The sequence below is a fragment of the Ursus americanus genome, chromosome 17 (genome assembly GCF_024610735.1).
Source record: "Ursus americanus isolate L20-20 chromosome 17, mUrsAme1.1.p, whole genome shotgun sequence".
Taxonomy (NCBI): Eukaryota; Metazoa; Chordata; class Mammalia; order Carnivora; family Ursidae; genus Ursus; species Ursus americanus.
The window spans coordinates 6,889,877-6,952,271 of record NC_142143.1 but is presented as its reverse complement, the minus strand read 5'-3'; the positions used below and the strand labels follow the sequence as shown (position 1 = coordinate 6,952,271).

Here is a 62,395-nt window from a genome sequence, read left to right as displayed (position 1 = left end):
CTCTTTCATCCCAACCAGTCTATTTCCAACTCCGTTGATCATCTCCTCTGTACTTGGCTGGCTGTCGCCTCCTCTTCCCCCCTCTGCCCTTGCCATGCCACAGTCCCCGCCCTCCCTCCCCCCCCACCCCCTGGGTGGAAGGCTCTCTGTCCTCTGCACCCACTGCAGCTGCCGCAGGGACTCACATATTTGATGGTGGCTAATAGTCATTGGTGACTCACCACTGGCTTCCCTCAAAGTCCAGCTCCTTAGCCCAGCTTTCAAGACTTTGATCTTCTCCAGCCTCTAGCTCTGTATTTCCATCTGGAATTTTCTCCGCTGCTGCTGCTGCTGCATCAGGAGCTGTGAGTTGCCCACCAGCACCATGCAGCTCTCCCCTCTGAGTCTGCTCACCTCTGCCACCCCTGTCTACTGAGTGGCCTTCCCCTCTTCCCTCCCACCACCGTTTGCCTTTCCGTCTTGGCCCTTAGCTTCCCCATGAACTCTTCCAAAATCCCTCTCTGCCCAGGATGCCCACCTCTGAGCACTTGAGTACCCTATGCATACCCCAGGCCCCTATATTAGGACAGTCCAGCTGTCTCCCCCACTAGGCCTAGAATGGTCATCCTCATGCCTGTGCTCCCAGGGCCTGGCAATGCACTGTCCATTAATGTTGACTGAATGCATGAACATTTTTTCTGATGGGTAAATTGAGGCTCAGGAAAGTTCCCGACCAGCTCAAGGTCATAGGGCTCATCATCCAGAAGCCAGGCCTGAAAGCGGGGCCCCTGACTCAGGGCTCCGCAGGCGCCCGCGCCTGGGCAGAAGCGCGCTGAGCCCGCGCAACATCCCCACCACCGCGTGACTCGCGCACGCACCGCCGCTCGCCGCTGCCACCGGTCCCCGGCGCCCCCCGCCTCAACCCTAGCTTGGAGGGTAAGAGGCCGCGAGCAGGATGGGGGGGGGCGGGCAGGGATCGAGACTGGGATGCGGGCACCTCCCCCGGCCCGGCATCCCGAGCTGCAGGCGCAGCGCCCCCGCGCGCCTCCTGGGCCGCCTGCACCCGGGACCCGGTACCCGCTCCCGCGTGCGGGCGGGCGGAGAGCGGGTGCGGGCGCGGGCGCCGTGGGAGGGGGAGGGGCCCTCGGCGGGGCCGGCAGGCGCGCGGGTCACGTGGTGCGGGTGGCAGCGGCGGCGGCGGCGGCGGCGGCGGCGGCAGCGGCATCTGTGCGCGCGGGCAGGGGCAGCGGCGCCGAGCAAGCCGAAGCGAGGTCCTGGGCGGCCGCGGCGGCGCGGGGCGCAGGGGCGGCGCGGCCGGGCCGCGGGCCGGGCGGGTGGGCGGAGAGCGCGGAGGGGCGAGGCCCGGCTGCAGGGGCCGCTCTGCCCAGGAGGAGCCCGCGCCCGGCTCAGCCTTGCAGCCCCGCGCCCTGAGCATCTCCCCGGAGGAACAGAGACAAAGGAGGATTCATGTCCAAAGGTAGGGCGGCTGGCCCGGCCACCGGCGCCCGCTGGGAGGAGGCTGCGGCCCCGAAAAGCCCAGCTGGAGGTGCTATCAGAGGGAGGGTTGCTGCGCCGAGGAGCCCACGCGCGGTGACATATGCACGGACACACGCACACACCCCAAGATATACATGCCCGGAGAAATGCACACACGGGATCGCGGGGAGTTACAGAGGCCCACGGACATACGAGCAGGGACCCAGATGTGCACAGAAAGCCCACGCTAGAGCGCACCAAGACACGCACACACATGCACACCACGCACAGGTATCAGGGCCACCTACAGCCAGATAAGAGACCTGTGCGCTGACACATAGGCCCCTTCCCCCACACACAGGCGCACGCTGAGACAGGCACCAGCTGGTGGTCTCCAAGGGAACTCATTGGCCTCCAGAGGACTGGGATGGGGGAAGGGGGTGTCCCAGGGCCCTTTGCAACTGTGAATGGGAAAGGACCGAGACGTCTTCTGTGATTCGTTTTCTGAGAGCGGGGGCTGGAGCTGCGGTGGTCTGGAATTGCCTCTGCCGGTGGGGGTGGGGCCTTGAAGACTGCGAGGGCTGGGAGCAGGGAAGATCTACAGCTTCTCTGCTGTAGAGACCCCTCCCTCCCCCACTCCCCACTGAGCCAAGGAGGCAGGTGCTATTCTGGAAAGATCCCCTCCCCCTGCTGCCACCTTCCCAACGGAGGGGTGGGGTCCCTGGGCCAGACAAAGACAAAGCCATTCATTTGCCTGTGTAGAAGCAAGCACCGGGGTCCTTGCTGGGCTTGGGGAGGGGGGGTGCTGTTTCTGCAGAGGACTTAGCCAGAGCTGAGTCAGGTGGACAGTACCTCTCCCTAGAGCATTGATGGGGCAGGTGGCCCCTGGCTGGGGCTGCTGCTGACAGATCCCCCTCCTCTCCAGAAACCTTGGGAGAGCTGGGAGCTTAGGAGGACCCCCAAGGACCACCCTAGGCAGGATGGCACTTGAGCTATATCCTGCTGTGACCTTCATCCTTAGCTCTTCCCACCCTTGGGGAACCCCCATCCAATCCCTGTTGCGGGGAGGGAGAGGCTCTCTCTTAACAGAGTCTACTCCCTTGACTGTGGCCTACACAGGAGCCATTTGCTGGCTGGGGGTCGGCTGCTCTGCAAAGGGAGTAGCCTGTGAGGGAGAAGAAAGGTGATGGTTTACAGTGACATCTGCTTCCCTGCGAGGCGTCCGTCCGTCCATCCATCCATCCATCCATCCATCCATTGATATCTGCCTCCCTGCGAGGCATCCATCCATCCCTCCATCCCTCCATTCATTGCTAGTGCCTGTGTTATACTAGGTTCAATGGGGCACAGAGATCAATGAGACATGGCCTCTTCCCTGAAGAAGGGTGGGCGTATGTTCAGTGCCAGGTAATTTATGTCCATGCTTTTGTGTAACCTTCACAGCAACCCAGCAACGTAGGTACTGTGCCCATTTTCCTGAGGACAAAACTGAGGCTCACAGGGGTCATCCAGCTAGGAGTTAAGCCTGGGCCACCTGCCCATCGGGGGTTGGCCTGGAAGAACCAGGGATGCTCTCTGGGCAGAGGATGGAGCTACGGAATTCCACTCTAAGGCTGCATCGTCCTGTGCCCTGGGAATGGTTGTGTACTTGTCAGGCACCCTCACCGCATAGTGGACCCTTGGGGGCAAGGACCTTGTTTGGGGTTCAAAAGTATCTTTGGCCTCAAGTCTGGGGTTGGCTAGAGTAGGCTCCCATTTGGCAGCACATGAATGTCCTAGAAGGGATGGAGTGAGGGAATGAACATGATGGGTACAAGGTACTCAGGGGGCCAAGGAAACACAGAAGAGGGGCACCCATCTCAGGTAGAAAGCAGAGGCTTTTCTAGAGGTAGGCCTTGAGCTGAATGGTGAAGAAGGAGTGAGTAGGTGTCAGCCAGGGGCCGGAGTGGGCAGGGGTTGTCCAGCAGAGGTTGTGACATGGTGACCTGCCACGTTTGCAGTGCTTGTGGCTGACGGGTGGTTGCTGTTAGCATGTGCCTGGCGTGTAATTGGCGTAGGGTCGGGAGAGGTGACTTGCCAGCAGGTGCTCCACACAGTGTGCATGGGTGCTAGGAGGTGCTTGCTGGTCCTAGAAGTTGCCTGGGAATCTGGTGGGCAGCCCCCTTCTTGCAACCAGGGTCTGTCTTTTGGGAATGCTCTTTTAGAGTGCTGCCGTTAGCGGGCTAGAGCTGAGCCGGCCATAGTGACACCACACCCTTTACAAGGATACTAACAAAATGTCCCGAAAATGAATACAAGACGCACTTTCCAGGTCTGTAAAATAGGATAAGACACCCCCTCCCCATGGATCTATCTCACAACGTGGCTTGGGAGAACAAGTGGCCTTGGCTGTAGAGGCATGAGGGAAGTGGCCTGGGCCAGCCGTGGCAGCAGCTGGGCAGGGAAAATGGGGCACGGCCCCCGGTGCAGGTGTGCTGAGTGGGGCCCGGGAGCCACGTGCAGAGAGTGGAGGAGCAGGCCAGGCTGAGAGTCAGCTGCTGCAGGGCTGAGCCAATCTTGCGGCCGCCTGGAGCTGCCTGGCTGGCAACAGCTTCCCGGGGAAGCAGGACGGAGCCACGCCAGGCTCTGGGGAGGTCCTGAGGCTCTGTCAGATTTGGCTGTGCCTGGGAGTGACAAGGAAAGAACAGTTTCCCATTGGGAGAGAGAGAGTCTTGCCAGCACTGGTGGCAGGACCAGGTGGTGGGGGTACAAGAACAGACTCCTGGCTGAGTCTGGGGGTGGGGGAGGGAGGCACTCCTGTCCCCTCCCCCTCTGGCCCATCTGCTGCTTCATCAGTTCTCCCTGTGAGCCTGAGACTCTGCAGGAACCACAGGATTCCAGAATGGCAAAGCGGGAAGGGGTCCTCGAGAGAGCGTGGAGTCCAGTAACTGCTGTGTAATTAGCATCGCTTGCACACGCCCCATGTCATTTGGCCTCCAGACAAGTTGGTGAACTTGAAAGGGGCACGGGGCAAGAGGGTCTGAGAGTGGGAGGAGTATGCCGGGTACTTCTAGGCATCCTACCACAGCCTTAATCATGATCCTAGCCAGTTTACAGGTGAGGAAGCAGGCTCACAGTGGGGAGGTGATTTGCCCAAGTCCGCACATCCGGCAAGTAGCAGGGCCAGGCCCATTGCACTTCACCACACACGCACCCATTTTATGGATGGGAAAATGGAGTTGCTCTATACTGAAACCTACCCTGGGGGACATGGGCCCCATGAGGAAATGAACAGATTTCCCTTATGTGTGACCTGCCAGACCTAGAGGGATGTTGGCCTTTCCCGACCAGGGAAGGGCTCTGTCCTCAGCCTCCCCTCTCTTTTGCCACCCACCATCCCAAGAACACACTATGTCATCATAGGCAAGTGGCTGCCCCAACCTGGCTGTGTCTCATCCCCTTCCCACTGGTCTGGTCAGAAGGAGAGACATTCCTCCCACAGATTTAAAACTAGGCTAGGATGGTGTCTGGGGCTCCTTACGGCATAGACACCCCTACCTTGCAGTGATACTCATGAAACAGAGGGGATGCTGAGGCTGGGGGCGAGGGGGGTAGCCCTGTTTGCTTCTAAAAGACAAAGCAACTGAGGTCAGTGACAGAGAGTCAACAGATGTTAGATTCAGTGTCCTAAAAGGTCTTAGCCCTTTATTTGAGGAGGTAGGACTCAAGTCAGAATAACCCCAGATATCATCTTTTAGACCAGTGGTTCTCCACTAGGGGTATGCTGCCCTTGGGGCACTGTCTGGAGATATTTTTGGTTGTCACAACTGGCATGTAGTAGAGGTCAGGGGGCCACTGAACATCCAAGAGTGCACAGGACCTCCCCCTCTAATAAGTATCCAGACCCAAATGTCAACATGGCCACGTCGGAGAAGTTCCTGGCTTAGACACACAGACATGCTTTGGAGCAGCGAGTGCACCAGAGTGCCCCAGCAGCTGGAGAGGCTGGGCACTGACCCCCATCTGGCATCTGACTCTCTCTGTGTCTTGGGGAAGTTCTTACCCCCCCCCAGGCCTCTGTCTCTCCATCTGTGAAATGAGGGATCCATACTGCATGACCCCTGAGGTCCTTCCAGTCCCAACTCTGTGTGACTCGGTATCAAGAGAATAATACTGCGGCTTCCACGTGACTTCTGTTTTCCTCCAGCCCACCTCTCCCACGTTGGCTTTGCAGGGCTCCCAGAGGCCAGGACGGACGCAGCCATGTCAGAGCTGGTGCCTGAGCCCAGGCCTAAGCCGGCAGTGCCCATGAAACCCGTCAGCATCAACTCGAACCTGCTGGGCTACATTGGCATTGACACCATCATCGAGCAGATGCGCAAGAAGACCATGAAGACTGGTTTCGACTTCAACATCATGGTGGTCGGTATGGAAGGCTCCGGGGTCACTAGAGGCCATGCTGGTGGGCAGTACCGAGGATCCTATTTCTTTCTCTAGGATGGGCTTCAGCCCTGGCTTTCCCTAGGAGGAGCTCTTTCCAGGAGGAGAGATTTCACTGTGTTGATCACAAAGCCTGATTCTCTTCTCCCCTGAAGACTAGCTGATCAGGGGTAGGAACTCTGGGTGGATGGTCAGCCTGGCCCCAACACCAGGGGGGTGGACGCAGGCAGCCTCTTAGCAATGCTCAGCCAGTTTTTAGGTGTGTGGCGTGGAGAAATCACCAGTGTCTTTCCCCACTGGTATCAGATGGCGGGCGGTCTTCTTTCTTTCTTTCTTTTTTTTTTTTTTTAAAGATTTTATTTATTTATGTGACAGAGAGACAGCCAGCGAGAGAGGGAACACAGCAGGGGAGTGGGAGAGGAAGAAGCAGTCTCCCAGCGGAGGAGCCCGATGTGGGACTCGATCCGGGAACGCCAGGATCACGCCCTGAGCCAAAGGCAGACGCTTAACGACTGTGCCCCCCAGGCGCCCCGGGCGGTCTTCTTTCTGATCTTCTGTAGCGCTTGAAAGCTTAAAGAGAATTTTCAGGACATTGATTGGTCACTAAGCAGTGTTGCTAGGTCACAGCATGGAAGAGCAGGAAGGGACCTTTGGCTGTTAGTAGTGAGATATTCACTCAGTTGCTGAAACAGGGATGTGGGCATCTTCTTTCTTTCTCCCTTATCCCCCAATTCAATCAATCAGCAAGACCTGTCAGTTTTCCCTTGTAAATCTCTCTGAAGTCTGCCCACTTCTTTCCATCTCCACTGTGACCACTCTCAGCTGAGCTAGGGCTCCCACCTAGAACGTCACAGCCTCCTGCCTCAGTGCTGCTCAAAGATAAGGAGGTGGCTGGAGTTGAAATCATCTAGAAAGTCTTGCTCTAAAAAAACCCATCAGCTGAACTACACAGTGTGTTTAGTGTTACGGTCAATTTACTTTCTGGTACAAATTTCTTATCTCAAGAACGAGTAGCAAATGGTTCAGGGACCATGAACCCGGGCCACACTCTGAGTGGCATTGACCCTCCTCGTCCTCCTTCTGTTTCAAACCATTGTTCACCAGTGACTGGATAATTTTTCTAACCTGCAGAACTCCTCAGGTCATTCATCCTACTTAAAAGCCTTCAATAGATTTAAGGGCTTAAACTCCTAGCCTGGCCTGGTGCTCTCTCTCCACTCACCTTCTACCACTAACCACGTAGCATTCTACTCCCTGGTGGTAAGTTCTCCTGGACTCGCTGTGCTCTTTCCTGCCTCGGAGCCTTTGACTCTAACATTCCCGCTGTCTAGACCACATTCCAGCTTCTCAGTGGTCTTTCAAAGTTTCTCGGCAGATTTCAGCTTAGTTGTTGCTTCTTCCTAGAAGTCCTCCTTGATTCCAGACAGACTGGATTACATTCCCTTCAGTTTGCTGCCTTAATACCCTGTGATTCCCTTTTTCACGGCGATTATGGCAACACATCGTAACTGCCTGCTTGTGTTTCAGTCTTCCTCACACTAAATGGCTTCTGGAGGGTAAAGATGATGTCTTGTTCGCCTCTCTACCTCTAGTTCAGCACAGCACTTGGCACTCAAGAGTACTTAGTGAGCAAATGACCTCAGGAAATATCCAGACCAGAAACAGCAAGTAGAAGCCATACAGGCTTCTTCTCTCCCCAGCAGCGCCACGGGGAGAGACATTGCTGGTCAGTCATGACTCATGTTCGGGACTGAGCGCGCAGGTGGCCTTGTTAACATATTGGTCTAGGCGGCTACTACTGATTGATCAGTTGGAATGAGACATGCACCTTATCTGCTATTCCTCCCTTGCCTTCAGTTGTCAGTAAAGAAACCAGAGGAGCAAACACGGCTAGTCCCAGGTGTTCAGGGAAACTGCTCTGTTGGGTCTGGAGCCTTAGGCTTTTGCCCTCCGGGCCTGTCCTTTTCCTAATATACCACAGGGATGTTCTAGACCAGTACTTCTGACTCTACTGGGCATGTGATTCATCTGGGAGTCCTGTCAAAGTGCAGATTCTAAATCATAGGGCTGCGGCGGGGCCTGGGACCCTGCATTTCCTGCAAGGGTCCAGGTGATGCTGATACCATTGAGCAGTTGTAGGGCCTGCTTGCACAATCCTCGTGCGTGTACAAGTTTGAGAAGCACGTCTTGGGCCAGTGGTTTTCAAGTGCCTTTTAGTTGCAGAACTCCTCCTTGCAACGGAATCTTCTGTAGATTCTGTAGGCCTGTGTCAAACAGGTCAAAATGGGGCACCCGGCTGGCTCAGTTGGTAGAGCATGTGACTCTTGATCTCCGGGTCCTGAGTTCAAGCCCCATGTTCGGAGCGGAGCCTACTTTAAAAACAAAAAACCAATACAACACAAAAAAAGAAAAAGACGGGTCAAAAGGGAGCGCTCGTGAGGGCAGTGGAGGTGAGGGACCGGCCCTGCCTGCTTGGCTGCCCCCTCCTCCCTCAGTGCCCTCTCAGGCATTTATCTGCATGAAGTACTAACTGTGACACTGGAATAAAGAGTGGACACGGACCAGGGATTCCTTGGGTTCAAGTCCCTGGTCTTGCATTTATTAGTTATGTGACCTTGCATATATTTTATGTCATGTGGGGTCAATCTCTAGGACCGCTTGAGCTGGGGGTGAAGAGAGCTCTGCTATGGGATTCCCAGGGCTGTGGGATTCAAAGGCAGATTTGGGTAACAGATGTGAAAATCTCGGGTCCACTGAGGCACTATCAGAGGGCAAAGTAGTTCTGTCATTCTGTTTAGTATTAGTAAAGACTAAAAGCTGAAGTCCAGCAGACACAAAACAAAAAATTGCTACACTGGCCAAAGGCAGAGGTTGTCCCCTCTCCCAACGGTCCTGAGGCTCCAGGAAGGAGAGAATGTGGAATCCAACTGCTGTTTCCTCAAGTCCTTCTCCGGTACCAGGGAACCATTCGCATCTGCCTGCTCTCCCGCTCAGTCCTCTGCCCCCCATGAGTGGGGGGCATGGCCTGGATCAAGGTTCTAGAATTCTGTAAGCTCGTGGGAAAGATGGCAGGCTCAGGAGGTGGACACGGGTCTTCCCCACCGTGTCATCCTCCTCCTGTCTTGTGGCAGGTCAGAGCGGACTGGGCAAGTCAACGCTGGTCAACACGCTCTTCAAATCCCAGGTGAGCCGCAAGGCCTCCAGCTGGAACCGGGAGGAGAAGATTCCGAAGACGGTGGAGATCAAAGCTATTGGACACGGTGAGGACCAGGCAGGGACTCCTGTGGCCACTGTGCAGAAGGCTGTCTGCCAGAGAGGGAGAGACAGGCCCACTGGGAAATGAGACAAATGAAAAGCAATCTCAAGACAGAAGAGAAGGAGGCCTAAAATTTATGGAGCCAATTCCTTGGTCTAGACAAGACAGAAGGGATTAGAAATGGGGCCTGAGCTGGATGGTAGAACATGGGTGGGATTCAGGCAGCAAGAAGCAGGGAAGACATGCTAGGAGCAGGGAACAGCATGAACAGAGGTGCTGAGGTGGGAAGATCCTGAATTCGACTTTTCCAGTAATTGGTCCCGAGGAAGGAAGGAGCCTGCGTCTCCCTGGCTGGTAGGCAGCAGGGTAGGCAGCATCAGCCTGACGAGTGACCTCCCTGGTGCCTTTTCTGTTCACCCCCCAGTGATAGAGGAAGGCGGGGTCAAAATGAAGCTGACCGTCATCGACACCCCCGGCTTCGGAGACCAGATCAACAATGAAAACTGGTATATGTCTGCCTGTGAGATTTCTGCCCTGACGACGCTGAACACGGTGCAGATTCATTCATATGAGAACGAGCTGCGCCCTCCATGCCGAGGGGCTAAGTGGGGAGGCGCGCTAAAGGATGGGAGACGGGGGCTTTGTACGGAGGCGAGGCAAGAGGCCCAGGAGGGCCAGTGCAGAGGGACTTTTGGCTGTGGCGTTGCCTGGAGGTGACAGCAGGGCAGACAGAACATGGGGAGCCGGGGCACAAATCCAGGCTGAGCGGAAGGCCGTGGCTGAGCTTGGCCTGTGGGCAGTGTCATAACCCTGCATGAAGAGAGGACGGAGGGGAATTTCCATGAGGAGAGAGCCTTTGGGAATTCGCAGAGCAAAGCGGCCGTCAGCATCCCCCCAAGGATGTAGATGGAAAATTCCAGGCAGAGATTTGCTCCCAGATAGGAACGGAGACCACGTTTCCTCTGTGAGGGCGCTGGGGTCTGCCGCACATAGGCAGGGCCGCCAAACAACACGACTTGGAACCATCTTAGAAAAGTGACTGGTTGTCCCCTCCTCTCGTTATAGGCATGCTCCTTAAAGGGGAAATTCGCGATGGCATGGACAAGTGTCATAATGATGAGTCGTTGCCGTGTTGAATACTTTCTATATACCATTGCAATGTGCCGTACTGTACAGCTGTTCTTCGTTATCCTGAATTCCTCCAGGCACCCTTAGTACTCAGACAGGGGCACAGCCTGCCCCAGAGCCCCCTAGCTAATAAGGAGTGGAGGAAGGGAAAGCATGTGCTGCTATCTGGGGTGGGGCGGGTTGTGCAGGTTTCTCTGGCCCAGCCCAGGACTAGGTGCCCGTGAGAGTTCTGGCCTTGCTAACAAGGAAAGCCATCCATGGGAGCCTGAGGGAGAAGGGTCAACAGGCGTTTCTTTCTGGGACATCCACCTGCTTTCTCCCCCCACCCCCCACACCGCCCAATCCCCCAGCTGGGAGCCCATTGAGAAGTACATCAATGAACAGTACGAGAAGTTCCTGAAGGAGGAGGTCAACATCGCCAGGAAGAAACGCATCCCCGACACTCGTGTCCACTGCTGCCTCTACTTCATCTCCCCCACAGGACACTCGTACGTACCAGTCCCTCCCCCCACGGCTGCGCCTGGTTCTGGTTCGTGTCAGCTGTGCCCGTTCTGTCTTGGAGAGCCAGTCTCCCCGGATGGGACTCAATGTCGTCAGGGCTCTGTGATTGCCCAGACTTTCTCCAAAAGAGTCTGATTTTCTTACCGGGAGAGTAAAGCTGACCAACCCCAGCCCCCAGGCTGCCCCCTGGTGTTCTAGCACCACTGTGCCAGCAGAGGGGAGTCGGTGTGTGAGCACAGAGGGCTCCTCGTCTCTTCAGGAGATAGCTGCTTTGCACGAAGCTGGGGTGGGCAGCAAGAGGACTGAAACGGGGAGGGGCAGGGCTACTGGATTAGGGCATGTGTTTTGGGGGGTATAGGACCCAGCTGTAGGCATTTGATGGGTGGGCAGCCCAGCATGTCTAGAGATGAAGGTGGCGATGAGCAGGTGTGCAGGGAAGTCTGGTTGTGAGTGGCAGATGGGGCTGTGTGACAGGGAGTGCCAGCGTGGGACGGAGAGACCCAGGAGGGTAAGCAGGCGACCTTCCATAACGTATTACTACGCCTAACTGCTGGGCCAGAAGTTCATTTCTTGAGTGGATGGCATGAGCAAGGCGGGCCCCCAGTTTTGGAAGAACCAGGTATCAGCAGGTGTTTGATGGTGGGGTCCAGGGACGCAATAAAAAGATTAGCTTTACTCCTCCCTAGAATGTGGACCCAAGGTCAGAGCAAGCCAGCAGATAGCCTGACTTAGTAAGTTGCCCAGACTGGGGACCCAGAGTCTAGGGGGAGCTGGGCCCTCAGATGGGGAGGGCCAAGGCCCCCAGCTGGGCCTCTGCGGGACTATGTGTGGGCTGGGAGAAGGCGCATCAAATGTGCTGTCCTGGGGCCCCTGGCTGGCCCAGTTGGCGAGCACGTGCCTCTTGACCAGGGGGCCGTGAGTTCAAGCCCCGCACTGAGCATGGAGATTACTTACAAAAAAGTGCTGTCCCATAGGGAGAATAAGATACACGAGTAACCATGACACAAGGACATAAAGGGACATAAAGGCAGAGACGACAGTCTGTGGCTATTCCCAGGAGAAAAAGATCCCCACATCAGGAGCGCTGTCCTGAAGGAGGGGCAGGATTTGAAGAGAGGGGGAGACGGGGGGCCGAGTCGGGGCAGAGAGTCGCAGCCTGTTCTGCAGGCGGTGAGATGCTGGGAGCGTGTCAGGGAGGAGACGGAGGAGCCCCTGGGCCTCAGCCAGGCTCCCTGCTCCTTCCTCCTGTCCCAAGGGTGGCCCTGGCGAGGCGGCCGTGGTGGGGTGGGGGAGGGCAAGGTGGCTCTGACACCCCGCCATTTCTGGGCGCAGCTTGCGACCCCTCGATCTGGAGTTCATGAGGCACCTCAGCAAAGTTGTGAACATCATTCCCGTGATTGCGAAGGCTGACACCATGACCCTGGAGGAGAAGTCTGAATTCAAGCAAAGGGTGAGAAGGCCCCTCCTCCTTCTCCTGTCCCCACCCTGCCTTCCCCTTCTCTGGTCCAAGCCATGTCCTATCCTTGATTGTTGTAACCCCCCTTTCCCACCCAGCTCCCACTTAACCATTAAAGAGGCTGGGCTGGCGGTTTCAGCCGACCAATGGTGAAGAGAAGTTAGCAGCCTGAGGCTGCCTCCTTCCCACCCTCCAAACTGACTGGTGAAGACCACTGAACACGTAAATCACCATGCGCATGAGAAGCCCCTCCTCAACATTAGATCGCTTGAGGGGCTAGACTAAGTAATCACCTGCCCGCCAGTCTTTATTAGTGTCTTCTATGAGCTCCTCCTCCCACCCCCCGCTGGGTGCACAGGGATGGCAGTGGGGGCCTGCGAGGGAGATATAAAGCCGTTCGCTGCCTTTGAGAAACTTACAGGTAGACTAGTGGGGAGTTCCTGGACGGCTTCCTGGAGGAGGTGAGACAAGTCAAGCTTCGAGAAAGGGCAGACGGACAGACTTGGGGCCGAGCCTTGCCTCTCTTCCCTGCAAACAGGAATATGACACATAGCAGCATGAGCACTGCCCATGGGAGTCTGTACTCAGTCGTGCTGCTTGTTGAAACCTTAAGCTTCTGGACCCTGAGAGAAGCAAGCTGTACCCCCAGACTATTCCTCATCTCGGGCTGGGCTGTAGCAGCTGTATGACTGGGGCTGCCATTTATTGGGTCTTCCTGCTGCTCAGGGCCTTGGAGTTCAGACACGACTGGATTGTGAAAGGCTGTGTTCATCCCTCCGACTTCGGCACACACACATGCTCACACACGTGCGTGCACACACACACACACACACACACACTCCCCACTCCCAGTATCCTGAGACTTGGCTACCTTGCTTCTCTTCCTCGCCCCTAGGTTCGAAAGGAGCTCGAAGTAAATGGCATCGAGTTCTACCCCCAGAAGGAATTTGATGAGGATTTGGAGGACAAGACGGAGAATGACAAAATCCGGGTGGGTGCTCGGGGCTCTGTTCAGCGCACAAATGTCCCCTTGGCACCAGTGGGATGTGGATCGTGTACCCTTTCTGTCTTGCCACCTGCTTTTCCCTCTTCATACTCTCAGCCTCACCTTGCCTGACCCAGACCAGAAGTGACATGGGAGAGGATGAGGAGTAGGGCCCTGGCTAGGACTGTGAACCCTGTGTACCCTGTGAGCCCAGAAAGCCAAGGTTCTTGTCTATCCCCAGGCTACCCCAAAAGCCTCTTTTTCCCCCCACAAGGCTTGGAAAAACCAGTGTGTGGTTGATGGAAGGGCATGGGCAGGAAGAACATCAGGCTGGGGTCCAAGGTGTCTATGCTCTAGTCAGAGCCCTGCCTCAGTTTCCCCTCTATAAAGTGCAGAGGTCAGTCTAGGTGAGTGGCTTATAGGCTTTTTTTCCCTCTAGAGGAACTCTTTTAAAAAATTTAATGTCAGACAGAACTCTTGTATATAAAACATGAAAACAGAGCCGCTCTGGCTCAGGGGTGGGCACAGAGCACCGTCTTCTCACCAGTCCCTGGGGCGTCTCCTGGGGATCTCAAGGCTTCATGTGATTTCTACGATCCCTCTCAATTCCAAACTTTGATAATTCTGGGATTTTACATTACAATCCTGAGTTCTGGTCTGGGCTTTTCTACTCACCACTATGACCTGGGACAAGCCACTTACCTGCTTTGGTCTCGACTCTCCTCTGTCGGGGGTGCATAACCTATCTGACGTAGTTGAGACAGGTCGTTGGTGAGTTAATTGAAAAAGTCCAGCCAAGTGAAGAAATCATTAAAAAAACGATGTATACAAATCTTAAATATTTTTAAAGCAATATTTCACTGAACTATTAAGTTAAAATGAATGACATCCTTCACATTCATTAAGCATTGTTTCATATACAGACAAGGGCTCTTCTTTGAGGATAAGTCCGGTCTTAGGGCAAGAGCAACTCACCTTTCTCAAGTCTTTCTGAAACACTCAGCTTGATTTTCAGAGAAACAGTTCTCCATGGTCATACAGCCTTGGCTTAAATAATAGTTTTTCCGATAACAAGTACACGTGTGGCAAATAGGTTTGGCAACAAACAGCTGGCTCTTGGCGAATATATACAACCCATGGCGGGGGGAGCAGAGGAGCCTATGAACTTCAGAAGGTGGAGGTCGGCGGACCTGGGCCTCTGCCAGTAGGTTTGATGGGAGGGAGCATAAAGCACCTCTCACTTGGCTGTCACCAGGGTGGGTATCCCTGAAGCGCGGTCGTCCCATCCTAGCTAGCTCACAGAGTCGTTCCAAACCAAACCGAATGCGATAAAGCCCTATTAAAAAGTACAACACTTTTTGTTGAAGGAAAGCTGACCTACTGAGGTTCGCCAGCCAGGCAGGGGTGCGACCAGGACCGGACCCAGGACTTCAGACTCCCTTTTAACAGAGTCTTTTAAGAGACAAGAGCATTGCCCTTGCCATCAGTGGGATCACTGAATGAGCAACAGAAGCGTGTAGTTCAAGGCCAGGGGCCCGGGACCGTGGGGCGTCCTGTCCGCGGAGGCCCGGAGGGGAGGAGGCTGACATGCAGGTGTGTGTGGTTTGTCCAGCAGGAGAGCATGCCTTTTGCTGTGGTGGGAAGCGACAAGGAGTACCAAGTGAATGGGAAGCGGGTCCTCGGCAGAAAAACTCCCTGGGGGATCATTGAAGGTAACTCAGTGCATCTTCTTGAAGAACCAGCTGCTGGTGGTCAGTTACGCTGACGTATTCAGCATCTAGAGGTCAGGCACTATCCTGGCACGTCAAACACAAAACGAAAGCGGCCAGACCCTGCCCTAAGGAGCTTCCAGTCTAATTGAGAAGCTGAGTCTTAGAGGCAGGGAGCGCTGAAAGGCCGATCTAGCACCTTGCCGGGAGGCCCGGACTCGTGCATGGAAGGAATGGAGAACGTGGAGAGACTAAAAAGCACGGGGAAAACCGGAGAAAGGTTTTCGCATGAAAGGGGACGTGATCTGACAAACTGTGGAGGGTGTTTCGGATGTGGCCGTTTTCGTTTGTTGTGAATGGATGTGACCTCGAGAAGGTCAATAACGATTCTGAAAGGTTTTAAAGAACTGCTTCAGTGATCTCGTTCAAATGCGATAACCCTCTGCGGGGAGCAGGGGAGGCGAGACTCAGAACGTTAGCCCCCGAGGGCCTCGAGCCTCAGACAGGTGAAGGGTCTTGTTTAAGATCACATGACTTGTTAGTGGCTGAAACTGGGATTTCAGAGCCAGAGTTCAATCCCACAACTGAGTTTATTTCAATTCAAAAACCAAGTTCATCCCATCGGATCACATTGTCTCTCATTTGCCTATGACCCGGTGTGGGGATTTTTTTTTTTTTTTAAGATTTTATTTATTTATTCGACAGAGATAGAGACAGCCAGCGAGAGAGGGAACACAAGCAGGGGGAGCGGGAGAGGAAGAAGCAGGCTCATAGCTGAAGAGCCTGATGTGGGGCTCGATCCCATAACGCCGGGATCACGCCCTGAGCCGAAGGCAGGCGCTTAACCGCTGTGCCACCCAGGCGCCCCAATGGGGATTTTTTTTTTAATGGCATTTTCTCATCTGCCTTGAATTGGAATCATTTATGAGGATGTCTGTCCCGTCCATTAGATTGTGGGACTAGAACGTTCATATCCTAATCCCCTTCTGCTCCCACGATGCTTGGCAGGTGGTTTGCAGATAGTAGGTACTCAATCTGTATTGAATTAGATTCATCGAGTAGTGGGTGCCCTTTTTTAAGAGGGCTCGTTGTCACACTGTGTGTGTTACTGTCTTCCAATTAGATTATAAGCTCCTCAAAGATAGGAATTGTGTCGTAGGCCTTGGGCCAGTTTTTAGACTCCCTGTGTATTTATAAATTTCCTATAAAATGGGAAATCTAATAGTCCCTATTAGCTATTATTTCACAGAGTCTAGAATAGTATTGTGCCATTGTTCCCATGCACAGAAGTGCCCAGAGCAGCAAACCTCTGGAAGGCTTACAAGAAGTGACCTGCCCCGTGGCTCTCTCCTCAATGCCTCCGTGCCCTGAAGAGAAGTACAGCTGCTGGGTGTTGCTACATTCGTGAAATGACCACCTGTTTTGTTTTGTTTTGTTCCCAGTGGAAAACCTCAACCACTGTGAGTTTGCCTTGCTTCGAGACTTTGTCATCAGGTGAGATGCACCCCTTCCCTCAGAGGGCAGGTTTATTTATTTGGGGTCAGGAGGCCATCCGTTCAGACCTACTTCCTCCATCTCCAGGTCTCTCTGACAGAGCTCTCTGCCCCCCGTTCCAGGTCCCATCATGAAGCAGAAGGGGCCGAAGAAGCGTTATTGGCTCTCTGGCGTGGGTCCCAGTCACTGGGCCCAGGTCACGGGAGTGATGCGTTGACCTCAGATGTGGGTCCCTCTCTTCCTCCTCCCACCCCTAATCACACCCGTCTCTCCGCTCACCTTTTGTCCTTCAGGACCCACCTCCAGGACCTCAAGGAAGTGACGCACAACATCCACTACGAGACCTACAGGGCCAAGCGGCTCAATGACAATGGAGGCCTCCCTCCGGTGAGCGTGGACACAGAGGAAAGCCACGACAGTAACCCCTGACGGCCCTTTCTCTGTATCATCACACACACCCACTTTTCCACACACACATCCCAATACCACACCAACCACCTTCTTGCTTTCTACTCTGTCCCACAGGCCTGTCTGGTGTTTGTGGAGTTTGTCTACAGTGCGTGTGTGCGTGCGTGTGTGTGTGTGTGTGCACGGGAAAGAGAGTGTATGTGCCTGCGTGTGTGTGTATGTATGTGTGTGTGTGTGTACCTGCGCAGGGGTGAGGTATTTTCACTGCCCTCCCTGGAAGGTCCCTTGTAAGTTTGGTTCCTCCATGGCTGTCCATTATCTGTCTCCTTTCCTTGTGTCCCAGAACAAAGCCGGGTGCCTCACTCAAGAGGTCTAGGGGAGGTTTCCCTTAAAAATGATGGGGAACAGGTGAGCCACAGGTAACTCTTTCTTATCTCTGAACCGCCCACAAACGGGGACTGCAGAGACTCTCTGAGGACAGCTTTGGAGCTGGACCTGGGGTGGTGGTGGTGAGGGGTGGCCATCTAGGGTAAGGCTAGGACTTCCTTGGAGAGGGAAGGTCAAGGGAGAGCAGAGTAGGCCGGAGCTGGGCTCCTGCAGAAAGGGTTCGTGCCCAGAAGTGGAGAAGAGAGTTCACCCTTCAGTGTGTGTCGTCTCCATTGTCCAAAACCCACCACCTGTCACCGTCTGTCCTGGTTGCAGATTCCTGCTTCCACACGCGCCTTGCCTCGCTCCCCTCTGCTCCTGCCTTCTCCCCCTTCCGTCGTTCCTGCATCTTGCCCCTCTCTGACTTCTTTCACTTGCTTCGAGTCTAATCCACCTTAGTGACATTTCTGTATTTAGGATTTATGCCCAGTCCGCTTCCAAAAAGGACTTCAGGCCACCTTAGAATAAAATCACAGCCCAAACACGTGACAGGATACACTGGGATTACGAGAGAAATCAGGCCCGCAGAGACGAGTGGGAAAGAAAATTTCCACAGTGCATGGTGGACCCGTGTGGGTCCAGGCAGAGGAGGAAACACAATGAGTTACCCAGTTCCCAGTATCTGGCTCGAGAAGCACATGTGCTGGTCCAGTGAGACAACCTTTCTTTGGGCATTAAGTTCTAGAAGAATTAAATCTAAAGCAGTATCAAGAGCAATACACAACTTTTGCCTTTCTTAGTGGTTTGGCTTCAGAGGCAAATTTGAGACAACACCTCACTTTTCTCCACCAGGATTCTTTCTCCTGAACAAGCTGGCTTCTCTACTGCTTGCTTCTCATACATGCTTGTCCCCCTCTGAACTTCTGTTCTCTCTCACTGTGCATGTCTGTCTGTCTGTCTTTCTCTGCTTTTCCCCGATTCCCCCCTCCTCACTCCTGTAGACATTCTGAACAATACCCACAATCATACAGTCTAGACTTTTCTTGCCATTCCCTTCAGCCCTGTATTTATTAATGCATAGATTTCCCCCCGTTGGTTTTACAAACAAGTTGTTCTTTCTCCTTTAGTCTGTAAGATGGCTGAACCTTGGGGCTGGGGAAACAGGTTAGCCTTAGGTAAGGGAAAACACCAACTAACTACAGTTTACAATGACCTCATACAGTCTCCAGTTCCATCTTCTGGTCCAGCCCTCGGTGTTTTACTGGTCCACGACAAATCCCAGCATTTCTAGTCTCTTATCACTCAGGTGCTAGGAAAACACATAGACTTCAGTCCAGGATTCGGTGGGCCAGGGGAAAGAGGTGGATGACTCCAAAACCAGAGCCCCAAAACCTATGGTCTCAGTCTTCCTTGGAGGCTCTTCACCAATCCCATACACATCCTCCCTCACCCACAAAGCTATTGCAGGGTAAGCACCTGTCAGGATAGAATAGCAGCAGGGTTAAAGCCCAGAGGTTGCTACCTTTCAACAGGAGAGGGATCCCTGGGGTATACAGTAGGCAGTTGTGTATGTAGACCTGGGACTGGCCACCTAGGACTGGCAAGGGGAGGTCTAGCCGGGGTGGCGGGTGTTGGAGAGGTTGAGTAGAGAATGATGCTTGGCACCCCTACCACTTGATGTCAGCCTCCCTGGAGAAGCTGTTTTGTGTGTCTGCTGCCAGCTGCTGGTCTCCACACCCTCAACCGTTCTCAACCCCCCTGCAGGGAGAAGGCCTCCTGGGCACTGTCCTTCCACCCGTGCCAGCCACCCCCTGCCCCACTGCTGAATGAAGGCCATTTCAAGCGCTGCTTCTCCCTCCATCCCTCCCAGCTGTTATTGCTGCAGGGCTGTGCCCTTTTTAGGGCTGTGCTTGCCCAGCCCACCACCACCACAGCCCCCCTCAGCTCTCAGGAGGTCGGAGGGGCCATCTGTCTCTTTAGGACAGTTGCTTCCTCCCTGTATCCAAACCGCCCCCCTCCTCCCAGTGGAATGGAGTTCTCGGCAGCACGGCCCTCCTCCATCGTCTGTGTCAGCCGGTCCCAGCCCATCCGTAGGGGGAAAGAACTCATCAAGAGCTCCTTCTGCCCTTGCAAACCCATACCAGCTACTTGTAGCCATCTCCAAGGGGAAATGGCATTGCTCCCTGTCCTTTCACGTGCATGAGCTACTCTTGGCTTCCTTCAAGGGTCAAGAAAGCAACTTTTCTGCTTGTCAGATTTGTTGATGTCAGCCGTGTGAGCCCCGGTGTGGGACAAGGGTACCTCTTTCATTGCTTAAAGCTTCTTTCTAATGATGGGTCACTACAAATGTGGGGGAGCCAGGCCTAGGGTCACTTAAAAAAAAAAAATCACCGCTTGTGGCTGGCCCAGAGTTCAGTTTCACACCCTCCCCACCCCGTAAGGCAGCCACTTAGAAAGAGTGGTTTTCCTGAAGAGACATTTCTGGAATTGACTTCCTTACCCTCGAACTTAAAAAAAGAACCAAACACAGACACAAAACTCCAGAAACCCACGGGATGTGAACTCTAGGAAGAAAAAAAAAGCACCCTTCTGTCCACTTAGCAATAAGAGGGATCTCTTCCTACCTATCCTGACTACTTCTGCCCCCACCTCCACCCTGCTAATGTGAGTAATGACTTAGCCTGGCCACAGTTGGTCCCTGTAGGCTAGTGGAAAATACCCAGCGGAGGGCAAAGCCCCCCATCAGATGCATGAATGTTTGCGAATGTTGGCTGCCACTGCCCCACATACTGTGTCTTTATGGGATTTCCCCCCCGCCTGCCCACCCCTGCCATCTCCACCTGGACAGTACTTTCTCAAAGGCTGGTGACTTGTGGGCCATTCATCTACAACTAAGTCCTGATGGAGCAAGAGGCCCAAGCCTAGGGGATGCAAGAACGACCCGTTTCTTAAATGTTACCAGTCCCAGCCAACCTTTGGGTGACATCGTGGTTAAATTTCCCAGTTGAAAACAAGCCAACAGACACTCAGACTGGTTGTGTAAATGTTGCTAGACTTTATGTGTTGTACAACTAAACATTGCTGTTTGAACAGGAGCTGTCTGGCCTGTGTCTCATTTGTGCGCCTCACTCCTTGGCCAAATCAGCCATTACATCATGGGTGGAGGGCGAGACAGGGACCGTTTTGGTAAGAAGCAGCCACAGGAATTACAGATGGAAAACATTTTGTGAGATCAGTTTGTCTTCAGTTGGCTTGAGGTTGGACTTCAGTCATGATTTCATGGAGTTTTGTATTCAGGAGGAGTGATGGAGCTATCATGCTAGAACTTGAGGGATGCTGTGTTCTGTATAGCCCATCTCCTTCAATGAAAACAAGGTTTATTTTCATTTAACTAATTTCCTAGCTTTTCCCTCCTTTCTCCAGAAGGCATAAAACCCAATTCTATGAAAGGAGTGGGCCCATCGTGCCCAGAAACCTGTCTACTGTACAGTGAATAATACTTTAAGAATTAAGAATTTACATTTAAAGCACTAGCTTGTCTCTTGTCTTTTCAAACTTAAACCAAACTTCCTTCCTTTCAGGCTCCTAATCTCTTCTGTAGCTAGCAAATAACACGACTTTGTCTCTCTCTCTCTTTCTGAATTTGAATGGGATGATTATATGCAATTGTGTTTGGGGCCTCAATATTCCGTAGGGTGAATGCAAGCAATAGAAGAGTGGTGGGGAGTCACGCAGGTAAAATGATGAGGACCAGGACCAAAGATGGGGAGATGGAAGATTTGAGTGGTTCTGCGAACTTAAAATATCACAGCTAAGAGAAAACAGTTCTTCTAGCCCAATCCTTTCATACAGCTATGGAAACTGAAGTCCAGAGAGCGTAGTTGCCTTGCCCAAAGTTACACATTGACTCTTTGTCAATGCTCTTTCTGCAGCTTCACACCATTCCTATTGTATTTCATTTGTTCCAATAGTCTTGTGTTTAAAAAAAAACAATCAGTTTGGGGCACCTGGCTGACTCAGTCGGTAGAGCATGCAACTCTTGATCCCCAGGTCATGAGTTCAAGCCCTATGCTGGGTGTAGAGATTACTTAAAAAAAAAAACAAAAAAAAAAAAACAAAAACAAGGGGCGCCTGGCTGGCTCAGTCCTTAAGCGTCTGCCTTCAGCTTAGAGCCTAATCCCACGGTCCTGGGGATCCAGCCTGGCATTGGGCTCCCTGCTCCGCGGGGAGCCTGCTTCTTCCTCTCTGGCTCCCCCTGCTTGTGTTCCCTCTCTCACTGGCTGTCTCTCTGTCAAATAAATAAATACAATCTTTAAAACAAAAACAAAAACACCCAGCTTACAACTGATGACATATCTTTGACAACTTTTTTTTCTTAGTGGTACGTTTAAAAATGATGCATCTTATAACTGGCAGCATCTTAAACTTGATGAAATACGGTAATCCAGAAGATGTTACCATCCCTTTGCTTGAAGCCCTTTGGTGCTGTTTTGTGAATTTTAAAGGAAATAGAATATGGACAACATTTTAGTCTTCAAAGTGATTCCAGTATAACCTATCCCACCGGATCCTCACAATCACCGTTTGGAGGAGGCAGGGCAGGTACGATGGTTCACACACACACACACACACACACACACACGCTCGCTCTCTCGCGCTCTCTCGCGCTCTCTCTCTCTCTCGATCTTGAGCAGGCACAGCTCCCCCTGACCCAGCTCATGCACCCTTTCCCGAATGCTGCCTCACAAGAAACCGGCTCAGATTTCAGGCTTTTGCTGGTGGGGGAAAAGTTCTGTTCGCCCTAGGATAAGTGAGAAATCCTTCTGGACCCTTTCTCCGAAGGGCATTAGCCTCCTGACCCAGGGGGCACGCAGGAAAATCCTGCTTCTGTCTACTCCCGCCGGCAGTTGATCAACCATTCCTGGGCTACGACGCAGGAACCAAGCGGACAGGTGTGGATCAGGAGGGCACTCACCTACCACTCAACCCTCCGCGCTCCGGAGGCGGGGTCAATTCCCCCAGTCAGCTCCCTTCCGGGTCAGCGGGAGTCTCAACCTGAACGCAGTCTGGTTCTCAGACCACCGCCCCTCACGTGACCAGCCCCTTCGCCCACTCACCCCCCACCCTCCTCCTTGCGCCATAATCTCCGCCCTCCCCCTCAAAGCCCCGCCCCTGGCCTGGCGCAGGCCCCGCCCCTTCCCATCTGAGGGGCGGCAGGAGGGGGCCTGAAGAAAATGGCGGTGAATCAAAGTCACACCGAGAACCGCCGCGGGGTCGTCATCCCTTTTGGCGAAAGGTGCCTGAAGGGAATCCGGGGGGCGGGGAGGGGTGCTCTTAGAGCCGGGAGGAGACCGACGGGTGGGGCTGGCGGTTTGCAAACTCTCAGCCAGTCGGGGCCTTTCCCGCTTTTTCGCGTGCAGCAGGCGGAGCCCCGCCCCCGCCCCTGGAGCGCGCGTGCCCTCGCGGGCGTTTAGGGGCTCGGAGGTGGCAGAGGCTGGAGCGCGTGGCCTCGCTCAGGTAAATGGACTGGTGCGCGGTGCGAGGCGCTCGTCGCCTAGAAAGGCGGGAGCGCAATGGCAGTAGTGGGGTGTCGCGCCGTCCCTCCGGGTCGCGTGCTGCTGCCGTTGGGAGCGCGAGCCACAGCGGGGTGACGGCGGCCGGGGAGGGGGGAGCGGTGGGCGCGCCCCTGTCGTTCTCCCGGGAACACGGAGGGGGAAGAGGCGGGAGTGCGGACAACTCTGTGGATCCCGCCCTGTTGGGGCCTCGCCTCGCTCTCAGGACCTCCAGAAGACCCGTTTCTGTTCGCCCCGACGTGGGTGGGGGGATGACTACTCTTACTTTACCGTAAAGACGGCCAGACGCCTAGGGAGGAGGACGCTGGCTGCGTGGCGTTTCGGGGTTCGCGCGGTGGCTGTGCGCGGGGCCGCCGGGGCCCGCTGCTCGCTCCCCTTCCCACCTCATGCCTCGCCTCCCCTCCGCTGCTCTCCTCGGTTCCTCCCGCCCAGCTTTCCAGTTCTTAGACTTGGGCTTCCGCCTCCGCTCCGACTGGCCCTCGGTCTCCTTTGCGGCCGGGTAGCAGTGAGATTCCGACACTCAGTGCTGTGCTCCGGGGAGACTGCGCATTTGTCGGGAAGATCCGCTAAGACAGCACCGATTGCCGATGTCCAGATCTGTTTTCTCTGCTTCCTCCCCCAGAAAATGTTCTTGACAGGTTCCTACCGGAGGTGGAGGCCGTCCGTCTTCCCTTGTAGTAGGAGATGATGGCCCGCCACTCTGACCGCGAGGTCTCCCTGCTCACGGGCCTAGAGCGGTTTGACCTGGGGTGCAGGTGTCGCTGTGCCCTGAAGCCACTTCTGATCTGGTGTTTGGGCATCTTCTCGCTCAGCCTCTCTGCTTTTCTGTGTGTAGGTTGGAGGCAGGGCATAAAGCATGTTTTAAAAAATTATAACAGAAACACTGATTTTATGGTCCTTTGAGTTATCTTGATGGGGTCCACTCTGTGCTCTTGAATGCTTAATCATCGCCAAACACTAACTAGTAAGAGCTTTATACTTAATCACTGCTCTATCTACAATGAGGATCGATAGTATTTCCCTTATTTCTCAGGGAATTTCTGAAACTGAAACAAAGAGAAGTAAAATGCTTAAAATCATACTGCCAGTGCATGTGGGAGAGCTTTGATTGGGGTTTGAACTTCTCAACTCCAGCTGTCCCTCAGAAAGGAAAAGGACTGCTTCTCTGCTTTCTCCTCAGAAAAGACCCACCCTGTCACTGCTCTGGCTTCTTGTATAGAAACTATGATATTTCTTTATTTTTATTTTATTAAATTTTTTTATTTGAGCATAGTTGACACACAATGTTACATTAGTTTCAGGCGTACAACATAGTGATTGGACTGCTCTGTAAGTTATGCTATGCTCACTGTAAGTGTAGTCACCACCTGTCACTATACAATGCTATGACAGTATCCTCGACTGTGTTCCCTATGCTGTGCCTTTTATTCCTGTGACTTATTCATTCCAAAACTAGAAGCCTGTATCTCCCATTCCCCTTCACCCATCTTACCCAACACTCCAACACCATCAGTTTGTCCTCTGTGTTTATTCTGCTTTTTGTGTGTTTATTCGTTTTGTTTTTTAGATTCCGTATATGAGTGAAATTATATGGTATTCGTCTTTCTCAGTTTGATTTATTCCACTTAGTGTAATACCCTCTGGGTCCACTCATGTTGTTGCAAATGGCAAGATGCCATCCTTTTTTATGGCTGCATAATATTCCTGCGTGTGTGTGTGTGTGTGTGTGTGTGTGTGCACGCGCGCGCGTGTGTCACATCTTCCTCATCTAATTTTCTATGGAGGAACACTTATGTTACTTCCATATCTTGGCTACTGTAAATAATGCTGCAATAAACGTAGGGGTGCCTGTATCTTTTCAAATCAGTGTTTTCATTTTCTTTAGGTAAATACCCAGTAGTGGAATCACTGGATCTTATGGTATTTCTATTTTTAATTTTTTTGAGAAAACTCCATACTGTTTTCCACCGTGTCTGCATCAATTTACGTTCCTGCAGACAGTGCACAAGGGTTCTTTTTTCTCCACATCCTCTCCAACACTTACTTCTTGTCTTTTTGATTTTAGTCATTCTGACAGGTGTGAAGTGATCTTTCATTGTGGTTTTGATTTGCATTTGCCTGAAGATGAGGGATGTTGAGCATCTTTTCATGCGTCTGTTGGCCATCTGTGTGTCTTCTTTGTAAAAATGTCTGTTCAGTTCCTCTGCCCATCTTTTAATGGGATTGTTTGGGGTTCTTTTGGTGTTGATAGAACCTACGTTAAAGAAATAGGTTGAGAAGGAGAAGATTGGTTGTATTTTGACTTCTTTTGCCTATTCAGAATACACATTTGAGAAATTCATCACACTGTAGCTGTGTTCTGGGGAGGTGGTTTTTGTTTTTGTTTTTTTACCCCCAGCTAAGTTATAATTGTGCAGATAGGACTCTATTGGTAAATAGGGAAGACACTGAGTTTTCTTTTTTTAACCAATATTCTAAGATTGTGCAGATAGTACCATATGTGTTTATTGTAGAAAAATTAGAAAAAAAATTAAATTACCACAGATTCCAACATCCAGTGCTTTTTACATTTTGGTTTGTATCCTTCTGCACTTCCCTGCATGGAAATACACACAACACCCCCCACACCTGAGACTGCTTTGTAATTTGTTTTCCTCACTTACCAACGTATTGGGAATGCTCTCCAGTATCAATATCTACATCATTATTTTCAATGACTGGTATTCCAGTATGCATGAATCTTTGTTCGAGCCCCTATCCGGGATGTTCAGGGTGTAATTTGTCATTGCTGTAAACATTGCCTCAGTGAACACTTTTGACAACTTATCTTTGCCCACCTGTCAAAATGTTTCTTGCAGATATGTTCCTGGAAGTGGAACTGTGGGATCAGAGGATATAGACTTTTAAAAAAGACTAAAATGTATTTTTAAAAAATATGAAAGTTCTGTAAAAATATTTTAAATTATACAAAAGTATGGAGAAATATATATTTTTGCAAAGTCACCCTATATCAATTTATATTCCTCTCAATACTCAGAGTGCCCATTTCACCACACCCTTGACAACACCTGGTATTAAACGTTGCTATTCTGCCAGTCTGAATAATTGAATCTTTAAAAAAATTTATTGCAAGTGAATTTATTTTTTCCTAAGGTTGTTGGCTATTTGTCTTTGATAAACTTTCTTTGTGAATTTTCTCCATTTTTACTAAGTTGTTCATGATTTTGTGTTTGTATGTGGTAAAAAATATAAAATGAAATTTACCATATTAACTATTTTTAGAAAATAGAAATTATATATATATATATAATATGTACAACATGATATGATATACATATATGTAGTGAAATGATTTCTACAGTCAAGCTAATACCATCTCCTTATACAGTTACCATTTTTTTGGTGTGATGCATGTGCCTGAAATCTACTCTCTTAGCATATTTCCAGTGTTCAGTATACTCATTTTTTATTTTTATTTTTATTTATTTTTTATTTTTTTTTGAAGATTTTATTTATTTATTCGACAGAGATAGAGACAGCCAGCGAGAGAGGGAACACAAGCAGGGGGAGTGGGAGAGGAAGAAGCAGGCTCACAGCGGAGGAGCCTGATGTGGGGCTCGATCCCACAACGCCAGGATCACGCCCTGAGCCAAAGGCAGATGCCCAACCGCTGTGCCACCCAGGCGCCCCAAGTATACTCATTTTTTTTAAAAAGACTTTACTTATTTATTTGACAGAGAGAGGGCAAGGGAGCACAAGCAGGGAGAGCGCAGAGGGAGAGGGAGAAGCAGGCTCCCTGCCGAGCAGGGAGCCCAATGCAGGGCTCGATCCCAGGACCCTGGGATCATGACCTGACCCGAAGGCAGAAGCCCAACCCACTGAGCCACCCAGGCATCCTTTCAATATACTCATTAAGTGTAGTCATCATGCCTACAGTACATTGAATCTTTAAACTTATTCATCCTCCGTAACTATGAATTTGTACCCTTTGACCAGCATGTCCCCATTTCTCCCATTCCCTGAGTCCCTCCCTTGTAAACACCATTCTACTTTTTGCTTCTATGTGTTTGACTTTTTTTCCCTTAAGATTCTACATATAAGTGAGATCATACAGTATTTATCTTTCTCTGGGTTATTTCAGTTAGCACCATGTTCTCAAGTTTCATTCATGTTGTAACATGTGACAGGATTTCCTTCTTTCTCATGATTGAGTGATACATTATTTATATAAATACCACATCTTCTTTATCCATTGATCCATTGACCCGACATGTAGGTTGTATATCTTGGATATTGTGAATAAGCTGCAGTGAACGTAGGAGGGCAGGTATCTCTTTGATATCCTATTTTCATTTCCTTTGGGTACATACCGAGAAGTGAGATTGCTGGATCATATGGTAGTTCCATTTTTATTACATTGATTGATATTCATATGTTGAACCATCTTATGTTCCAGGAATAAATCCCACTTGGTCATGTGTGTAATCCTTTTAATGTACTGTTATATTCAGTTTGCTAGTCTTTTGTTGAGGATTTTTGCATCAGTATTTTTCAGAGATGTTAATCTGTAGTTTTTTTTTTTTTTAAGATTATTTATTTATTTATTTATTTATTTATTTATTTATTTATTTGACAGAGAGAGAGACAGCCAGCGAGAGAGGGAACACAAGCAGGGGGAATGGGAGAGGAAGAAGCAGGCTCTTAGTGGAGGAGCCTGATGTGGGGCTCGAACCCAGAACGCCAGGATCACGCCCTGAGCCGAAGGCAGTTGCTTAACCACTGCGCTACCCAGGCGCCCCAATCTGTAGTTTTCTTGTCTTATAGTATCTTTTTCTAGCTTTGACATCAGGGTAATGCTGGCCTCAGAGAATGACCTTGGAAGTGTTCCCTTCTCTTCAGTTTTTGGGCAGATTTTCAGGAGGATTAGTGTTAATTATTCTTTCAGTGTTTGGTGAATTGTCCAGTGTAGCTCTCTGGTCCTGGGGTTTTCTTTGCTGGGAAGTTCTTGGTTACTGATTCAATCTTTTTACTTATTATTGGCTTGTTCAGGTTTTCTATTTATTCATGAATTAGCTCCTAGGAATTAATCCATTTCTTCTAGGTTATCCAATATGTTGGCATACAATTTTTCATAGTATTCTCTTACAATCCTTTTTATTTCTGTGGCATGTGTTGTAATGTCCTTTCTTTCATTTCTGGTTTTGGTAATTTGAGTCATCTCTCTTTTTTTAATTAGTTCATCTCGCCAAGGGTTTGTCAGTTTCATTGATCTTTAAAATAACGCCTGAGTTTCACTGATTTTTTATTCTGTTGCTTTTGTATCCTCTCTTTTGTTTATGTCAGCTTCAATTTTTATTTCCTCCCTTCTCCTAGGTTTGGGTTTAGTTGTTCTTTAGTTTCTGAAGGTGTAAGGTTAGGTTGTTAACTTGAGATCTTCGTTCTCTTTTACGTATGCATGTACAGATAGAAACTTCCCTCTTAATAGTGCTTTGTTGCATCCCATAGTTTTGGCATGTTGTGTTTTCATTTTTATTTATTTCAAGGTATTTTCCAATTTCCCTTGAGACTTTTTATTTGACCCATTGGTTATATAAAAATGTCAGTTGTTTCATTTCCACATATTTGTGGATTTTCCAGTTTTCCTCATGCTATTGATGTCTAGTTTCATTCCATTGTAATCAGAAAAAATACTTTAGATGATTTTTATTTTCTTGAATTTAAGACTTGTTTTGTGGCATAACATGTAACCTATCATGGAGAATGTTCCACGTGCACTTAAGAACATTGTTGAATCACCATATTGTACGCTTGAAACTAACACAACACTACATGTTAATTATGCTTCAATAAAAAGTAATAAAAGAAATAAAGTTAGTCTCTTGTAGATAGCATGTAGTTGGATCTTAAATTGTTCATCCTTTGGAAGGTTCGTATATCAGAACCATTTCTCTTTAGCTGGGAACCTACTTACAAATTATAGATAAAATTATGTAAAATCTTTGCATATTTAGTATCTGGCAGTTACTTAGAGCTCAATGCATTATAAGGACATTAACTCAAATTCAGATGATTAACTATTGAAGCTTGAACTTTTGCTGAAGTTCTCGTTAGTGCTGGGGACAGAATAGTATTTGATAACCTTTGCCAAACGGTGCTGTGAAATTTCATTTGCAGTTTTTACCTCTTTTTTAGAAGCTTGTTGTCTCCACATGATAACATTTACCAACATGGTGAAAAATCATTCTTTGTTTCACTGCACTATACTTTGACTGAGGTTTTGCAGTCAATATGCCGTCCTTGTAGGACAGTGGTTCTCAGTCTGGGGTGATTTTGCCCCCAGGAGACATTTTTGGTTTTCACAATTTGGGGTAGGAGTGGGCTACTATTGATATTTGGTGGAGAGAGGCAAGGGGTGCTGCCAAACAATCTACAAAGCACAGCCCCCAACAACAGGTAATTAATAATTACCAACCCAGTCAATAGTGCCAAGATTGAGAAATCCCATGTATTAGATGCTGACCCAGGACCTGACAGAATGAAACTGCAAAGAGTACTCCTACCTCCTCAATATTTCAGCACGTCTAGAGCCAAATTTATGTCCCTACTTCCCAATAAGCTTCTTTTTCTGATTTCCCTATTTCTTTGGAGACGAAGACCACCTTTGATTTCTCATGACTTTTTTGTCTTCCATATCCAATGAATTACCAAGCTCAGGGGTTTCTTTCTTCACAGTCTTTTAAATTTGATTAATTGATTTATTGAGGTTTTACACTTAATATATAAACCCACTTTTTTACTGAGGTATAATTCATATAACATAAAATTTGCCATTTTAACCATTTTAAAATGTAAAATTCAGAGGCTTTTAGTATATTCACAATATCCTGCAATCACCACCATTGTCTAATTCCAGAGCATTTTCATCATCCCAAAAGAAACTGTACCTATTAAGCAGTCACTCCTCATTCCTCACTCAGCCCAGCTCCTAACAACCTCTGATCAAAAGTACAACCAGACAGAAGATAATAAAGCAATAGAGGAACTGAACAACACTATCGGATCCAATTGGCCCTAACAGACATATATAAAACCCTCCACCCAACAACACATAATATACATCCTGGGCTTTTTTTGTTGGAATTTTTTTGATTACTGATTCAATCTCTTTACTTGTTATAGGTCTATTCAGATTTTCTTTCTTCTTTAGTCCTTTTGGTTTGTCTCTAGGAATTGATCTATTTCAAATAGATTATCTAATTTGTTGGCATTTAATTGTTCATATATTTGCTCATAATCCTTTTTTTCCCTGTAAGTTCTGTGATAACATCCCCACTTTTATTTCAAATTTTAGTAATTTGAGTTTTCTTTCTTTTTTTCTTAGTCTAGGTAAAAGTTGCTCAATTTTGCTGATCTTAAGGGATTAAGTTTTGGTTTTATTGATTCTTTTGTTTCTATTCTTTATTTATGTCCGCTATAATCTTTATTATTTCCTTCCTTCTGCTAGCTTTGGGTTTAATTTGGTCTTGTTTTTCTAGTTTTCTACTGTGGAAAAGTAGATTATTGATTTGCTCTACTTAAAAAATTGCAAGCATTAAAAGCTATAAATTTCCTTCTTAAGCACTACTTTTGCTACATCTCGAAAGTTTTGATATGTGTGTTTTCATTTTTATTCATCTCAAAATTTCTAATTTCTAGGGATTCAATTCTGTTTTCTAATTTCACTTGCAATTTTTTTTGATCCATTAGTTGTTTAAGAGCATTTTATTTAATTTTTACATATTTGTTAATTTGTCAGATTCCCTCTGTTATTATAATTTCATTCCATTGTGGTCAGAAAAGATACTCAGTATGATGGCAATCTTCATAAATTTAGTGAGACTTGTTTTGTTGCCTAACATATGGTCTGTCTTACAGAATGTTTCATGTGTATTTGAGAAGAATGCGTCTACTACCTTTGTGGGTGAAGTGTCCTTATATGCTAGGTCCAGTTGACTTTTATTAGATGCATTCATGTTTATATTTGTAATGTCTTTTTGATGATTGGCGTTTTATCATGATATAATAATGTCTCATAATAATTTTTGTTTTAAAGTCTATTTTTTTCTGATATTAGTATAGCCACTGCAGCTCTCTTTTGGCTACTGTTTGATGGAAAATCTTTTTTCATCCTTCCACTTTAAACCTATTTGTGACTTTGGATCTAAAGTAAGTCTTTTGTAGACAGTATATAGTGGTATCATGTTTTAAAAATGTCTATTTTGCCAGTCTCTGAGTTATAATTGGAGGGTTTAATTCATTTACACTTAATGTAATTATTGATAAGAAGGGACTTAACTTCTGCTCCTTTGCTATTTGTTTCCTATATGTTTCACTTCCTTCATTAATGCTTTCCTTTGTGTTTAATAGGTATTTCCTAATATACTATCTTGATTCCCTCCTCATTTCTTTTACTGTTTATATTTTAGTTATTCTCTTTGTGGTTGTCCTGAAGATTACATTTAACATGTTAATTTATAACAATCTAGTTCAAATGAATACCGATTTAGTTTTTCTTTAAAGATTTTATTTATTTACTTGAGAGAGAAAGAGAGAGCAAGTGAGAGAGAGAGAGACAGAGAGCATGAGTGGGGGGGTAGAGGGAAAGGGATAAGCAGATTCCCTACTGAGCAGGGAGCCCTACACAGGGCTTGTCCCCAGGATCCTGGGATTGTGACCTGAGCCAAAGGCAGACTCTTAACTGACTGAGCAAGACCAATTTAGTTTTAATTGTATGCAATAGATTTGTTCCTATATAGCTCTGTCCCCTTATACTGTTATTGTCCCAAATTACATCTTTATACATTGTGTACCCATCACTGTAGATTTACAATTATTGTTTTGGTTTTTTTTAAAGATTTTATTTATTTATTTGACAGAGATAGAGACAGCCAGCGAGAGAGGGAACACAGGCAGGGGGAGTGGGAGAGGAAGAAGCAGGCTCACAGCGGAGGAGCCTGATGTGGGGCTCCATCCCATAACGCCGGGATCACGCCCTGAGCGGAAGGCAGACGCTTAACCGCTGTGCCACCCAGGCGCCCCTACAATTATTATTTTATGCAATTGCCTTTTAATTCATATAGGAAGAAATGAAGAGTTCCAAACCAAAAATACATTAATACTGACTTTTATATTTACCTATGTAGTTAGCTTTACCAGTGTTGTATTCTCTGTTTATTTGTATGGGTTTGATTTACTGTCTGTGTCTTTTTATTTTTATTTTTTAAATCTTTTCTAGAGAGGGGTGGGGGAGGAGCAGAGGGAGAGGGGTAGAGAGAATCCCAAGCAGGCTCCACACACAGCATGGAGCCTGATGTGGGGCTCGATTTCATATCCCTGAGATTATAACCTGTGCCAAAATCAAGAGTTGGACCCTTTTTTTTTTTTTTTAAGATTTTATTTATTTATTTGACAGAGAAACAGCCAGCGAGAGAGGGAACACAAGCAGGGGGAATGAAAGAGGAAGAAGCAGGCTCCCAGCGGAACAGGGAGCCCAACGTGGGGCTCAATCCCAGGACTCTGGGATCATGCCCTCAGCTGAAGGCAGACACTTAATGACTGAGCCACCCAGGCACCCCAAGAGTTGGACCCTTAAGTGACTGAGCCACTCAGGTGCCCCTCTAGTGTCTTTTTATTTCAGGCTGAAGGACTTCCTTTGGCATTTCTTACAGTTCAGACCTACTAGTGATGATCTCTCAGTTTTTGTTTACTTGGTAATATTTTAAATTCTCCTTAAGTTTTGAAGGGTGTTTTTGTCAGCTACAGAATTTTTGGTTGACAGGTTTTTCCCCCCTTTTAGCACTTTGCATACGTCATTCCACTACCACCTGCCTCCATAGTTTTTTTTTTTTTTTTAAGATTTTATTTATTTAAGGAACACCTGGGTGGCTCAGTCAGTTAAGGGTCTGCCTTCCGCTCAGGTCATGGTCCCAGGGTCCTGCGATCGAGTCCCGTGTTTGGCTCCCTGCTTAGCTGGGAGTCTGCTTCTCCCTCTCCCTCTACCACTCCTCCCTACTCATGCTCTCTCTGTCTCTCTTGCTCTCTCTCTCAAATAAATAAAAATCTTAAAAAAAAAATTTTTTTTAAAGATTTTATTTGTTTATTTGACAGAGATAGAGACAGCCAGCGAGAGAGGGAACACAAGCGGGGAGTGGGAGAGGAAGAAGCAGGCTCATAGCGGAGGAGCCTGATATGGGGCTTGATCCCACAATGCTGGGATCACGCCCTGAGCCGAAAGCAGACGCTTAACCGTTGTGCCACCCAGGCGCCTCTAAAAAAAAATTTTTTTAATAATAAAAAAAAGATTTTATCTATTTGAGAGAGTGAGAGAAAGAGCACAAGCAGGGGGAGGGGTAGAGATAGAGGGGCAAACAGACTTCACACTGAGCAGGGAGCCCAACGTGGGGCTCGATCCCAGGAACCTGGGGATCAGGACCTGAGCCAAAGGCAGCCACTTAATTGACTGAGCCACTGAGGCACCCCTGCCTCCATCGTTTTTGATGGGAAGTCAGCTATTTGTTTTATTGAGGATTCTTTGTACATGATGATTCTTTTTTCTCGCTGCTTTGAAGAGTCTCTGTATTTGGCTTTCAGCAGTTTGATTATAATGTGTCTTGGTGTGGATCTCTTTGAGTTTATCCTGGTAGGAGTTTGTTGAGCTTAGATATGTAGATTCATATCTTTCATTAAATTGGAGGAGATTTTGGCCATTATTTCTTCAGATATTCTTTATGCTCCCTTTTCTCCTCTCCTCTCCTTCCGGCAGTCTCATTACGTATTTGGCTGTGAGCTGGATTTTGTTCCACTGGTTTGTTAGACTGTTCATTTCTCTTCATTCTTTTTTCTTTCTGTTACTTGGGTAGTAACTGTTATTCTTAATTGACCTATCTTCAAGTTCACTGATTCTTTCCTCTGCCTCCTGAAATTTGCCATTAAGCCCACCACTACTGAATTTTTCATTTTACTTATTGTAGTCTCCACCTTCATAATTTCTATTTAGTTCATTTTTCTATTTCTATCTCTTTATTGATATTCTCTACTTTTTGAGACATTGTTCTCATTATTTCCTTTGGTTATTTAAACATGGTTTCCTATAAATCTTTAAGCATAATAAAATAGTTTATTTAAAGTCTTGGTCTAGTGGGGTGCCTGGCTGGTTCAGTCAGTAGAGCATGTGACTCTTGATCTTGGATTTGGGAGTTTGAGCACCACGTTGTGGGTAGAGTTAACCTAACAGACAAACAAATAACGTCTTTGTTTAGTTAATCCAATGTGTGGGCTTCCTCAGGGCAGTTTCTATTAATTTCGTTGTCTAATGTTCACAGAAGAACATATGGGCCATATTTACTGGTTTCTTCGTATGCCTCGTGATTTTTTGTTGTTGTTGAAAACTTGACATTCTGAATATTATAATTTGTCAACTCTGAAAATCAGAATTTCTCTCTTCCTCGGTACTTTGTTGCTGTTTGTTGTAGTTATTGTTTGTTTGTTTAGTGGCTTTTCTGAATTATAAATTTTGTAAAGTTTGTGCTCTTTGTCATGTGTGGCCACTAAAGTCTCTTTTGTGTGAACGTAGTAGCCACCTAGTGATTTGAATATTTCCTTATATATCTGAACTAAAACAAAACAAAAACAAAAACAAAACCTCCCTGCCTTTGCAGATGGGGTCTGCCTGTGTGTTTGGAGCATGTTTTTGTCACTCAGCCAGGCAGTTTAGAGCTCTGTCTTAGCTTTCACTTCCTGCTTGAGCAGAGTCTTTTTGTCAACCAGAGGTAAAAGTTTTGGGCCTTCTCAGTTTTCTTCTGAGCATGAATTCAGCCCTGGGAAGATGTGCATGTACCTTTCTAGATTCCCATGAATATGTCAGAGCTTTTCAAAGCCTCTATTCCCTAAAGCATCTCATCAGCCTTTCTCCCTAACTTTTCAGTTTTGTTTGCACTAAATGTCATCCTTTGCCCCAGACAGTAGCAACTAATACATTTACCTTGAACTGTTTTTGACAAATGCACCCTGGGTAGTCACCTGGGCAGTGCCTGAATTAGGCACACACCCTTTGAGGCAGCCCCTCAGAGAGCTACCAGACAAGTTAAAACAACCACAATTCTTTGAGAATAAGGTGTGTTCTGCTCCCTTTGGTACTTGGCACTTACACTAGGAATATGGGTTATTTTTAAAGCTCTTGCCAAACTGGGAATTGGAGGATGGTACCAGGGTAGGTTAAAGTGTCATGAAGTTCTCTTACTGAGACGCAGCTATTTTTTCTTGATTAAACATTCTCTTAGTTACTATAAGGTTTTGATTAGATTCCAGAGTTCTGAACTGAGTTTTGGAGTTCCCTAATTTTTTAAGATTTATTTATTTATTTGAGAGAGAGAGAGAGAAAGAGAGAGAAGAGGCGCAGAGGGAAAGGGAGACAGTGTCCCAAGCAGAATCCTCGCTGAGTGTGGACCCTGACTTGGGACACGATCCCAGACCCTAAGACCACAATCTGAGCCCAAACCAAGAGTCCAACACTCAAGCAACTGCACCACCCAGGCACCACTTGAGTTCCCTATTTTTCCTGACATTTTTGCTGGCATCATATATTTTCATTGTATTTTATTTATTTTTTTTTAAAAGATTTTATTTATTTATATGACAGAGAGACAGCCAGCGAGAGAGGGAACACAGCAGGGGAGTGGGAGAGGAAGAAGCAGGCTCCCAACGGAGGAGCCCGATGTGGGACTCGATCCCAGAACGCCGGGATTACACCCTGAGCCGAAGGCAGACGCTTAACGACTGCGCTACCCAGGAGCCCCTTTTCATTGTATTTTAAAAAGCCCTTTTTATCAACACACCACCACCCCAGTTCCAGTTCTTATCGCTGCACATCAGGAATATTTTAGGGATTCTTTTTTTTTTTTTTAAGTAATCACCACACCCAACATGGGACTTGAACTCATGACCCCAAGATCAAGAGCTGCATACTCTACTGACTAAGCCAGGACAGCACCCCTTAGGGATTCTTAAAGTGGTGCCTCTGATATAGCACCACCTCCTTGATCATGTGACTAGCCTGCTGAGACAGCTGCAGCTCACAATTTCTCCTTGCCTATTAAATGGTGTCTCTAAGCTCTAGTTCCAGCATGGCTTTCCAGCTCTATTTCACTATTCTCCCCCCTCCCACCACTTCCGTGCTATTTGGATGAATCCACACAGGTAGGCTGCTCCCAAGTCTGCAATTTATTTTCCACTGCATACCTCCATTAATACTGCTGTTGCATCTCTATTCATGCTGTTTGCTCCCCATCTGGATTGTGCCCTACTTTCACCTTTGCCTACTGAAACACCATTCATATCTTCAGAATCAACTCACACTTCATCCTTCCTATAAAGTCATTTTTAGGCACTTTAACCAAAGCTAATCTCTCCTTCTACTAAATTGCTATGATATTTTTGTGCCATTAATATGATGTATGTCCTATCATTGCTTGCATTGTTATCTATATTTATGTTTTCATTCACCCATTCTTTCCATAAATATTTAGTAACACCCACTGTTTGCTAGGGCTACAGTGGAAAGACGTCCTTAATGATCATTAGTTAAGACATTGAACAAACAAGCACATATCTATTATAATAATTACTTAGGAAGAGAAGAAACCCAATAGGATTCTGTGAGTGAGAATAGGATGAGTCCAAGTTTCTCACGTTAATAGTGAGGGGAGAACATGGCAGAGGGAACAACATGCCAGAGGAATCTGGAGCACTTTGTGTGCCTTACCGTCTCTATCAGAGTCAGAGAAACATTTCCATTACCACAGTGCTTTATACTTACTGCATACAAAGAATAAAAATTGGTGAGTAAACATTAAAAAGAAGGTAAATTTGATAAGAAAAAAAAAGAACCCAGGGCGCCTGGGTGGCTCAGTCAGTTAAGCCTCTGACTCTTGGTTTCAGCTCAGGTCATGATATTAGGGTCCTGAGATCAAGCCCCATGTAGGGTTCCCCACTCAGTAGGGATTCTGCTTCCCCTCTCCCTCTGCCCCTCGTCCTGCTTGTGCACTCTTTCTCTCTAAAATAAATAAATAAATCTTTAAAAGAAGGGAAAAAAAAAAGAACCCAATGATAAAAAGGGAGAAGAATAAGTTAATAGTCAGAGAATAAGATCATTTAATTTCCTTTCTATTTCAATAAAATAATGGCAGTAGCAGCAGCAGCTGACATTTATTGAGTGCTTACTCTGGGCTAGAGACTGCTAAAAGCTCTATAACTTCTAAATTGTGTGGTGTCTGCCCTTTCTTTTCTGCAGTGTCTTGACTCAGTGTCAGGATGTAGAGCTCTCCTTCCTACAGCAACCAGAGGGATCCAGTTACTTCAGTGGTACAAAGAAAGGAACGTTGTTTCTTACTTCATACCGGGTAATTCTACTTCTACTTTGATTGGATTAACTGCACATTTGTTTTCCTTAAAATGGAGAGAGGTTAAACATTGACTTTCAAAGTGTTTTAAAACATTCACACTTTTATGACTTTCCGTGTTGAGGAATATGGAAGAAAATGAGTGATGTTTCTCAGTTAGGCCAGGACATTAAAGCAGCCTAGACCTTAGAATTGCTTTGCTGTGTCTCAGTCTGTGGACAAACTGCATTCCTTCTCTGAAATTTCTTTCCTCTCCTAGGTGATCTTCGTGACTTCACACACAGTCAGTGACCCCATGTTTTCTTTTATGATGCCATTTGATCTGATGAGTAACTGTACCATCGAACAACCAGTCTTTACCCCCAACTTCATTAAAGGAATCATTCAGGCAGCTCCAAATGGTAAGAGTTCCCCCTCAGGAGTATATATTTTTTTTCTCAAAAACTTCCAGAAGGTTGAAGATTCAGACTTGGCTCGTGCTGGAATTCAAAGAAAGCTGCCCTGCTCCATTGGGTAGTGCTTCTCTCTCTGTCTGGGGCAGTCCTCTCTGGCCAGCGGTGCCAGCACCTCAGTGAGTGTGTGCCATTTCTTCCCCCAGGTGGCTGGGAAGGACAGGCTACTTTTAAATTAGCCTTCAGAAAAGGAGGTGCCATCGAATTTGCCCAGTTGATGATGAAAGCTGCCTCTGCTGGTGAGCAATGCTAATAAAGATACTAAACGCTTTGGGGTTTTGAGGCCTGTCACCCACCTGGTCAAGACTTTGGCCTCTGTGGTCAGGCAGTTGGTAGCTGCACATGTATTGGGCAGACATTTCCTGAGCCTCCCTACTACGGGACACGTACAGTCCTACATGCTGGGAGCAAGGTTATTCAGTCCCTCCTTTTCTTAAAGGAGTTTGCAATCTACTAGGAGCTTATACTCAGACATCTGAACGACTGATTTTTACCTGATAATCTTTTGTCCATTTAAATGCTGGTCTCATATCATTGAGTAGTCTCATTTTCAGGTCAGGGTGCCCCAGCTGCCTGAGCTCTTTTTCCTCTGTCATGCCTTTTTGTCTTTTCTCCTCTCTGGCTTTGCCTTTGCTTCTCTTAGGTTTAGTTCCCATCTTCCACGAGAAGAGGGAAGAGGTATTGTCAAGCGCTAAAGCATTGATCTAATGTATGTACCAGATAACTCTTTCAGACTTTGATACACATAATCCTTTTATGGGACGCCTGGCTGGATCAGTCGGTCGAGCATGTGACTCTTGATCTAGGGGTTGTGAGTTCAAGTCCCATGTTGGGTGTAGAGCCTACTAAAAAAACAAATCCTTTAATGATATATTTTTATTTAATCTAGCCTCATTTCATACCCCTACTCTCTCACCTTTTGTACTCTAACTGGACTGCTTTGTGTCTTGTTCTCTCATCTCCGAGCCTTCATGCGATTTGTTCTTTCTGGGTAATTTTTTATTTATTTATTTATTTATTTATTTATTTATTTATTTATTTATTTATTTTTAAAGTAAACTCTATACCTAATATGGGGTTTGAACTCACGACCCCAGGATCAAGAGTCTCATGCTGTATTGACTGAGCCTGCCAGGTGCCCTGAAATTTGCTCTATCTGGAATGTTCTTTCTCTTTCTCCCTTGCCTCCACCCTAACTCCAATCTAGTTGAGATGAACACAATCTAGTTGAGACAGACATATGCAAATATGCCATAATAGAGGCATGGACGACGTGCTGGGGACACAGAAGGATGGAATGAATTTTCTAGCTCAGAAGACTGACTGGATCATGGTGCTATAAACCATGATTAAGAAACAAGAGACAGTCTAAGTTGGAGAGAAAATGAGTTCAATTTTAGATATAATAATACTAACATTTATTGAGTGCTTACCATATAGTGGGCAGTGTTCCAAGCCCTTTACATGTGTCAATATTTGTAACCCTCACAAAAACTTATGATGTAGCTACAATCATTATCCCCAGTTGATAACAGGGAAAACTGAGGCGGTGATGGTCATATAATTTCCCAAGGCTGTACAGGCAGACAGTGATGGGGCTAGAATCTGAACCCTAAACCTCTTCTCACTCTTTTTTCGAACTTTTTATTTTGAAAAATAATCATATCTCTGGAAAAGTTGCAAGAATATTACAACAAACTCTCATGGACCCTTCATCTAGATTCACCCATTATTAACATTTTCCCACATTTGCTTTATCTTATTCTTTTTTTGCTTTTGTTTTTACTGAACTATTTGGGAGTAAGTCACAAAGATCATTTTCTTCATTCCTAAGTATCTGAATGTAAATCTCCTAGGAGCAGGGGTATTCTCTTATCTACCCTCAGTCTACTTATCAAATTCAGAAAATTTAACATTGAAACAATGCTATTATTTAATATATGGTTTATATTCGTATTGAAATGATTAACCCATTACTGTTGCTAATTCTAATAGCACACTTTTTTTTTTTCCCCAATCAGGATCTAATCCCAGATTACACATTGAATTTAGTTGTCCCATGTCTTTGGTCTCCTTTAATCTGGACTCAGCCTTTCTTTGTCTTTCTTGACACTGACATTTTAAAGAGAATACGGGCTTATTGTTTTGTAGAATTCCCCTTAATTTGGATTTGTCTGTTTCCTCCTGCTCAGATGCAGGTCATGCATTTTTGCAGGAATACTATATAAGTGTTGTTGTATTCTTTCATCCTATACTCTTAATTCCTACATCTTATTAAATGTGAGGTACATTGGAAAGCTAGCGGTCAGTGGTTGTGCAGCTCAGAGTTCCAAAGATGACCTGTATCTGGAGACCGATTTAGAAATGCTCAGCACACAGGTCATCTCTGGAGCCACGTGAGTGATAAGATCATTCAGTGACTTAAGGATGGTATTCCAAGGGTCCTCAGCATCTCAGGGATGGGGAGGGGAGGGGTGACCGTAATGAAGATTGCAAAGGGGCTGACTGAGGTAGGAGGAGAATTGAGGGAGTTTATTATCCCAGAGGTCAAGGAAGGAAAGTTTCAGGCATTACTGAGTGGTCATCTGTCAGCTGCTGCAGAGGTGTTTGATAAAGTGAAGACTGAAAAATGTGCATTGCGTGTGGAAATTTGAGTTTGTTGTTGGTCTTAGCAAGAGAGAAGTGCTAAAGAAGACAGGTGGCAGAAAAGCCATATATGGGAAATTGAGGAGTAAGAAATTTTTTTTTACCGTTACCTTTAATATACAGAGCAAAGATATAAAGGCCAAGGAGTTCACATGCTGTACCCAACCAACAGCTCTTCGTTGTCCAAAGGGCAGTTAGGATCTGGAAGCCTGCCACTGGCAGACAGAGCATAGCCATGTGGAACCCAGAGTCAGGGCACACTTGGAAGTCCAGCTCCTCTTTGCTACAGATGTCTGTAGAACTCAGAATAATTGCATACTGGGTCTTGACTTTGCTCTTATTTTTGGCCTCACAGTACTGAGGGGGCTTATTTTTAGGATTATGGACTAAGGATCAGGCAGCTTGAGGGGATCCTCTTTGTGCTCTCATTAAGATCTGCTTCTTGGTCTGCAAAGCAACAGAGTCCCAGCAGTTACATAGCTACTTGGAAAGAGTTTAGGCAACTTATGTGAACTTGGCCCGATGTCTGGACCTACTCTGGGTCTGATTATATCATGGCTTAGGTGTGGGAGCCTACCCCCGCTCCCCCAGTAAGAGTCAGGCTTGTGAGATGGGCTCCCTTGATGCCTTTAGAATTAACTACCCATCATGCTTCATGATATGATTCTTTGACCCTTTGCAGAAGTCCCTTCCCCTCTGCAGAGCTGACTTGTTGGGGCTCTTTGATTCTTGTTTTTACCAAATATATATTGAGTACCTACTGTTGCCCAAACACTACATGAGATGATTGAGAACACAACAGTGAACAAGGCATATATAGTCCCCACCTTTGTTAAACTTACAGTCTAGCGAGAGTAATATAAGAAATAAGCAAACAGGGGCGCCTGGGTGGCTCAGTCGGTGAAGCATCTACCTGTGGCTCGGGTCATGATCCCAGGGTCCTGGGATGAAGCCCTGCATCGTGCTCCTTGCTCAGCGGGTAACCTGCTTCCCCCTCCTCCTCTGCCTGCTGCTGTGCCTACTTGTGTGCTCTCTCTGTCAAATAAAGAAATAAAACCTTTTTAAAAAAGAAGAAATAAGCAAACATATAAGTTAATAAAATAATTACTTCTTCTGGAAAGGATATTAATAGGATATTGAAAAGGAGGATAATAGGGGTAAAGAGGACAACTTTAGATTTATAATGAATTAGTTAAGATAATGCTAGCTATTGAAACAGGTAAACCCCAAATTATCAATAGCTTAAGACAATACATATTACTGCTTATGTAAAGGACGATCGGCAAGGGTAAAAGGGGGCTCTGAACTACATAGCCCTTTAGGGACCCAGGGTACTAGAGTCTCTGCCATCTTTAACACATGGCTTCCACAGCCTCTCTGGATAGTCAGCAGAGAGGGAAAGAGAGTAAAGGTTTCCTGGGAAGCTTGTACCAGGGAAGACCCGGAAGCGGTGTACATTACTTCTGGTCATATGCCGGAGGCCAGAAATTAGTGTGGTAGGCTGATAATGGCTCCCAAAGATATATCCATGTCCTAATCCTGAGAATCTGTGAATGTTGCCTTGTTTGGAAAAAGAATCTTTGCAGATGTGATTAATTTAAGGATCTTGAGATGAGGAGATTATCCTGGATTATCCAGGTGGGCCCCAAATGCCATCACAAGAGTCCTTATAAGATAGATGCTGAAGAAGATAAACAAGAAGTGCTTGCTTGCTTCTGTATCACGTTGCCATTACATTGGTCTTTAATGGATGTATCTTGCCAACTTGATAGAATCCTCACTTGGAAGTGTTTTCTGAATATTTTTTATGGTAAATGCTGTGCTAGGCCCTGAATAAGCACAGGCAAATAAGACATAATCTCTGCCCCCAAGAAGCATACAGTTCAGGACAAGGGAGGTGTATATTTTTTATCTTGCATCCTGGGAGCATTGTTGGACACACATGTAAGATGGTGGTTGATACTGTATTAATTATTTGGTTGATAGCTGCTGTACATCTGACTTAAAAGAATTAAAAAGTCCCTATTTTGCCGAACTTGTCTTCTCAGCTGCCAGAGGAGTTCCACTTGGAAGTGTAAATTGCTGGTTCAGCACTCCAGGACTGTACGTAGTTACTGGGCAGGGGGGCATGATGTACACCCAACAGATGCCTTGTCCAGGTAAGGAATAGCAGGGAAGTTCTTCTTGGGAGGTGGAAAAGTATGCCAGGGGCTCAAAGATCCATTCATTGCTAGTTTGCCTCCAACTCTGCTACAGGAGAAACAGGAGAAGTTTAGGAAATTGGAAAATGGTTGAGTCCATGACTTCGTTTCTAGACTGAAGCCCAGCGGCAGGTCAGTAAGTGACTGGGCTTCAGCTTCCGGATCACTTTTAAGTATAATGTACACATATGGAACATACCTGGGCAACTCCTGTTAGTGGGAATAGTCACTTCCTGCTTATAGTCTGAGCAGAAAAAGTGTGCTCTTCCCCACCTCCCCCTTCCCATTTCTCACAAGTTTAGCCATCACGCTTGTGCCACGCCCTTCAACCTCACTCAGGACTCCAGCTTTATGCCCTATGCCTTTCAACAATTGTGCCTGTCCACAGTGATTCTCAAACATGGTCTCCTAACAGGCTGTCAACAGGCCCCCAAGTGCAGCCCTTTCTTGGTTTCTCCTTGGAACATGACATACATGTCTACCAGCTTTTAGTTTTTTACACAACTGATGCCACAGAATTATATTTTTATAGCTGTATGACAAAAAATATAATCTAATAATTCTTTTAAATGCATTAGTCTCTTAGAGGCTCCTGGGTGGCTCAGTTGGTTAAGCCAGGTTGTGATCTCAGGGTCATGAGATTGAGTCCTGTGTCAGGCTCTGTGCTCAGCTCAGAGTCTTCTTGAGATTCTCTCCCCCTCCTTCTCCCTCCCCCTCTGCTCCTTCCCCCACTTTCATGCTCTCTCTCTCCTTAATAAATAAATAATCTTTAAAATAAATAAATAATTAGTCTCTTAGAAAACAAAAAATGGAATTACAAGCCATTGTTACAAAAATATTAGCTTTTGTCATTGTCCAGTGATTCACCTTTACTGAGATCTTTATTTCTGTAAAGATGGCTTTAAATTATTGTCTGGTGTCCTTTTACTTCACCCTGCAGGACTACCTTAAGCACTTCTTGCCCTGCAAGAATGAACTCCTTCAGCTTTTGTTTATCTGGGAACATCTTCATTTCTCCCTCGCTCTTGAAGGAATTTGGCCAAATAGAGGATTCTTGTTTGACAGTTTACTTCTGGCCTCTAAAGTTTCTGATGAGCAATCTGCTAATTATCTTATTGAGGAGCCCTTGTATGGGATGATTCACTTCTTTCTTGCTGCTTTCAAGATTCTCGCTTTGTCTCTGTCTTTTGAAAGTTTGATGAGAATGTATCTCAGTGTGTATTTCTTTAAGTTCATCTTACTTGAAGTTTATTGAGCTTCCTGAATGTTTATAGTCATGTTTTTCATCAAATTTGGGAGGTTCACAGTCATTATTTCTTCAAATATTTACTCTGTCCCTTTTTCTTCTCCTTCCGGGACTTTCACAGTATGTATGTTGGTCTGCTTGGTGGTGTTCCACAGGTCCGTCACGTTCTGTTCACTCTTCTTCAGTGTTTGGTTTTTGTTTTTTGTTTTTTTTCCCTATTCCTCAACCTCTACTGTTTCCATTGTCTTGTCTTCAAGTTAATGGATTCATTCTTCTGCCTACTCAAATCTGAATTTGAATCCCTCTAGTGAATTTTTCATTTCAGTTACTGTACTATTCAGCACCAGAATTTCTTTTTGGTTTCTTGTTAAGTTTTCCACCTCTGCTGATATTTGTGTTTGATGCATACATCATTTTCTTGACTTCCTCCACATTTTCCTTTAGTTCTTTGAGAATCTTTAAGACCATTCTTTTAACGTTTTTTCTAGTTAGTTCAAACATAAATATGACTTGAAAGTTGTCCATTCATTGATTCAGTTAAACCACTTTGGAAATGTAGCCAAGAAAATAAATAAAGCCCAGGTTTATTGCAATGTGAATTAGAAAGTTGGAAACAGGGGTGCCTGGGTGATGCAGTTAAGTGTCAGACTCTTGGTTTTGGCTTAGGTGGTGATCTCAGGGTCTTGGGATCGGGTATCACCTTGGCTCCGTGTTCAGTGTGGAGTGAGCTTAAGACATTCTCCCTCTCCCTCTGCCCCCGCCCCCCCCCCCCGGTGCTTAAGCTCAAAGATGCTCTCTCTCTCTCTCTCTCTCTCTCAAATAAATAAATAAAATCTAAAAAAAAAAGAAAGAAACAACATGCTCTTCTACAGCAGGGAAATTAAGTAGCACCTATCCATGTGATAAAATATTGTCCAGCTTTTAATGTGTGAAATATGTTAATAATATAAAGAAATTTTTTATAATGTCAGGTAAAAAGAGCCAGATAAAAAAATGTGTGGGTGTTATGATTGTGATTGTATGAAAATATTAACAGAGATCCTACAAAGAAATACACCAAGATATTAAGATTTTGTCTGAGAGTGGAATTATAGATGACCTTTAAAGTTCTATTTTCCCAATACATATTCCTCATTGAGCATGTATTACTTTCTTCATACTCAAACAAAATTTATTAAGTAAAATATATCTTTGAGCACAACAGTAACTGTAGGGTTATTTTCATGTTAATTTGAACCCCTCCACAACAGGAAATGATAAAGCCTTCATCTGGTGGTGGCTAAAGGATCTGGCTTTAGCATTTTTCTGCCCGAATTCTCTTCCTGTGTCAGTTTGCTTCTTCCTCCTTCTTACTTACTCCTTGTCTACTCTAAAAAATGAGTAACTGAATTTTTTTTCCTTCTCAGGATACCCATTTGTTGTCTATGGACCCCCACAGGTGGGATATGGACCCGCACAGGCAGGATATGGACCCTCACAGGTGGCATATGGACCCTCATCAGGGGTGTATGGAACGCCACAGGTGGGATATGGACCCCCACAAGCAGGATATGGGCCCCCACCTGGGGGATACAGACTCCCACCTGGGGGATACGGAACCCCGCCTGCAGGATACGGACCCCTACCAGCTGGAAATGAAGCTTTACCGGCTACAAATGAAACCCCACCGGCTGCAAATGAAGCCCTGCCTCCGGGATATGAAGTTCCACCTGCTGGAAATAGAGCTGGGTCTAGCAAATTTATGGTAGCCCAGCCTGCTGTGTATGAGCCTTCTCTTCCCCCTGCTTCATCTTCTGAGGCCCATCCACCATCTTTTAGGAATAACCTTTGAAGACTCACCAAGCAAAGTGGCACTCAAAAACCAAAGTCAGGATAAGAAGGCGGACTCAGGTATGTGATTAAAGGCGTGTCTGCAGTAGTGTGGCACCCTGAGGGAGGGCCGTCTTAGGGGGAGGATAAAGCTTTACTTCCACGCCTAGACTTTAGAAGCTGAGTCAACTCTTGATCAGATGGGCCAAAGGAGAAGTAGAATTAGAGCTAATTCCCCAATAATTCGGTTGACATTGGGCTACATTTAACATATGTGAGGGTGGAAAAAGCTTCCTGCCTTTCTCCCCTCCCCCACTCAAGAAACATTTATTATGCTGTTTACTAGGCCCTAAAATATGTTAGAAATACCAAGTTGAACACTTAGTTGTTTTTCAGAGCGTTGTTTATATTATTGAAAGGATGGACCAACCTAAATTTCCAATAGTGAGAGAGAATTTCATAAATCATGGTACATCCATACAGTAGAATATTATGTGGCCATTGAAAATGATATCTGGATGTAGGAAAAACCTTCTTTAAGAAGATAAAAAACAATGAAACAATATAGGAAAGCAGTGATGAGGTTGCCTATATCAAAATTTGAAACTTCTGTATGACCAAAATCAGAAGATGAGAAACAGAATAGGAGAAAGCTAATCTCCAACATGTATGTTAAATAATTTATAGTCAGAATATATGAAGAACAAGTCAATCAAAAAGAAAAAATGGACAAAAGGTGTGAATCCCTAATTCCTAATTAACTGAAGCAGTAGAGCGGCTCAGAAACATTTGAAAAGATGTTCATTCAACTTGACTAGTGTTAGGGAAGTGCAAATAAACATGAGAAAAAATTGTATCTCTAAAGATTTACAAATATTGAAACGATTGAGAAACTTAAGTGTTAGGAAGGAACACATGTGGGGAAAGGTTATTTTATACAATATTGGTGAGAGTGTAAGTTGGTATGAATTTTTGGAAGGAAATTTGGCAGTACCTTTTAAAAGTTAAAAGATAAGTACTCTTGATTTAGCAGTTTCACTTCTCAGTACCTGTTCCTGAGAAATCTTTGCACATGTGCACAAAGATGTGTGTAGGAAGTTGTTATTACATTGTTTCTAACATCACAGAATTAAAAATAACCTATGTGTTCACTAATAGTAAATATTTACATAAACTACGGTACATCTAAGGTACATATGCAAAAATTTCTATCTTAATGTTAAACGAGAAAGGCAAGTTGTAGGGATTATATACTACAGTGATTTTCAATCCCATCAGACTGAATGCCCCATAACAAATAATTTGTAATGTCTCCTTTAGATCATTGGAATGAAATTTGTAGACAACTGTGTATGATTCCACACCATTTCAACCAAAATCAATATGTAATACCATAAATGTAATATAAAGAAATAATAGAAAACTAGTTTGTAATAAAATTTTAAGTATTTTAATATATAAATGCTCAAATTCCACCATTCTAGAAGACAACAAAGTAATTACGTGCTCACCCCCTATACATAGATTCACCAAATTTGTAAACGCTAAGAATGCCAACTGATCCGTGTATGTTGTATTAGTAACTTGAGTACCATGCTGGTAATGCCATTGGAAATGTCATTTTCCAAAATGAACAATTTGTGACAAATTTCCAAATAAGAGAGTTTAGTTTTCCCTTGATTCACACAGTGGATGAATTCCTGAAAAGTTCTGTATGTATTAAAATCATGTAAAACAGGGTGAGGCTCTAGGCTTAAATGATGACAAGCACACGTTTCACCTGTATCGATGGCCAGAGATTCATTGGAAAGTCCTGAGGACTTTCATAGGACAGTTGTTTGTTGTGAGGAGCTGCCCTATACTTTTCGGATGTCTAGTATCCTTGACCCCTCACCTAGCAAATACCAACAGTGGCCTCTAACTGTGATAACCAGAAACGTTCCCACTTACTTCATAATTGCCCTCTGGGGGCCAGTGCCTTCCCTGCTGAGAACTATCATTCTAGACTATTCTAGACTATTCCAAGGTTTTCAGCCTCTTAAAAGCTCACTGTTCCCCCTACTTTGACCAGCTTCCTGATTTTATTGGCCTTTTCTTGCTTTTTTTCAGGCTCATCAAGCCACCTAAAAGTGAGGTCTTAAAAATATTAAGTGTTTTTTGATATATAGCAGAAGGCTTTCAGGAGCTGTAGTGTACAATATTACCAGACCCAGAAGACATTTAAACCACATATTTTTTTTCTACGTATATTTTGTATGTAGCTGAAAACATGCTGTACATACAGACACTTTACATTTTGCTAGGGTTCTTTTTAACAGCTTTGAGGTATAATTGATACATTAAAAATTGCATATATTTAATGTATGTATATTTTTTTAAGATTTTATTTATTTATTTGACAGAGAGAGAGCACAGCAGGGGGAGCAGTAGGCAGAGGGAGAGGGAGAAGCGGGCTCCCCACTGAGCAGGGAGCCCTACACGGAGCTTGACCCCAGAACCTGGGGATCATGACCGGAGCCGAAGGCAGCCGCTTAACGACTGAGCCACCAAGGCGCTCCTTAATGTATAGTTTGATGAGTTTCATAGGCTTTTAAGAATTCTTCATAGGGGCGCCTGGGTGGCACAGCGGTTAAGCGTCTGCCTTCGGCTCAGGCGTGATCCCGGCGTTGCGGGATCGAGCCCCACATCAGGCTCCTCCGCTATGAGCCTGCTTCTTCCTCTCCCACTCCCCCTGCTTGTGTTCCCTCTCTCGCTGGCTGTCTCTATCTCTGTCGAATAAATAAATAAAATCTTTAAAAAAAAAATTCTTCATAAATATTGTTAGTGGTTACATGATATTCTGACATGGTTGCGCCATTATGTATTTTCTCGATCCCTATCTTAAGATATTTTAGTTGTTTCCAGGTTTTTGCTATTACAAACAACTTTGCGATTAACTTCTCTTATATAGAGCTTTTTTTTTTTCAATCTTGGATTATTTCCTTACAAGAGGTTAGAGTTACTGATTGATCTCATTGTAACAAATAGGAAACCAGATCCTCCTATGTTGCCAAGGACAGCCTTTCCTAAGGAAGTGGTGGATGTTGATGGGTCTTAAGTGAAAAAGGGGGTTATTGAGTCATATATATTTGAAAAAGCCAGGTGAACAGATTTCTTTACTTCATGATTTCTCAGCATCTTGAATATACTAATGAACATAAACCTCCAAGAGGGAGAGATTTTCAAAATATACATATTTTTTCAAAATTATTTGACCTTAGACTATTTTATTCACTAAACATTTTGTAAAAACTATTACTCAGTGGAACAAACTTTGGGAAACACTTTCTGGAATGAGGGGATATTAGAATTAAAGTCCTGCAAGTGTCTGGAATATGCTAGCCCTTAAAATTTCCCAGCCATGAGATAAGTCAAGGACCATTCTTCTTTCTCTTCCAAGAAAAAAGAGCTTCTTGTCCAGTTTTTAGAGAGCTGGAGATCTTCTTGAAGAAGGCATATGATAATATAGAAAGTAGCTCCAGATTCCTCTTAGAAATTACTGGCATAGAGTCATGGGTCCAGGAAGCTGGCATGTCAGTAACACAGAGACTGCCAGTATGCCCAGACAACTGTCACAAAGGGAAGACGTAAAAAGGTAAAATGTAGGTATACCCCTTTTCTAAAGGTTCCAAATAGAGAATTTAGACCATATGGATCTTAAATGTGGGTCACAAGTTCCAGATCTCTTTCTCTTAAAATTTTTTGAGGAAAGTGATAAGAATTTTTTTTTTCCTTTTCAGAGTTTCTTCTTTTCTCACTTTTAAACCTCTCTACATGGGCAGAAGTGACAAGGAGAGGAAGAGGGAGAGATTCTACAAACCAGAGCAGTAGGGTTCCCCTCATTCAGCTTTTCAGTTTCTGCTGGAATGTGATGGTAAGTTGGGAATAGGGTCAAGGGATGAGGCCTCTTTTATGCTGGAATAGTTCTCTAAATAACTAATGTCTGGCAGACATATTCTGGGATTAGAATTCTAAAAGAGTAGCAACTAGACTTTGTCTTCTCTTTATTCTAGGTGGATTTAAAAAAAAAAGATTATTTATTTGAGAGAGGAAGAGAGCATACCTGAGTGGGGGAAGGAGCAGAGGGGAGAATCCTCAAGCAGGCTCCTTGCTGAGTGCAGAGCCCGACTTGGTTGGGGGTGCTTGATCTCATGACCCTGAGATCATGACCTGAGCTGAAACCAAGAGTCAGATGCTTAACTGACAGCCACCCAGGTGCCCCTCCCTGTACCAGGTGGATTTGAAGTGAGGTCCAGTGACCTAGAAGGGTTAGTAAGTCCAAGTCTCCTGAAGGTGGAATTCCATCAGGTGCTCCCCTGCAAAGGGAACCTGTCCACCTGTTTCACCAGGTTGCCCGAATACAACCAAAGGTTGTGATTGTATAGAGATGGGACCAAGCAGAGCCACGGTTTGGACCCATTTGGAGCTATGTGACACACCTACTCTTAGCTCCCACTCCCTGGTGCAGCTGTTCCCCCAAAGACTCAGTCAGATTCTTTCAGTAAGAAGCATATCCTATAAGGAGAGCTTTGGGTTCTGTGTATTCAAAGGGATCTGGTTTTGCTCTACCTATCACAAGTCCAGTGAGAGTTCAGCTAGGCCTGTTATGTGCTGAAAGCACTAATGCTGGGTCATTCAGATTCCCACTGACATTTTTTAAAAGATTTTATTTATTTATTTGAGAGAGGAGAGAGTACACAAGTTGGAAGGGGGCAGAGGGAAAGGGAGAAGGCAGACTCTCTGCTGAGCAAGGAGCCCAGCATAGGGCTTGGGCTCGTAGGGCTCCACCCCAGGATCCTGAGATCATGACCTGAGCTGGAGGCAGATGCTTAACGGACTGAACCACACAGGCGCCCCTCCAGTGACATATTGGATGCTTGCTTCTTGACTCACTCCCTGAGCTGGTGGATTCTTTCTTCTTCCTGTCTCTTCCCCAGCTGCAATACAGAAACTGCTCTTGCTTTCTGTACTCTGTCTCCTCATTTCCTATTAGGAATACAAAGGGAAAGGAAGAAGGCCTTTTATCTCTGCACTATCTGGTAGAGGACCCACAAAATAAGCATCTAAATACTCTTTTTCTTGGGTGAGTGGGTGCTTGTCAGCCTGCTGGTACAGAGCCTTCCTGGCTTGACTGTCCTGTGGCATCAAGGGGAAAATGTATAGTTGGTGGGATTTTTCAATCCATAGATTAACATATGCAGGAAATATTGCATATCTTTGTTTTCCTTTAAGTTAGTTCTGTTACCAAGATCCCCACCATCATGTGCCCTGCTGGTGGGCTCCCCCAAACTCCTGAGATTATGCAAAGGTGTCCAGATCTTAGGCGGCATCAAGATGCCAGGAAGACCCTTCCAGGCATCAGATTACTTCTGAAACAGCCACTGCCCAGTCCCGGTGGTCCCATTAATTCTGATAGCTCGGTTGTTTCCTTATATCCCTGGAATCTTGGGTGCGGCCTGGCAGCTGGGTGTCAGAGATCCAACTCCATGTACTATGTCACCCCTGAGCCCTGGGGAGCAGGACCCCAATGCCTACTCCTAGAGAGATTCCAGTTCCTTTCCCAACCTCTCAGATTCTCCAGTCCCCCATCCCCTCTACTTCTTGAGCACCCATTGTAATCCTAATCTCAGGATTTGGGTTTCCACAGAAGATAATAGAGAGCCTCTGCCTTCATGTTGACTTGGCTTTTCTTGCCCACTGCCTGGCTGCTTGCTTGAAATCATGTATGTGTGACTATGTATAGAATGTAAAGACCCAGTCCAAATTCATACTGCACAGGTTCCCTAGCCATCTGTTAGAAAGCGAAACATGTGGCATCCATGCCATCCTTGACCTGGAGTGCCTTTAGGAGAGAGGAGATGGTGTGGCACACTCGACCATGGACTGCTGGAGAATAAACTTTTTTGAAGATTCTTAAATGGCTCAAGAAGAAGGGTTTCTGTCTAAGGGAGAGGGTCTGTAGATTCAACCAGCCATTTGATTAGTCAAGCTATGTATTTAGTAGCTAATATTTAAAAACTTGTATAATATTTAGTAATCAGAATTTATTATTAAAAATAGAAGTTTTTTAATTGAACTCAGTGTTAATAAGTAGCTACTAATATTGAACACGGTTATTAAATTCCTTTTAAGCTCTAAGTAGGCCTTTGACAAATCTTTGAGTGCCCAAGCCAAAGCCACCAGGGCTAGATTTTTGTGAGAAAAAGCAGGGACACTTTCATCCTCCACCTCAGAGAGAGGTAACACTCGTCTCCTGAGTTTGGAGAGGAGTTACCAGAATGTGCCTTTCTCTCCTCTTTCACCATGTATGTGTCTAGAATGCTTTCTATCTACCCCTTTCCCCACTGCAATACCATAATCCTTTCGGCTGCCTGGCAAAGTTCTATTCATCTGCAAAGTCCCAACTTAAAGGCTCTATGAAACCTTCCTGAACTTCCCAACCAAATTCAGATGTTCTTTCTTTCTCTGTCCCACTCTGTTTTGTGCACAACTCCATTAGAGAGCATTTACAGAGTAAATTGTCATTGCTGGTTTATATGTCTGTCTCTGCCCGGAACTGTGAGTTCTCTGAGGGTGTTTATTGGGCCATTCCTCCTAGTGCTGTAGAGAGGGGACGGTGTTGTTTAAAATATAGTTCCCGTCTTCTAAGAACTTACTGATCAGGGCTTTAGGGCAAAAAGGGAACTAGTTGTTAGGTAATTGTTTGCCTCACTCTGCCACTCTTCTGGAGGATCCAGGGAAAAGAATTTCTGGTTATTATTTTAATGTAGGTTTTATTACTATTTAGGTGTGGTAAGGCCAACAGATCAGGAGACAGCTGCCATTGAGAAGATAATTTGTTATACTTACAGATGCAAAGGCAGGGGCATGCCACGCTACGGGCGTCACACAGGAAAGCACCCGGGATAGGGGAAACTGGACCAGAGCCTTTATTGTGGTTTCCATGGGAAGGAACAGGTGAGGCAGGGTAAGCAGGTTTACGACTGCACAGTTTGAGTAATTTCAGTGGGCTCGGGGGCAGACAGGCTGTCCCTGGTTGTCTAGTACCGGCCCAGGGACGATTAGACGAGGTAGAGCCTCATAAAAGAGGTGGTAGGGGGAATGGCCCCAGACTGGGTTGCTTCCTTTTGAAAGGCACATTTACTGGCAGGTTGTTTACCATCTTCAGAAACTGGCTAACCTTGAAGGGGCAGTCCTTTTAGAGGCAGCAAGTCCCCAGATGTCCAAGAGTCAGAATACAGAAAATAAAAGGTATGATTAATACAGTGATAAAACTAGGTCTCTGCCCTTCCTCTTTGGGTTCCCTAATGCTGGGTGGAATCTCTGTAAAACAGGGTGGAAGCTTCTTTCTTCTGAGAACTTTCTCCTGAACTCCCCTTACAGGGTAATTGCCCTTCTGCTTGTATTATTTCTGGTGAAAAACTGTGCCAAACCTATTGGGATTGTTTGCGTGCCCATCTCCTCCATGACCTGCGAGCTCCTTGAGAACAGAGGCTGTATCCCATTGCAGGTTCACCTAGCAGACGGTGCTGCACAGAGTGGGTGTCCAGGAAATACTTGTTGAGGGAAAAGAGATGTGAAAAAGTGTGTTTCTTGATTAATGATGTACTCACACAACATATATGTACACCACTAAGTTCTGGCCACCAGCTGAAGATTATAGCAGGATAAGTTTTATTTGGCAGGCTGTTAGAGAGGATTAGAATTTCAGATTTTAGAGAAAGCTGTCCCTTCTCTGGCTGGTTGAGTTGAACTGTCCTGAAGGCGTGCTTATGTTTCACCTCTTCCTACCTCACAGCCATGGCTTATATGGTTCCTACTGGCCAAAGCCACCACTGGCAAGGTGGTCCCATAGAACTCATCTGGTGTTTAAAGGCCTTTGAAAGTGAATTAGTGATCTTTAATTACTGAAGTTGAAGTGCCAGGCAATGTGCTAAGGTATCTCATAAGCATGTCTCACTTTATCCCCATAGCAACCCGGCGAGGTGGGCACTGTTCGTTTCTTCATTTTACAGCTAAGCATACTAAAGCTTGGAGACCTTAGGAAACCAAAGAATCCACACCTATTGAGTGGTGGATGCAGAATCTGAACTCAGGCTGATTCCAGAGCCTGTGACCCTAACCTCTGACTGAGGAACCCCACTCCCGAGCATCATCCTCTTTTCATCCCACAGGTGCCAGGCAGCAGGAGGTGTTTCCTTGCATGCGGTGCCTCGAACCTCTGCGCACATCCGTGAGGTCCTGGTGAGCTCTGAGTCCCTTCCTGGTTCTGGGCTTGATCCCTGGCGGTCAGAGGGCATCCAGTGTGGTCTAATAGGTCACATGGGGCTCAGATTTCTCACAGGGCCAGAAGGTTGGTTCTAGATCCTCTGCTGCCATGTAACTGGGGTGTGGGGGTTGGAGAGCCCAAGGCTAGCTGCCCTCAAGTCAGCTAAGCTGGTACAGCAAAGAGGGAATCCTGGCATCTTTGGGTTTTTCTTGACCCACATCAATGGGCTTAGTGATGCCCCTGAGTAAAGAGTATGTATGACAGACGGGAGGTGAAGAGTTTGAGACAGGCAGTAATGATGTCAATTGGCTGGCCCATTTATGAACTAACCAAGCACCCTGCTAGGCTCTTTATAGGCATAATCTAGCAAGGTGAGTGCTTGGACCCCAATCTCACAGATTGAGAAACTGGGGCAGAGAGGGAAGCAAATTGCTTAAGGCACACAGCTGGCTAGTAAGTGGCAGGGCGGGATCTGAACTAGGTTTTGCTTCTCATTCACACACACTCATTTATTTAATGCCACTTGTGTTCTATCTCTCTGCACTTGGGACATCAGTAACCAGACAAAAGTCCCTGCTCTTATGGAGCTTACACTGTAGTGATGCTAAGATGCAGTCAGTACACAGTTATATGATAGAACTAGGCATACCCTATTCAAACTGCAGAAAAAGCAAAGACAGGGAAGTTGATAAGAGTTACGGGAAAGTACAGAGCCAAGTGCGGGAGACCGAGAATGCCAGGGGGTTGGCAGAGGGAGCCGACTGTAGCAGAACCTTGTCGAGTAAGTGATGTCTGAGTGAAGACGATAAAGGAGGTGAGGGAGCTAGCCATGCAGATGTCTGCGGAAGAGTGTTCTAGGCTAGTGTGGAGGCAGCTTAATTCCAGGGTGACTCAAGACATAGACGAATGTGAGAAGACTTCTATTCTCAAAGAAGGAAAATGCTTGAAAACAGATTGCAAGCCCACCAGAATGAGAGAGATCTGAGCCAGTCCACGTAATACAGCTTGGGGATGAAGACTGATTTCTAGGTTCTCGTTAGAAAACAGGCCTTCTTCCTGCCTATGTCCTGAGGAGAAAAAAGAAGCTAATGTAACCGAAGAGTCTGGGGTCACCCTGGCTTTACACCCTCGATTAAAGTCTGCTCGCTGTCGCAACACCTCTACCGTGCCCTTGGTCTCTCTGTTCCTGAGGGCATCTGTGATATGTACTGCCTGGCGCTGGTCCCTCGGGATCACCCCGTAGGCAGCTTGGACATGCCTGGGCTCTCGGCTTCCTGGCTGGGCTCTGCACTTTTCTTTCTTCAACGGTTTGTTGTCTGGTTCCGAGACAGATGGATTTTCTTAGTGCTGATGTCTCTGAATCCCCTTGATGGAGTACTTGCCTAAGCTGGGGAAGCCTGCTCTCTGCCTCTCAATGGAGAGGAGGACCGGGATAAATTGATGCGAGAGCTGTGGGCTGACCACTTGTTCATTGTGCTGCCCAATATTGTGCTCTGGGCTTCCTAAGGATCAGTTCAGGTCAAGTACTTACTGAGGCTGCCTTATGCCAGCCCTGGGCTCTGAGGAATCGGACATGTCCTGACCTTGAGGCGTACACGGGCTGCTCCAGAGATAGATAGTTTTATTATGTTTTGCAAGTTTCCACCCTGTCCTGGACCCCACCCACCCATAAAATACAGGGTGGTAGCAGGTGAGCACTCTACCCTCTGCGCAGTCTCCCTGAAGAGGTTGTCTAGATCTCCTCTTAGCTCGCTCTGATGGTCTTAGTTTCCTTGGTCCTCATATCTCTGTTTGGGCGTTGATGTACCTCAGTTTGGGAGCTATTTTAGAAATATTTCCACTGAAGCTCGGGCTTCTCCCTTGGACCTAATTCTGCCATTAGACCTCTGGCTTTTACCTGATGATGAATGAGAGAGAGAGACATTCTTAATTCCTGGCAAAAGTGCAATGATAAGAGGTCTGCACAGGGTTTAGGGGAGGGGTTCTGGCCAGCCTAAGGTTGTTCCGTAGCCTTCCAGGAGAAGAGGATGCCTGCATTGTTTTGATGCCCCAACCAGGGAGCCCCTTTGTCTTAGTAAGGAGACCAGTTGTCCCCTTATGCAAATAGTCTTGCCTGCAAATCCTCCTGCTTTCTTCATGGATTGATTCCTAAAAAGGAGACGAGGGTTTTCTGCTCCAGCATGTAAGGGGCTTGGAAGTCAAAACTCCCAACCTCACAAGAAAAAGCTGAACAAACTGCAAATCATCTACTCTTCTTAGATCCATCGGCAAATGGAAGTCATAGGGCAGAGTGCTGCCTGCAAAATTGGACAGACAGGTAGATACAGATAATCACAACTTAACGAAAAGCAAAAGCTCAAGAAAGGAACGCCAGTGATGGAGCCAGTACCAGGGTGGGAAGACTTAACAGTGATTGATGAATGGCTGGAGGCTCTGTGTAGACAAACTTGAGGGTTAATAATTTCAGGGGGGCCTACTTGTAGGGGGAGCCGGACATTTTTGAGTTTTGCCTCCAGGAGTCCTGCCAGGTCCCCCACAGTAAAGAGTGAAGAAAAATCCTTTTGTGCTTCCAGCAGGAAGAAGAGAAGAGCAGCTATATTACAAATACACCTAGAAGTTTATGTTCTCCTTAGCATGGACTGCCCTCAAGAGAAACTACTTAACCAGAGCCTAACTGACCCAGGGAAGGGAAGTATCCAAGGCCAGCCCTTTAGCCTTTCTGCCTTAACTAAGGGGGTGGGGGAAACCCAGCAACTGAGAAGCACTTGTGAAGGTCAAAGCCCATGGGCTCATTAAAAGACACCTAATCATAGGACTATAGAATGCTTCCCTTCCCCCAACACCTTACCACCACATCAGTAGGGCCCCTGCATAATAACGGGATTACAAATGAAAGAACTGCACATCTTGGACCTTATTTAAGATGTCTGTAGGGAGATACAAAGACAACGGGAGATAAAAATAACACCAGAGGAAATGTACCTCTCACAACCTGTAGCTACAGTAAACACTGAGCACAGCCTAGCTCCGAACCAGATACACATAAAGCCTCACGTCGAGGCCTGTTTTCTTCCATCCCTATTACAAAGTATATCATGTCTGGCTTTCAGCATAAAACTACAAGTCATACCAAAAGACAAAAAAACACAACTTGGACAGAGCAAGCATCAGAACTAGACTCATAAATGGCAAAAATATTGGAATTATCTGACTGGAAATTTAAAACAACTGATTAATATACTAAGGGCTGTAATGGCAAAAGTGGACAGCTTTCAAGAACAGGTGGGTCATGTAAGCAGAGAGATGGAAACTCCAAGAAACAAAGGAGAGGCTAGAAATAAAAAAACATTGTTACAGAAATGAAGCATACCTTTGATGAGATCATCACTGAACTGGATATGGCCAAGGAAAAAATCAGTGGGTTTGAACATATGTCAACTAGGAACCTCCAAAACTGAAAAGAGAAAAAGGAATGAAAATTATGGAACAAAATACCCAAGAACTATGGGAAAATTATAAAATGTGTAGCATGCATGTAAAGAAGAAGAAAAAAGATAGAAACAAAAGAAATATTTGAAATAATGACTGAGAATTTTCCAAAATTAATGACAGATAACAAACCACAAATCTAGGAATCTTAAAGGATACTAAAAAAGGACAAATACCAAAAAAATCTACAATTGGGCATATCATATTGAAATTGTAAAACAAGGGGCGCTTGGGTGGCTCAGTCGTTAAGCGTCTGCCTTTGGCTCAGGGCGTGATCCCAGAGTCCTGGGATCGAGCCCCACATCAGGCATCACTGCTGAGAGCCTACTTCTTCCTCTCCCACTCCCCCTGCCTGTGTTCCCTCTCTCGCTGGCTGTCTGTATCTCTGTCAAATAAATAAATAAAATCTTTAAAAAAAAAAAAAGAAATTGTGAAACAAAACAAAAAATCGAAGATGAAAGAAAAAGCTTACCTGTAGAGGAACAAGGATAAGAATGACATCAGACTTCTCTTCAGAAACCATACAGGTAAGAAAAGAGTGCAGTGAAATATTTAAAACATTAAAAGAAAAATAATGTAGAATTCTATATTCAGTAAAATTATCCTTCAAAAATAAAGAAGAAATACTTTGTCAAAGAAAAACTGAGGGAATTTGTCACCAACAGAGCGGCCTTGCAATAAATGTTAAAAGAAGCTTTTAGAAAGAAAATGATAAACCTTAGAAACTGGGATGTACATACAAAAAGGAAGAGTGCTAGAGGAGAAATAAATGAAGGTAAAATGAAGTCCTTTAGTCTTAATTGATCTGGCAGGTAACCGTTCAAAGTATTAATAGCAACAGCAACAATGTATTCAGTGATTGTAACTATGGGATAAGTGAAATGAATGACAGCAATGTCATAGGGAGGAATTAGAAATAACTCTGTTATGAGGTATTTGTTCTGTGAAGCAGTATAATGCTATGTGAAAGTGGACTTGGATTAGTTGTAAATGTATATGGCAAACTCTAGAGGAATCACTTTAAAAAGTTAGAAAAAATAGTATAAATCATATTGCAAGAGAGGAGAGAAAATGGAATCATATGAAATGCTTAATTAAAACCATAGAAGGCAGAAGAAGTGTAGAAAGCAAAAAGAATAAGAAAAAAAAAGAACAAGGGCGATGGATAGAGGACAGGAAAAAAATGATAGGTATTGATCCAACTCTATCAATAATCATTTTGAATACTAACAGCCTAATACACAAATCAAAAGACAGAGACTGTCAGAGTGGATTAAAAAAACAAGACCCAACTATACATTGTCTACAAAAAACCCCACTCTAAATATAAAGACACAGATAGATTAAGAGGAAAGGGATGGAAAAAGTTTTGGGGAGTAGTTGCAAAACAGTGTGAGTGTATTTAACACCATTGAACTGTACACTTAAAAATGGTTGAGACAGTAAATTTAATGTGAATTTTACCACAAGTTTTTTAAAAAGACAAAGGGATGGAGTAAGATACACTTTGCTAACACAAACCAAAAGAAAGCCAGGAAGCCATACTCATTTCAAACAAAGCTGTATTCAGAGTAAAGAAAATTATCAGAGAGAAGGAGGGGCATTATGTGATGTTAAAGGGTTAATTCTCCAAGAAGATATAACAACCCTGAACCAAAATGTATGAAACAAAAACAGAGAACTACAGGAGAAATAGACAAATCCACTAATGTAGTTGGAGAATTCAACACCCCTCTATCACTAAGTGACAGATCCAGCAGCCAGAAAATCAGGACGTAGTTGAACTAAACAGGCACTATCAAACAGCTAGATCTCATCGGTGATTATAGAATACTTCATTGAGTAACGGTATGCATTCTTCTCCAGTTCGGAACATTTACCAAGATAGACCACATTCTGGGACTCAAAACACACCTTAACAAATTAAAAAGTATAGAAATCACACAAAGTACAGGGTGCCTGGGTGGCTCAGTTGGTTAGGTGTCTGCCTTCAGCTCGGGTGGTGATCCCAGGGTTCTGGGATCAAGCCCCATGTTGGACTCCCTGCAAGGTGGGGAGCCTGCTTCTCCCTCGCCCTCTGCTGCTCCCCCTGCTTGTGCTCTCCCTTTCTCTCTTTCTGTCAAATAAATAAATAAATAAATAAAATCTTAAAAAAAAAAAAAAGAAATCATACAAAGCATACTCTCAAACTGCAATGAAATTAAGTCAATAAGAGAAAGATAGGGGGGAATCCCACAATACTTGGAGGTTAAACAACACACTTCTAAACACATCGGTCAAAGAGGTCTCAAAGAAGTAAAAAGCTTATATATATATATATTATAGCCTTCCAAAAAAGAAAGCACTAGGCCCCGGGGGTTAACTGGTACGTTGTACCAAACATTTAAGGAAGAATGAAATTTTCTGTTCCAGGAAATAGGGATAGAAGGTATACTTTTTAAATCATTCTATGCAACCATCATTAACCTTATATCAAAACCATATAGACATTGCCAGAAAACTACAAATTAATATCTTTCATAAACATGGATACAAAGATCCTCAAAAAATATGAGCAAGATGAATTCAACAATATATAAAAAAGAATTATACACCATGACCAAGTGGAATTTATTCCAGGTATGCAAGGGCTGGTTTAATATTCAAAAATTAATTATGTAGTCCATCATATAAATGAGCTGAGAAAGCATTTGACAAAATCCAACACTCATTCATGATAAAATATCTCAGTAAACTAGGATTAGAGAGAACTTGTCAACTTGATAAAGAACATCTACCAAAAAACCTACAGCTAGGGGTGCCTCGGTGGCTCAATCGACGTCCAACTCTTGATTTCAGCTCAGGTTATGATCGTGGAGTTATGAAATCGAGCCCCACATCAGGCTCTGTGCTGGGTGTGGAGTCCGCTTGAGATTATCTTTCTCCCTCTCCTGCCCCTGTCCCCCCTTAAAAAAGAAAACAAAACAAAACAAAAAATGTACAGCTAACATCAAACTGAGTAATGAACAACTAGATGCTTTTCTGCCAAGATCAGAAAGAAGGAAAAGATGTCCCCTCATCCCTATTACTGCATGGTACTGCAAGCCCTGGCTAATGCAATAAGACAAGAGAAAGAAATAATAGATATACAGATTGGGAAGGAAGAAACAAAACTGTGTTTGCAGATGACATGATTATCTATGTAGAGAATCCCAGAGAATTGACCAGAAAACCAAAACCAAATCAAACAAAACAAAACCCTCCTGAAACTAATAAGTGATTGTACGAAAGTTGCAGGATACAAGGTTAATATACAAGTCAGTTGTTTTCTTATATACCAGTGATAAATAACTAGAATTTGAAATGTATTTTTTAAATTTTATATATTTGGGAAAGTGAGAGCATGAGTGGAAGGGCAGAGGGAGAGGGAGAAGCAGACTCCCCACTGAGTAGAAAGCCTGACGCAGGGCTTGATCCTAGGACTGGGATCATGAACTGAGCTGAAGGCAGCCGCTGAATCAACTGAGCCACCCAGGTGCCCCAGGAATTTGAAATTTAAAACTCAATACCATTGTGGGGGTGCCTGGGTGACTTAGTTGGTTGAGTGGTTGACCTTTGATTTCTGCTCAGCCCATGACCTCAGGGTCCTGGGATCGAGCCCTTCTTAGGCTCTGTGCTCAACGGGGAGTCCACATCAGGATCCTGTTTCTCCCTCTGCCCCTCCCCCCGCTCACTTGTTCTCTCTCTCTCTAAGAAATAAATGAATCTTAAACACACACACACACACACACACACAATACCACTGGGGCACCTGGGTGGCTCAGTCGGTTGGGTGTCTGACTCTTGGTTTTGGCCCAGGTCATGATCCCATAGGTCTTGGGATCGAGCCCTGCATCAGACTTCCTGCTTGGCAGTATGTGTGGGGTCTGCTTGAGGATTCTCTCCCCCTGCCCCCCTTCCCTCAAATAAATAAGTCTTAAAAAAAAAAAACACAATACCATTTACCAAAGAAAAGGAAATACTTAGGCATGCATTTTACAAAACACATATAAGATCTATATCGGATAAAACTACAAAACTCTGATGAAAGAAATTCTAAATAAATGGAGAGATACTCTATGTACAAGGATAAGAAGAATCAGTATTATCAAGATGTCAGTTCTTCCAGTTTGATCTGTAGATTCAACATAATCCTAATCAAAGTTCTAGCAACTTATTTTGTGGATATCAGCAAATTGATCCTAAATTTTATATGGAGAAGCAAAAGATCATGAGTAGCCAGCACAATATCGAAGAACAACAACAAATTTGGAAGACTGCCTCTGTCCAACTTCCAGACCTGCTGTAAAGCTACAATAATGAAGACAGTGTGGTGTTGGCAAAAGAATGGATAGACCACACAAATATAGTCAACTATCTTTAAAAAGGAAACAAAGATAATTCAGTGGAGAAAAGATAGTGTTTTCAATGAATGGCACTGGAACACTGGATATGCACATGCAAAAAAAAAAAATCTAAAAACATCTTTCACAAAAATTAACTCAATATGCATCAAAGACCTAAATGTGAAATGTTAAGCTATGAACTCCTAGAAGATCACATAGGAGAATATCTAATGCCCTTCACTTCTGTGATGAGCTTTTAGAAACAACACCGAAAAGTACCGTCCATGAAAGAAAACATTGGTAAGTTGGATTTCACTGAAATGGAAACCTTCTGCTCTTCAAAAGGCACTGTTAAGGGAATGAAAACAGAAGCCACAGACTGGGAGACAATATTTGCAAAAGACACATCTGGTAAAGGACTGGTTTCCAAAATACACAAAGAACTCGTACAACTGAACAATAAGGAAAAAAATGACCCAATTAAAAATGGGCAAAAGACCTGAAAAGACACCTCACTAAGTAAGATGTACAGATGGCCAATAAGCATATGAAAAGATATTCAGCATCACATATCATTAGGGAATTTCAAATTAAAACAATGAGCTACCACTACACACCTATTAAAATGGCTAAAAGTCAGAACACTGATCACACCAAATTCTGGCAAGGATGGAGCAACAGGAACTCTCATTCAC

At 45.6% G+C, this 62,395-nt stretch overlaps 2 protein-coding genes across 5 annotated transcripts in view; both read left to right on the top strand.

Annotated features, from left to right (window-relative positions):
- SEPTIN3 (septin 3) overlaps window positions 1-20,272 on the top strand; it is a 22,290-nt gene extending 2,018 nt beyond the window's left edge. Inside the window, exons 1-11 of one of the 4 annotated variants that reach the window (XM_087868668.1) lie at window positions 1,240-1,456; window positions 5,669-5,860; window positions 9,006-9,134; window positions 9,555-9,636; window positions 10,609-10,746; window positions 12,092-12,209; window positions 13,111-13,206; window positions 14,816-14,912; window positions 16,352-16,403; window positions 16,697-16,790; window positions 18,942-20,272. In XM_087868668.1, coding sequence (XP_087724794.1) covers window positions 1,447-1,456; window positions 5,669-5,860; window positions 9,006-9,134; window positions 9,555-9,636; window positions 10,609-10,746; window positions 12,092-12,209; window positions 13,111-13,206; window positions 14,816-14,912; window positions 16,352-16,403; window positions 16,697-16,790; window positions 18,942-19,007 — 1,074 coding nt within the window. In that variant the 5' untranslated portion in view covers window positions 1,240-1,446 and the 3' untranslated portion in view covers window positions 19,008-20,272. Of the gene's footprint in view, window positions 1-1,239; window positions 1,457-5,668; window positions 5,861-9,005; window positions 9,135-9,554; window positions 9,637-10,608; window positions 10,747-12,091; window positions 12,210-13,110; window positions 13,207-14,812; window positions 14,913-16,351; window positions 16,404-16,696; window positions 16,791-18,941 lie in introns of those variants that run through there. The other 3 variants (XM_045780046.2, XM_087868667.1, XM_045780047.2) reach the window with 3 other exon arrangements.
- A 2,139-nt stretch (window positions 20,273-22,411) lies between these two features.
- WBP2NL (WBP2 N-terminal like) lies at window positions 22,412-49,448 on the top strand. Its single transcript, XM_045779535.2, has 7 exons — window positions 22,412-22,473; window positions 37,077-37,185; window positions 37,445-37,586; window positions 37,784-37,876; window positions 42,332-42,442; window positions 45,137-45,620; window positions 49,319-49,448. Exons 1-6 carry the CDS (start codon window positions 22,412-22,414, stop codon window positions 45,559-45,561), a joined length of 942 nt encoding a protein of 313 aa, XP_045635491.2. The 3' UTR covers window positions 45,562-45,620; window positions 49,319-49,448.
- Window positions 49,449-62,395: the final 12,947 nt, after the last annotated feature.

Excerpts from the sequence above, each read along its gene's own strand:
- WBP2NL (XM_045779535.2), top strand. The coding sequence starts at position 22,412 with ATGGCGGTGAATCAAAGTCACACCGAGAACCGCCGCGGGGTCGTCATC. Across the intron at positions 37,587-37,783 it reads CATTCAGGCAGCTCCAAATG|GTGGCTGGGAAGGACAGGCT; the intron begins GTAAGAGTTCCC and ends TTCTTCCCCCAG. Across the intron at positions 42,443-45,136 it reads CCAACAGATGCCTTGTCCAG|GATACCCATTTGTTGTCTAT; the intron begins GTAAGGAATAGC and ends TTTCCTTCTCAG.